General features: G+C 43.1%; 5 protein-coding genes across 6 annotated transcripts; all 5 read right to left on the bottom strand.

Annotated features, from left to right (window-relative positions):
• Positions 1-9,465: 9,465 nt before the first annotated feature.
• Positions 9,466-10,750, bottom strand: LOC144988886 (trace amine-associated receptor 13c-like). Its single transcript, XM_078940186.1, has 2 exons — positions 10,475-10,750; positions 9,466-10,397 (listed from the first exon to the last, which is right to left on the bottom strand). Exons 1-2 carry the CDS (start codon positions 10,636-10,638, stop codon positions 9,587-9,589), a joined length of 975 nt encoding a protein of 324 aa, XP_078796312.1. The 5' UTR covers positions 10,639-10,750; the 3' UTR covers positions 9,466-9,586.
• A 29,545-nt stretch (positions 10,751-40,295) lies between these two features.
• Positions 40,296-41,560, bottom strand: LOC111946806 (trace amine-associated receptor 13c-like). Its single transcript, XM_078940189.1, has 2 exons — positions 41,300-41,560; positions 40,296-41,222 (listed from the first exon to the last, which is right to left on the bottom strand). The coding sequence occupies exons 1-2, from the start codon at positions 41,461-41,463 to the stop codon at positions 40,412-40,414; spliced, it is 975 nt and encodes a 324-aa protein (XP_078796315.1). The 5' UTR covers positions 41,464-41,560; the 3' UTR covers positions 40,296-40,411.
• Positions 41,561-46,152: 4,592 nt separating this feature from the next.
• Positions 46,153-47,457, bottom strand: LOC101173022 (trace amine-associated receptor 13c-like). The gene is made up of 2 exons (XM_078940190.1): positions 47,164-47,457; positions 46,153-47,087 (listed from the first exon to the last, which is right to left on the bottom strand). The coding sequence occupies exons 1-2, from the start codon at positions 47,322-47,324 to the stop codon at positions 46,277-46,279; spliced, it is 972 nt and encodes a 323-aa protein (XP_078796316.1). The 5' UTR covers positions 47,325-47,457; the 3' UTR covers positions 46,153-46,276.
• A 1,520-nt stretch (positions 47,458-48,977) lies between these two features.
• Positions 48,978-59,930, bottom strand: LOC101173267 (alpha-tectorin-like). Of its 2 annotated transcripts, XM_078940187.1 has the most exons (19): positions 59,635-59,930; positions 59,472-59,533; positions 59,060-59,157; positions 57,531-57,758; positions 57,368-57,451; positions 56,883-56,988; positions 56,677-56,806; positions 56,355-56,592; positions 55,694-55,850; positions 54,833-54,917; positions 54,689-54,751; positions 54,408-54,610; positions 54,026-54,160; positions 53,641-53,828; positions 52,987-53,138; positions 51,341-51,586; positions 51,094-51,256; positions 49,345-49,437; positions 48,978-49,251 (listed from the first exon to the last, which is right to left on the bottom strand). In XM_078940187.1, exons 1-18 carry the CDS (start codon positions 59,895-59,897, stop codon positions 49,345-49,347), a joined length of 2,694 nt encoding a protein of 897 aa, XP_078796313.1. In that variant the 5' UTR covers positions 59,898-59,930; the 3' UTR covers positions 48,978-49,251. The 2 variants fall into 2 exon arrangements, with proteins under 2 accessions (XP_078796313.1, XP_023806936.1); XM_023951168.2 differs by lacking the exon at positions 59,635-59,930 and having other exon boundaries at positions 59,472-59,573.
• A 2,686-nt stretch (positions 59,931-62,616) lies between these two features.
• On the bottom strand, positions 62,617-63,920 carry LOC101173513 (trace amine-associated receptor 13c-like). Its single transcript, XM_023951169.2, has 2 exons — positions 63,624-63,920; positions 62,617-63,536 (listed from the first exon to the last, which is right to left on the bottom strand). Exons 1-2 carry the CDS (start codon positions 63,797-63,799, stop codon positions 62,738-62,740), a joined length of 975 nt encoding a protein of 324 aa, XP_023806937.2. The 5' UTR covers positions 63,800-63,920; the 3' UTR covers positions 62,617-62,737.
• Between the last annotated feature and the right edge of the window lie 4,844 nt (positions 63,921-68,764).

Consider the following 68,764-nt stretch of genomic DNA (forward strand, 5'->3'; position numbering starts at 1 on the left):
CGGCGTGACGGCGTCCATGGAGACCGAAATGTTCAACCTGCGCTAAACTTTCACGTAACAAGGCTTAAGAGTTTGCGAACTAATTTGTGGTAAAATAACAACTGACATTGTAGTTATTGAGCGTGGTCATGACCTCGGTTGTAAGACGTCGATAAAAACAAATTTCAGTGGTCTTAGTTCGACGAAAAAGATTTTTAAGTAGAAAGGAGTCTATGAGCAGCGCTTCCGACGGAAGTTTAAGCCACAACAGCAGCTTGACTGCAGCCTGCAGCAACGGTCTCTGTTCTGCCTCTGTCGAACGTAGCCTAACTTTCTCTGGAATTTGCCTAAAGTTGGGCAAATCTTTCTAAAACACAGTAAGATAATATCGGTCCAATATATTTTGTGTAAAATGATTTTGCAATTATTTCGGTTTTCTTATTTTGAATAAATGTCTCTACTTTATTTTGTAATTCCTAATTACCATGATTTAGTTAAGTTTTGCTAAAAAGTAATGTTATTGACACTAATTGTAAGTATTTGTTGGTTTAGATCCGGACTCCCTTTAAAAGAATGTTTGCAATGTTTAATTTATTTTATATGTTTATATGTTTTGATATTTCTCAGATTACTTAGTGTTGGTGTTAAAGGATTTATTGGTGTTTAAAGATAGTTTGCAGCAGATCCCATGTTTTGATGTAATTATAGTTTGAAGACAGTGTAAGTGGATGTTGTACAGAATGGGGAAAGGACAAAGCAGTGAATTAAAGTAGAAATGAACGGCATTGGAAGTGATAGAGGGTCTGTGGACACAGAAAGGTATGGTAAGGAAAGGTGCTGGTTCTAGTAGAACAGAAGAAGGGAGAACATGAATGTTAATGCTAGTGATAAACGATTCATTTCAGTGAAATGGTTTATCTTGTTTATCTGTAAGGTGCCTAATTTGTTGTGTTATGTCTTTTGGTGTGGTTTTGAGAAAACGGTTAAAAGTTATTGTCTGCGTATTGATTGTCTGTGTTTTAACGAACCTGTTGTGGTTTAGAGTGTGAATTGTGTTTTTAGTTAAATAAGGAAAAGCTTAAATTGTGGAATTTTGTTGCTTTTAGCACTTCTCAGAATTCTTTTTGTAGGACAGCAAGTCCTTAATGGTAAGTCAAAACAAATTGTCTTTGTTTCTGGATTAAAAGTGAATGATTAGCTGCCAGTATGCATCTAAAACAATGTATTTTTCAAAGATTTTGCTCCACATCCGTCATATAGTTCAGAGAAAAGTTTAAGGTTTTTTTCCTTTGCTGATTTTCATCATTGATTAACCAACTTTAGCATCCATAGAGTTGGTGATGGTGAAAAGAAAGCATGACAGTAACAAATCTGCTTTAACAACATCTGCAGTAACAACATGTTTTTTCCAAGCAGCACATAGCTTTAATGTTGCAGGAAAGGCGCAGAGCCGTCCTGAGACCTCATAAATCTTTACACAGAAAACCCCCTCTGCTTCATTGGGTGAGTGACAAAAAGAGCATTTCTCAGTTCTTTGGCTTCACAGGAAGGAGCTGTGTTAGGAGTGTCTGACCCTCAGGTCAGCTCCGCTAATCAAATGAAGCCATGACTGCATGCATGGAGAATGCATCGGAGCGTCTGCGAGGTGATAAGAGTCGATTTAAAATACATCTGATTCATCACTGCAGAGCACATTTGAAGAAAAAGGACAAAGGGAGGAGTTGAACAACTGAAAAACAGTCATTTACACTGCAGGAACAATCCACTCTGGATAATGAAGGTGTTTAAAAAAAAAAGTACATAACATGATGAGTTTAAATACCCTCAGGACCTGTAGCAATGTTCAGGTATCGGAGGCCGGGACGGGAGGACGGGTATCCCCTCCTGGAAGGCGTGGGCCACCCAGGGACCCCCCAGCAGCAGCTGGAAATGGCATCTGTGGCGCTCAGGACATATGGCAACGACTGCCCACAACAAGGTACCCAACAGCAGAATGCACAGACCAGGAGCAGAGGACACGAACAGCACCCACGACCGCTCCAAGCTCCTCCACTGTGGCGAAGACCACAGGTGACAAGTCGGACAATACCACTTGGTGATGTAGGAGCCATGGTCCCTTTCAAGCTCAGAGGTAACTCCATGAATGGACACTGGTGCAATGTGTTCCTCTATAAACTGCCGGTTGCCTCCATCTGCTCTGACAAATGAACATATGACTCCTCAAACCCGGCAAAAGACCATCCAACTGACTTTTGACCAGATGGTGGAACATTCATTTGTGCATTCACCACACACGCCTGTGAATCTGTTGGGACGGAACGTTTTTGTCAAAACAGGAGCCAGCATTCTTTCAGACTGGATGCCATGCCACACCCCACAGCCAACCCCTACTGCTGACACCTGCTGGATCCAGAGGGCCCCTGAAACGCCAGGTGTGTCCATGTATTTCGGGTTTGGATGCCATGAGTCCTGTCCTAGAAGCAATATTTTTCCGCCTCCGATGACCTGAACTGCACATTCTATTATGACAGAGAGGATGATCAACTGTACCGGGAAGCATTTCATCAGGTAGATGGCCATACGTGGTATTTAAACTACACTGACATATAAATTGGTCAAGAGGGTGTACAGTTTATTTTGCATTCACACACTCACATTTGCCATGATACCGGAAGTTAGTCACACCTGTATCGCACATAGAATTAGCACTCCCCTGGTCATGAAGTTCGGCAACTCAGACCCATGACTGAGAGGGATGTAAACAAACAACTGTCTAAACTGGGATTTTCAGGTGTTCACTTCTCTCCCTCAATAAAAATGTACAGGATAACTTGGCATTCAAGAGCTAACTCCGCAGCTCTGGAGCATTTCTGCATTGTCAGTCATCGCAGCAGAGAGAAGACGGATCATGAAGATGTAGAGGTGATGTTAAAAACACTCTCTGATGCTTCATGGTCAACAGGTTCATTTGATGTTTGTTCATGCTTCACCGCTTCCCCGGTGGAGATTCAGGTAACTGCAGGAGCAAATGTTTTTAGATCTCAGTGCAGCTGAGTGAAGGATGCAGATGAAGGAAATTCTGATTGGTTTGTGGAACTCTGGTGTAATTGAGCATTCATATTTTTCACGGTTTACTCCTTTGAGACCGGTTTTACAAGCAGATAATAAAACTTATCGCATGGCACATGATTTAAGGGCTGTTAGTGAAGTCACCATTACTCCAGTCCTCCCTGTGCCTGATCCACATAGCATGCTGTCAACTTTAACCCCACAATGTGTGTGGTTTGTGTGTGGTTCACTGCTATTGCTTTAGCAAGTGCCTTCTTTTGCATTCCATTCCATGAGAACAGCAGACACCTCTTCGCATTACAGTATAAAGGTGTCCGCTTGCAGTACACACGCTTGCCACAAGGATTTAAAAATTCTCCTGGCATTTTCAATCACTTTTTGAAGTGTCTAACAGGAATTTGCAACGTTGCAGAAGGGAAGTCACATTTTTAGGTACAACTGTTTCCAGCGCAGGATCTTCGATGTCTATGGAGCATAGAAAGTCTGTTATGCAGCATAAATGTCCAGAGACAGTAAGAGAAATTATGGTTTTCTTGAGTCTTTGTGGTTATGGAAGACATTTTCTTCTTTGTTTTGTGGAACCTACTGCTCCTTGAGGTCAATGCTAAACGACAAGGGTGACAGACCTCACGGCTGCAAGGCAACGACAATAAGTGGTTTCATTTCTTCACCTTGTGATCTTGCTTTTCACAGGACCGTGGACAAGGATGCCTGTTAATCTGAACTGTGCACTGATCTGTCTGTTGTTTTCCTATTTTATGTTCAATTTCTATTTTTAATCAATTTATATTTTTCCTTTCAATTAATCTGGTTTTGTGTTTGTGCCTTATCTCTGTTTGACTCTGCAATGTTTCCACTCCAAGAGAGGGAGATGGACATTAGGGAGTCTTAAGGAAATTGTTTTATTATCATCGTCAAATTGTTTTATTATTATCATTTAAATGTATTTGTTTAGAAGGGATGTTTAAATGGTAACTCAGATTGACCTTTTTCACTTTTTCTACAGCTTTGTGTGTGTGTTCCTCTCGTTCACTCATCCTGGGCACGGATGAGGAAGTTTTACGACACTGTCCTGGGTTGATAAGGCAGTTATACGACTGTCTCTAATGAACTTTTCTTTTTGTCTTGAATTTTTTTCTTCCCCACTTGTGTTCTTAATGACAGCATGAGGAGAAGCAGACCTTTGAGAAGAGAAACACTGATGGACTTTTTCCCATCACATTTGCTGCTCTCCCCTCCGCAGGCGTAACATGATTCTTGTGTCTTGTGTTTTGTTTTTCTGATATGGTTTTTGGTTATTGCTTTTTATTTTAGAGTTCCTGACCCTAACGCTAATCAATATTTAGATCCACAGCAGACTCATCTTGGGGAGAAGGTACGTATGTGTGGACACTCCAAGCTCTTTCACGCTGTTCTGTTGTATCTTCTGTATCAGATCTCTAATTACCAGGTTTATTGAGAAGTTCATAGGAGGCCTGGTCCAAGCTGGTCAGCGCTTGTGGGACATACAGAAGGACGCGAGTGTTCGAGGCCCTGAAGGACCTTTTGGATTTTGTTGCATTTTACGTATTGCTATTCTTATTTAGGTAGAACAATGTATCACAGCCCCTCCAATGGGACCCCATGGAGGAGATGGAAGTAATTTCCTGAATTACGCTTGCTGTTATGTTTAACAATTCTGTTTTTCTTTTAGTCATCTGTGTGATTTTGTTCTGCCTTAACATGTCTCGCTTTCCTCCCCCTTAATTCCAGGTGTTCTTTTGCTTTACAGGAACTGTTATCTTTTTTACGGTTATGCTTTTTTTTTTACTATTTGACTTTGACTTACACTGAATTAGACTTTGAATTTGTTTTATTTACCTTGTTTACCACTTTAGTTTTTGTACTATGTAACTTTACTTAATGACATTGTGCCAAGGGGTTAGGTCGATCTTGTAAGCATGGGCATCCTTCGGGGTGGTTGTCGCAGGAGCACGGAACCGTCGCGAGACTTTTCCTGTCAGACTACACACTGAATGTTTAACTGATGCTCCAGACAGGTTTCGCTCGCACGTTCATGCATGGACGCCTAACTCCTTTGAAATATTTTGTGTTCCAGATTGTGCGGGCTTTAGACCACAGCTGTCAGGTCAAATGGACCTGTTTGTGATGTTTTGTTGTTTTTGAGTGTAGTAGTGTTAAATATTTTTGGTGATCACACTTTGTGTGATCAAGAGAGGGAAATGTAGAAAATGTATTTTTTAATATCTTATTCTTTATTATGTTACAGCTTTATCTTTAGTGTGAAGTGAACTCATTTTGAACTCATCAGGACTTATTCTCCAGTGACCTTCACTTGTGCTTTGTAGTTGCAGCAGCAACTAGGACTTCTTTGTGCAAATCTAGGAGTTTCCAGAGATGCAATAAATATGTCATGGACTACATTTCTACTCTCTGGGTTGAACACCTTATCCTTGGGAAAGTGTTCAGATTCGTGTTCTCATGTGGAGGTTGGAGCTGACCTTTGCTCTGGATACCGGTAAAAGGAACCTTGAGTTGTCCAGGAATGATTTACTCTGACCAGATGGGGACTCTCTTGATCATCGGACTGTGTGCGCTGGTGAAATGGCCCCCCGAGAGGCGGAGCGGATCCGAAGCTGGCAATCGTCAGCTATTGGCCAGAGGAAGCAGGCGGGCTATCAGCTGACGAATCAGAGCGACCAGGGGCGGAGGACCAGCGACCATGATCTTTCCGGAAGGCGGAGATTCAAACACATCTTAAAGAGACTGTTTTCAAAGTTTTCCATTGTTCTTAGGAAAATCTACGAGTAATTCGCATGTAACTTGTGCGTCAGTAGATCTTTACTTGAGAATCCAGATATATCTGCATTAATGTTTTAATCTGTGCTTTAGAACTATTGTCAGGGAAATAAACTCCGTGTATTTTTAAACCGGTTGAATCCTTGTTTGTTTTACCACTCTCGACTATCGAACACGCATGGATGGAAAGAACTGAAAAACGGACGATTTCTTTCCTTCACTTATCAGTGACAAGCAGGGATCTCAGGCAGTCAGTCTCTGCATTAAAGGATCCATGAGAAAAGTGATCTGCGGTCGTTTCCGTCCAGTTGCGCAAGCAGCGTCACGTTCTGCGCTTTATTCATTTGGATTGCAGCTTTCTGCTGTGAGCTCAACAAAGAAGGAAAGTGGGGTGATGACCGTTTTGAATGTGCACTTTGAAAAGCTTCAACTTGTTAATAAAGGAGACAATCTGTGTCAGATCAGGAAGTTTTTAATTTTAACCGGGATACGTTTTGTTCTTTTCTGCCATGAACAATGTTACTGCTTCCAAAAGCTCATAATGATAAACATCGTGACTTGCCATTCTGTTCAGTAAAAAGTAAGAATCTTCCCGTTCTTCCAAAAATGTCCTGTTTTATCTTTATACTCTGAAATTCACCATTTTGACCATGAGGGTAACAGTCTGCACGCATATCAAATCTTTATCTATGTGTTCCGGCATTGTGCTTAACCCGTGCAAATGATCGACAGTCACGTATGTGTCGGGAGCAGCATCAAACACACACTTCCAAATTACTTTTATTATTATTTATTATTTATTTTTAATACCGTCTGATGGTTTGAGTGTGGTTTAAGAGGGAAAACCATGTCCATGTCATGACGCCCCGGTCAGAGACCAGCCCACGTACAACGGGTGCAAGCCAACTGTGCCGATGTCGGCTGCCCATTTCTAAACACGGACCGAGGAGTCAAACAGTTTGTGCAAATCCTAGTCTGTGTTTGGATTTGAATAAAATTACAACCATGCCACAGGTATGCATTGTGTTTCTTATTTGACATATTTATTTAAGGAAAAGTTGAAATGTCATTCATCTGTTGCATCTTGTACAACACCTTTAATACCACGGCCTGGGTCTTATTTGTCCAATGATCAGAACTTTTTCTGATCTTCATCAAACCAAAATTAAGCATTTATGGTCATTTTACTGTATCTGCTCTGCCATGTCTTATTGTTTACTGTCATGTCCATCATGGCGTCACTCTATATGTATCTTGGGGAATAGTAACAGGCCAACGTAGCATCTCAAGCAAGCAAGCTTATTACTCATGGAGTGAACCAGCCTCTGGTGGTCTTTTGAGGGACTGCAACATGTGGTACTTCCCGTTTTAAGTTAAACATGGCACTGGAAGAATTCTTCGGACAGGAACATTGTTGAACAGACTCAAAGCTATTACCAGTGGGATCAGTCTGTCTGATTTCAACAAATTCCATTTGGAGTGACATTATTTGAAAGACGCTTCGCTGATCTTCCTCCGTACTTCAGCTCTCAAGGAGATCTGGAGAGTTTCTATTGAGACTTTGTATTTACCCCCCTAACTTATTCAGTCATTGAGGTTTCTGAGATGGAATCCTTTCAAACCCGGATATCAAGCAAATATAGATCATTTCCTCACATCAGCATCAAGTCAGGTTTCCACTTCCATTTTAGTTTCTATTTAAATTTTGAGTTTTATGTTTCATTCTGTTGGGTGCAGGCATCAGGAGGGTTGAGGGCGTTTTGTGTGTTTTATTATCACATTTGAATCGTTTTAGGTCTTCAAAGCACGAGTTCCAGCCTGGATGTCTGAACTTGACTCCTTTTCTCTGATAGACACTCAGGAGAAGTTCATTTCTGTCAGTTTCAGTTTCAGCTCTATGTCACGGGTGAGGACAATATTATAGTTGTTGTATTATGTGTTGTTATATACCATAAGGAATTATGGGATGCAGAGTAAAAAAGTTCAGGTTATAGAAATAAACTCATAGTTTTCTCAGATTTAGCTATCTTTTCTAGTTGCTGCATTTTATTACATGTCAGAATTTAAAACAAACTAATGTGTAATTTAAAACAATGTTATTTTATTGTAAAAATAAAAATAAAGGTTTAATCTAAATGTTAAATAAACATGTAAATGTTTCATGTAGATTTAAATGTTTATTCTAACAGGTGAATGTAAATGTTAAAAAATAATTTTGATATGAATGTTTTACTTGAATATCGTTGTTAAATCTAAATGTTAAACCTAAATCTGCACATTTCCACACATTATATTCAAATAAACGGTTTATTTTATTTTAGGATTTATTATTGTATCCTGAAACATTCCCCTTATCCAGCAGTAATCAGGATAGGCCCCAGCATCCCCGTCACCCTGAAAGGGATTCAGCGGATTTAGAGGATTTAGTATAAACATTTAGATTTAACTTTTACGTTTGAATCTGACATTAAAGTTATGAAAATTATCAGCAAACATTACAAATATTACATTGAACAAAACGGTTGGCTAATTTTATGTGTTGACCGTTTCCAACGTCCCTCAGGACACTTCCCTTGCTGAATGTTGTGAGGCTCATTGGAGCAGTGTTTTTCAACCTTTTTTGAGCCACGGCACACTTTAACCTTGACAAAAATCCCGTGGCACACCAGCATCCCAAAAAAAAAAAAAAAAGCAGAAACTCATAGTCTGTTTTGATCTACAGCACCCCCCCCCCCCCCCCCCCGCAATCTGACGTGCATTTTTGTGATAATTGTGGCAGAAAAAGCAGGAAGGTGCAGATGTTTTTTCTGAAAGATGTAATAAAAGTTAAGTTACATACAAACTGTATGTTCGTTGTGGTTTCAATCCGTGTAACAAGGACGACTCATTGTACGCTGAGGCGCTGTCCCTTTAAGCCAATGCATCATGGGAGATGTAGTGTGAATACTGCGAAAAACGGCAGAAAGACTCGCGTCTCTGAGCTTCATGGTTTTGTTCACTTGTTCCAAGGTCTGATACCGGATTCTGTGGAAAGCTACACCGCTAAAGACGAGCTTTAGCTGGTGTTTTTGTTGGAACTGAGTGAGTTATGAGCTAAATTGGAACAAGGAAGTGAAGACTTTTAACACTTCTGATTGGTCAGACTGATGACATGTGATTAAGCCTTCAAGAATGATTGGTGGAGTCGTGGAGACAGTAAAAGCTGCGGGACTTTTCAGATAACAGTGCTGCAGGTAAATCGCGGTGCCGTCATTCTTATCAAAATGCCTTTAATAGAATCAATTAAACACAAAGAAAAAAGTATTTTATGATCTTTCATATTCCTAACTACTCAGTGTTTTATCAGGACCTGTTTGGATGAACAAAGAGCTGATTTCCTGGAGATGGTTAATGTTTTTAGATCAGTTAATGAGGGCAATTTTCCACGGCACACTTGACCATCTCCCACGGCACACTAGGCACACTGGTTGAAAAACACTGCATTAGAGTACGGTGGCCCTGAAGTCCAAATCACATTAACAAATCACTCAGTGCCAAAATAATTTAAATATCAAAATGACAATTAAAACTGCAAAACAAAAAAGAAACCACAAAAGCTTTGAGCTTGAGCTGCCATGACTGCTAAATTTCTGTTCTGTGAAACAACACAATTTCAATTCAATTCAAAATAGGCATAAAGGGCTGAAATGTCATTAGCTGATTAAAATAACAAATATGACACAACCTCCTCTTTGTAACATCACATCATTTTTATGTCTCGAGAGCCAGGCTTCATAACTTTAAAAGTCACAATGATTTTTACAGACTTCCTGAACCAGGGGTAGAAAAGGGCGTAGATCAGCGGATTTATGCAGGAGTTCAGGTAGAACACAGACGTGAAAAAAGCTACATAAGAAGCGTTGACAAAGCCGGCGGGGCCTTCCAGAAGGACACAGTAATACGGAAGGAGACACACAAGAAAAACCAGAACCACCACCCCGAGGGTCCGGGCTGCTCTCAGCTCAGACTTCCTCACCGTCACACCACCCCTCTGAGGCTGAGCTGCAGCTCCAGGCCGGATGGCCCGAATCTGAGACACGGCCGCCACAAACACCCTCACACACAGGACCGTGATGGCCGTGATGGGGATGACCACCGTGATAAAAAGGTCTGAGACATTTTCTGCACTGCTGACGCTAATTACACACTCTCCGAGGCAGAGGTTAGCCTTTCCTGGATGTTTAAGGTTTTCTTTCATCATTACAAAGTCATAGAGCAGAGAGCAGATCCAGCAGAGGGACACAGCGAGCTGAGCTCTGCCCAGAGTGACTTTGGTGGGATAATGCAAAGGGTAACAAATCGCTACATATCGGTCAACTGATATGAGAACCATGTTTCCCACGGAGGAGGAAGTAACAACAACATCTAAAACATAGTAAAAGACACACATCAGGTCCCCCAGATACCAGCAGCCGTCCAGAAAAAAAACCTGGAAGAGAATCAGGAGGCCCACGCAGAAATCAGAGACCGCCAGAGAGAGGATGAGGAGGTTAGTCGGAGTGTGGAGCCGCCTGCAGAACAGGAGGTAGAACTTTGTGACCTCAACATCAGAGTCTTTGACAGTTTTCAGGTTCACATTAAAAGTTACCTAAAGTGCGAGACGGAGACGATGACCAGCAGGTTGAGAGTCACGGTGGTCAGAGAGACGAAGCTCAGCATGAAGGGGATGAGCACAGCAGCAGAGGGAGAAGGCTTTGTCCTCCTGCAGGAGGAGTTGAGGAGTTCTGGGAAACAGAGTTCCACTTCCTCCATCTGAGAGGGAGCTGCTGAGCTCTGACTGCTCCTCGGCCAACTGCAGCCTCTTATGGTCCTTGACAGGAACCCCCCCTTGGTTTGTTACTTGGTTACATGTCTGTAAGGACTACGGACCCTTTTTTATTTATTTATTGTACATTTAAAATTTTCTTGTTAGAGCTTAGCTAAAGCAACATGCAATGAGGCTTTAACGCTTTTATGGGGCTTTTATGGATTTTCATTCGAGGTTTCCAAAGTAAAAAAATGACCAGATCGATTTTGCAGATACTACAGTTATGTCTAAAGTCCTTTGCTACTTCAGAATCTACAGTTCCAAAATCTAGTGTTCTGAAAGTTTCCCAGAATTCTCTGCACAAAACCAATATACATGGATTCTCCCAATATTGGTAAATATAGACCACAATGCACTGTGTTTCAATGATTTTTTGTTAGGAAACATTTCATTTAAATGTTTTTTATAAACCGTTTAAGTTTTTGTCTGAGACTTTAAAAATAATCTTTTTAAAATCTCATTATTTGTAAATCTCATTATTTGTAAATAATGAGATTTTACCTCCATATTTCCCGCAGTGGTGTGTCATGACCGGCTCAGGCTCCACAAGCCCCGGCCGCCGTGTGCTTTACATAGAACACTGCCCGGGCCTCGCTGCACGGGGACCGTACACTGAAGTGCTCACTGCACTCTTTTTCCTATCCGCTGGGCCCCTAGGACCGGTACGACTGTTGCACTGTTTCAAGTCTGCTCGGACCATGTCATGCTGCCCCAGTCAGGCACCAGCCCACGTACAACGGCCGCAAGCCAACTATGCCGATGTCGGCTGCCTATTTCTAAACACGGACCAGGGAGTTAAACAGTTTGTGCAAATCCTAGTCTGTGTTCTGTCATGGCGTCGTGGACGCGACAGACCCTGTAGCTGTAACCCGGAAGTTACTCTCTATCAGGACTAGCTTGAAAGTGGTTTATATTCTTGAGAGAAGAACAGATAGCGTGAGTGGAGTAATCTTCGGGTGAAGATCTGACGTCACCGGAGATGTGAACGGCGAGGACTGGTGGACTATTTCCCAGAGAGCGCGGCGTGGAAACGCGGTGGTCCGAGGATCCAGCGACGTGGACGTCGAGGACGGCGGAACCAACTTGAGGTAAGGCGTGGGCGCCGAGGACGGCGAAACCAGCGTGGAGAGGAACTCTGGACGAAGGAACCAGCGTGACCAATGGTAGGCGGACCTGAAGGTGAGCACAAAGCGTCGTGAGCAAAGTAACTTAGCTTGGTTAGCAAAGTTTAAAAGGCCAGGCATAAGCACCGGAGTGAGTATAACAAACTGGCACTGGATACTGGTGAGAAGAACCCTTATGAAGGCAGTCAGGATGATCGGTGATGCAGGACAGCTGGTTCCAAGCTGGTTCCAATCAGCCCCCCTCCCTCCAGCAGGAGCAGGAGGGAGGGGGGAGGTGACTGACATGCACCGTGACAGTACCCCCCCCTCAACGGCCGCCTCCAGGCGGTCCGGGACGGCGATCAGGGTGGGCCCGGAAGAAGTCGTCCAGAAGGGTACGGTCCAAAATCATGGAGCGGGAGATCCACGAACGCTCCTCCAGGCCGTAACCCTCCCAGTCCACCAGATATTGGAAACCACGGCCCCGGTGGCGGATGTCCAGGACCTGGTGAATGGTAAAGGCAGGAGCGCTGTCGATGAGCCGGGTGGGTGGTGTGGAAGCGTTCGGCGGGCAAAGGGGACTGTCTTGAAAGGGTTTTATGTATGTAGAGATATGAAATGAGGGGTGAACCTTCAAAGCCGCCGAGAGCCGAAGCCTGACGCAGGTCGGGTTGATTATCTTATCGATAACGTAAGGTCCAATATAGCGGGGAGCCAATTTTCGTGAGGTGGATTGCAGTGGTATGTTCTTAGATGAAAGCCAGACCTTTTGGCCGGGCAGGTAGACGGGACCCGCTCTCCTGCGTCGGTTGGCAATCCGACAGTTACTGTCCCGGGTGCGCAGGAGAGCGGCCTTAGCCTGACGCCAGACACGTTGGACACGTTGGAGATGGTGTTGAACGGAAGGGACGGCCAGATCTAATTCATGAGAGGGGAACAGAGGAGGGGAGTATCCGAGAGAAGCTTCGAATGGTGACATACCGGTTGCAGCGGAGGGATGGTTGTTATGAGCGTATTCGATCCATACTGAAACTTGGACCAGCTGGATGGATTCTGGGCCGCCAGACAACGTAGTGCGGCCTCCAGCTCCTGATTGGCTCTTTCAGCCTGGCCATTCGACTGGGGGTGGTATCCCGAGGTCAAGCTCACAGTAGCGCCGAGAGCAGAATGACCGCCAGACCTGTGAAACGAACTGGGGACCTCGGTCGGAAACAACGTCCTTGGGAATTCCGTGATGCCTGAAAACTTGATGGACGAGAATGTCAGCCATTTCTGTGGCCGTGGGAAGTTTAGCCAGGGGAATAAACTGGGCGGCTTTGGAAAAACGATCAACTATGGTGAGAATTACAGAGTTACCTTGAGAGTGCGGCAACCCCGTGACGAAGTCTAAAGCTAGGTGAGACCAAGGGCGCTCGGCGATGGGTAGAGGTTGGAGGAGGCTGGCAGGAGGAGAATTGGAGGATTTGGAACTGGCGCAAACAGTACAGGCGGGGACGAACTCCCTGACATCCTGCTCCATGGAAGGCCAGAAAAACCTGCGTTTTATGAGGTTGAGGGTCCTTTGAACTCCCCTATGGCAGGATATCCGAGATGTATGTCCCCGGACCAGGACATCGGAACGGAGAGAAGAGGGTACATACAGAGAGTTCGTGGGGGGAGGTGGATGATTAGGCTCCTCATTTTGGGCCTGCAAAACACGGGTCTCGATATCCCAGGTGAGATTACCGATGACACAGGTGGGTGGAATGATGGGAGCGACTTCCTGTTGGTCGTGGATGTTGAATTTGCGTGAAAGAGCATCTGCCTTAGTATTACGACTTCGTGGGCGATAGGTGGTCGTGAAGTTGAACCGATCGAAAAAAAGGCACCAACGAGCCTGACGAGAATTTAGGCGCTTAGCAGTGCGGAGGTAGGCGATATTTCTATGGTCAGTCCATACAATGAATGGCTGTTCAGCTCCCTCAAGCCAATGCCGCCTGTGACGGTGTAGAACCGTCAGCTGCCGCTGCAGGCGCACACGCATGCACACACGCTCGCATACATACACACGTGCGCATAGACGCGCACGCTCGGACCCGGTAACACGTCATTTACATCAGCTTACCCTTTTCATTCCGTCCTTATCCCTCTGCAGGTAGCCCTGGGTGCACACTAGGTTGCCGACTCACCATCCCCATGCATACATTAACACGAAGCACACACGACGCCAACATTAACGTTGGTTTGTTTACCCGGAAGTAACCCGGTAACCCGGAAGTGGTCATGGACACCCTGGGTCATGTGACGCATCGGTCACTGTTTGTATTTATTTTTATTGATGATTATTGTTATTTTTCTGTACACGACACAGAATGTTTAGTTGAATGAAACTGTTTATTTCTGTAGGTTTATTTATGTTGTTGAACAATGCAAACACTTCTCCCTGTTTTCTCTTTGGACTGATGGAGAGCAACGCCCAGGAGGAGGGGCTTACCACTTAAAAGAGAACCAGATACAGCTGTCAGTGTGGGAGTCTGAGTGGAGAAGTTGGAGAGTCTGAGAGGAGAATTTGGAGTGTTGGATTGGAGAAGTCTATGTTGGTTAACCTTTGTGGAGCAATTGGTGTGCTCTGTTCTTGCATTAAAGTCAAGAATACTTTCACCTTGGCGCCTCTGCCCAATCATTCCCTGGTGGGACCCACGACAGTTGGTGTCAGAAGTGGGATAAGCAGATGGCTGGCCGCAAAAAGGTGAGACACAGAGGTCTGCGTTCCCAGAAGGAGGAGACGGAACCAACATCGGATGCAGTCCCTCTGTTGTCCAATTCATCCTCTGAGGAGGAGGTGGTAGATCCTGGTGCCTCTGGTGGTTCTCCAGGCCTGACCAAAGGCCTAGAAGGTGACTTGGCGGCTATGATGAGAGACTTCCTCCGTGGACAGCAGCAGCGGGAGGACAGATTCATCGCTGCCCTCCAAGGTTTGGAAGCCTCTTTTTCCAGGGCAGAGCACCATTCTGGTCGGCGGCGTAACATCAGTCCCAAAGCCGCTGGACCAAGCTCAGCCGCAGTGAGTAGCCCAAGGTTGGATCTGCCAACACCAGCAGCAACGTCCCGTCGACGGCATCCAGTGGCACAGGAGGACTCCAGCTGGTCAGATCAACCACAGAGCAGAGTCAGTTTACAGCCACCTGATTGGAGACCTTACATGGAGCCAAAGGTCCCTCCATATCAGACAGGTGAGGACATTGAAAATTACCTGCTACGTTTTGAACGGATTGCCAGGACGTGGAGATGGCCAGAGACTGAGTGGGCATGTCGCCTGGTGCCACTGCTGTCCGGAAAGGCGTTGGAGGCCTACACAGCAATGGACGAGCAGCAAGCCCACATCTACAAGGACCTGAAAGACGCACTCCTGGTAAAATTTGACATCTCGCCAGAGACTTACCGTCAGCAGTTCCGGTCTACTGTGGTGCCATCTGGGGAGAATCCGACTGAGACATACCACCGCCTGAAGGGCCTCTACCGTCGCTGGATCCGCCCAGAGCAACACAGCAAGGAGCAGATCGGGGAGATCGTCATCCTGGAGCAGCTGCTGCGTGTGCTTCCAGCTGACGTGAGGACGTGGGTGAAGGAGCACGACCCGGAGGATGGCCTCACCGCTGCCCGGCTTGCGCTGCAGTATCTCAACGCTCGACGAGGAGCGTCTGCACGGCCGTCGGGTGGGGATCAGCGTCTTCCCATTCAAACCGCTCCACTGAGACCTGCACGGAGAGACTTCCATCAGGCAACGCAAGGTACCAACCCAGCACCTAACCAGCGAGCGGCGGGTAAGGACCTTGTGTGTTTCTATTGCCAGCAGATTGGTCACAAAGCCTCCGTATGTCCAATCCGCAAAACTAAATTCACAGGTGCTTGCTACGCACCCAGGCCAGAGACTGTCACAGGAGCAGGGCCTGTGCACATGGACAAAGACACTTTCCAGCCACTTAAACAGGTGACTGTGAACGGACAGCAGGTTACTGCTATGTTGGACACGGGCAGTTTTGTTTCTCTGGTCAAACAGAGTTTAATCCCTTTTGGTGGACTTGATTATAGCAGGCAAACAAGTGTTGTGTGTGTTCATGGCGACCAACATTTGTACCCAAAAGCGGATGTAACAGTGACCATAAATGAACAATCCTATCTTTTGACTGTCGGGGTGGTAGAGAACCTACCTGTTGATTTAATTTTGGGGTGTGATTTACCTATGTTGGGGGACTTATTAAATGAGGCTGCTGAAACAGCTAAAGCTAATGATGAGCTAGCTGTTACTGTCTCAGCACCTGTGCTAACTAGAGCTCAGGCTAAAGCGGGAATGCAAAGTCTTCCACGTTTGGATGACGATTTCTTTGATGGAGGCAAAGAAATGCCCAGAAAATCCCGTCGTCAAAGACGGTTTGAGAAAAAACTTAAGTTGCTGGATCCTGAGATCACAACAACAGCAGAAACATTTGACATACCAGCTGACATTTCGGCGTTGCGGAAAGAAGACCAAACTTTAAAACCATTGTTTGCCAAGGTGACAACAGAGAGTGACAAATGTTTGGGGAATGTGCGGTTTATTGTTGCTGATGATGTTCTGTATGCAGCTGAAGGTGAACACCTACGGTTAGTTCTTCCAACCACCTGCAGGCCACTCGTCATGCACTTAGCGCACACACTCCCATGGGCGGGTCACCTGGGTCGTCACAAAACCTATCTGCGGGTTAGTTCACGTTTTTTCTGGCCATCAATGTACACTGACATTCAGACGTACTGTGCAACATGTCCTACCTGCCAGAAAACTGCAATAACACACAAGTCTGACAGAGCATTACTACACCCACTTCCTATAATTTCCACTCCATTCAGGAGAATAGCCATGGACATTGTTGGACCTTTACCTAAGAGCAGTAGCGGTCACGAATACATCCTGGTGGTCTGTGATTATGCTACACGGTTCCCAGAAGCTTTTCCCCTGCGCACCATTACAGCTCCTGCAGTCATGAGAGCGTTAATTCAGTTTTTCTCCAGGGTAGGAATACCGGATGAGGAAACCAAAGATGGAGGGAAACCAAAGATGGAGGGAAACCAAAGATGGAGCGACATGGTTGAGCACGTGATGCTGTAGTATCGCGAGAGCCGACGAGAGGAGTGTGGTGAGTTTACTTGGCGGCGCGTAAGTTGTGAACAAACATTTTTGATTTATTTAATTACACCGCCATATTTAAATAATCCAGAAAGTTTAAAAAATAAAAATCTGAAAAAGTTTGTCAAGCATTTGCCAGCCTGGATGACCTGGAGGACCTGGAGGATCTGGAGAATTACATCGACGAGTGTTTCAATACCTGCCTCATGAAGAAATCCAACACCGCCACTCCGTCCACCAAACGCAACCGTCCCGAAGACTCACCGGGGGCTGCCTCCTCCCCAGGCAGCAACATGAGCGACATCCTGGATTCAATTGATAAAAAGCTCTCCAGCCTTGATTGCCGTTTAAATCTGCTGGAGATCCTCCATAAGGAATTCCAAGGTCTGCGAGAGTCTCTGGAGTTCAGCCAACAGCAGGTGCAGGAGCTCGCAGCGGAGAACCAGGCCCTCAGAGAGACCGTGAAGATCTTGGGCCACGACACCGCCCGTCTCTCTGAGGAAAACCGATCCATCAAGGAAACCCTCCTGGATCTTCAGGCGAGGAGCATGAGGGACAATCTAGTGTTCGCAGGGATTCCAGAAGAGGCAGGGGAAGTCCCGGAGAACATTGTTAAGTCCTTTATAGAGGTCCACCTGAAACTCCCCAAGGAAGAAGTCCAGAAGATCTCCTTCCACAGGGTTCACCGGCTCGGAGGAAAAAGGCCGGACAATCAGCGTCCCCGTCCTATTGTTGCTAAATTTGAACATTATAAACAAAAGATGCAGGTAAAAAGCAGAGGGCGCGAGCTGAAAGACACACATTACAGCGTGAATGATCAGTTTCCAGGCGAGATCCTCCGCCGTCGGAAAATCCTCTTCCCGCTGAGGAGGAAGCACCTGTCTGCTGGAGCACGCGCGGTGGTTGCTGTTGATAAACTTTTTGTGAATGGCAAGCTGTTCCGGGACCCAGAGGTAACACCCTGGCTGTGCTGAAGGCTTTCAGAGGCGCACTGACATCTGCGCTGCCCAGAAGAAACCCGCAAACTTATTTAACTAGGAAATAATCGGATCATCAATAATCCACACCTCTCAGGAAAAGTGTTTTTTCTTTCTCTCACATTCATGTTTCTGTTGTTGTTTCGTTGTTTTTGTTTTTTGTTCTTTCTCTTTCCCTCTCTCTTTTCTCTTGTCCCCCCCCCTTCCCATGTCCTCATATGTGAATCAGGTAAAGTCAACGCAACCATGGTGAGTATTTATTTATGCACGGAACGGGCGCGCGCGCATACTAGCGCGCATAAGAGCATGCACACGCGATCCCGCACACACACGTTGATAAACTGCAAAAACCTCACTTAGGCTCACACAGGACGCACATAACATGCAGCTCATAGCCAAGATACGTTCACCCACAACGCATAGCGCTTGTCAGTGTAGCAGGTACGCACAGCGGGCACGCGCACACGGACGGGCACACGCACTATTTAGCCTTGCACTCTCCCGGTTAGAACAGCTATGAGCAGTCTTAACATCGTTAGCTGGAATGTGCGTGGACTTGGTTCTGGGCCAAAGAGATTGAAAGTGTTAAATCACCTGAATGATCTTAAAGCAGATATAGCTCTGCTGCAGGAGACCCATTTATCTTTATCAGCTGGTCAACTCCTGTGCTGTTCCCAGTATCCAGCTATGTATTCTGCCAGTTTCAACTCCAAACAAAGAGGGGTTGCAGTTTTGATTAATAAAAATGTTACATTTACTCATAAGGATACAGTTACTGACCCAGAAGGCAGATTTGTAATCATTAATATATCCATTCAGAATAAAGACTTTTGCATAGCCAGCATATATGGCCCGAATGCTGACGACTCTTCCTTCTTTCACAGATTCTTCACCTCACTCTCAGTTCACTCTGACTCCACAATCATTATAGGAGGAGACGTCAACCTTGTTTTGGACCCTGAACTTGACAGACTCAGCACAGCAGCAAACCAGCGTACATGGCAGTCTGCAAGTATTCTAAAGCAGTACATGAATGATTTGGGTCTCTGCGACGCTTGGCGCTCATGTCATCCAAGCACTAAGGGGTTCACCTTTTTTTCTCCAGTTCACCATTCACAATCTCGTTTAGATTATTTATTAGTCAGTAACTCCCTTTTGAAAGAAATTAAAAGTTCCAACATTCATCCAATTATTATCAGTGACCATGCACCAGTTTCTGTTACTATTTCAAGGGAAGTACCCAGACCCTCGGGTTCAACCTGGAGGTTTAATACGTCTCTGTTAAAAGACCAGGAATTTATTGAATTCTTTAAAAAAGAGTGGGCAACCTTCTTAGAATTCAACGATACTTCTGAAATATCACCAAGTATTCTTTGGGAAGCAGCAAAAGCAGTCATGAGAGGGAAAATCATCTCTTATTCAACGCATAAAAAACGCAAGGAGAAAGCAGATTTATTAGAATTAGGAAATAAAATAAAAACCCTGGAGACTGCTTATGCTGCTTCTGCACAGGAACACATACTGGGCGACCTAAAAAATTTAAAACTGCAGTTAAATGACATCATCAATAAACAAACACAATTCCAGATACAAAGGCTTCGACTGGAAAGATATGAAAACTCAAATAAATCTGGCAAATTTCTAGCTAATCAGCTTAAAATTAATAAAGAAAAATCAACAATCACTTCGATTATGGACCAAACAGGGAATGTCACCCATGACCCGGTAAAAATTAATAATGCGTTTAAAGACTTTTATCAAAACTTATACACTCCACAGATCAATCCATCAGAACAAAGCATCAACTCATTTCTCAACAATATAAACCTGCCCAAGTTAAACGAAGATCAAATCACAAATTTAGACTCTCCGCTCTCGTTGTCTGAGCTTCATGAAGCTCTGTTACTTATGCCTAATGGTAAAGCACCAGGGCCTGACGGCTTTCCTGCAGAGTTTTATAAGGAATTCTGGGAACAACTGGCACCAACGTTTTATAAAACGGTAAAATTTATCAATGAAAGCCAATCTCTACCACCTAACATGAACTCTGCCAACATTATCCTTCTTCTAAAACCAGACAAAGACCCCACGAGTCCTTCAAGCTATCGCCCCATTTCTTTAATTAATGCAGATGTAAAAATTATCTGCAAAGCACTAGCACAGAGAATAGAAAAAGTCACTCCTCACATAATTGACTTTGATCAAACTGGATTCATCAAAGGCAGACACTCGGATGACAATGTCCGCAGACTCGTTAACATAATAGACTTTGCCACCATCAAAAACCAGGAAATGACTATACTATCACTGGATGCTGAAAAAGCCTTTGATAGAGTAAATTGGAAGTTCCTCATTGCTGCCCTCCATAAGTTTGGGTTTGGAGAATCATTCATCAATTGGATCAAAATATTATATCACAACCCCAATGCATCAGTTAGAACTAATAAACAGACTTCCAACAGGTTTTTTCTTGGAAGAGGAACTAGACAGGGTTGCCCACTCTCCCCCTCGCTTTTTGCAATATTTATCGAGCCTCTAGCTGCAGCAATAAGACAGAATGAGAGTATTAAAGGAATTAAAACCAAACACAGCCATCATAAAATTAGTCTCTATGCAGATGACATATTACTGTTTTTAAGTAATATACATTCTGTAAATGAAACGGCAACAATCATTAATGAATTCTCTTCTATATCAGACTATTCCATTAATTGGAATAAATCTGTTTTATTACCACTGAACAGTAATGCGGAGCAAGGACTCACAATACCAGTTAAATCAGGCAATATAAAATATCTAGGTATTTATTTTTCCCCCAAAATATCAGAACTGGTGCTGCTAAACTACACCCCATTACTGAAAAACATACAGGACGACCTAACACGCTGGACCAACCTGCCTTTGTCCCTTATGGGCAAGGTAGCCACGGTTAAAATGAAAATCTTACCCAAAGTTAATTATCTCTTCTCAATGATTCCCACACAACCGCCATTAAAATGGTTCAAAACATTAGACTCATCCATATCAAGCTTTCTATGGAACAATAAACCTGCAAGAATTAGTCTAAAAACTTTAAAATCTGCAAAAAGCTGTGGAGGATTAGAATTACCTAACTTCCACAATTACTTTCTTGCAAATAGATTACAATACATCTTAAAATGGTTAAAAAATAATCCAGAAACCAACTCATGGTTAGACTTGGAACAGGCGTTATGTGGAAAGATCAACCTGTCAGATCTTCCATTTATTAGTCAAATAGTTAAAAAACAGGATTGTTTCAAAAGTATTAATATAAATGCCACTTTAACAGCCTGGTGGGAATTTCTCAAAATATCAAAATCATCAATTCAACCGTGCAAAATGACACCCATCTGGAACAACCCAGACATCCTCATAAACAAAAAAATTATCCACTTCCCAGCTTGGCAAGCAGGGGGCATAAAACAACTAGAGCACATAATTATTGATAGAAGATTCATAACTCCCCAGGAACTTCAAGACAAACATGGAATATATAACTTCTTGGAATATCAGCAACTTAAATCAATTATTACTAAAAAGTTTAAATACAGAGACAACGATTTAAAGCTACCAGATGTAGTTACCACTCTGATCAATTTCTCAATGAATAAAACTCTCTCCAAAATATACAAACTTTTATGTAATTTAGATAACAATATTTCACTTCCGACAACAAAATGGGATGCGGATTTGAGCATCAGCACAGATGAAAGTTTTTGGTCAGAACTTTGTCTAAACACCTTTAAAATGACAAAAAATCCAAATCTGCAGCTAATCCATTTCAAAACTCTTCACAGAATTTACTACACTGGACAGAGGATGTTCAAGATGGGTCTCAGTAACTCAGACATTTGTCAGCACTGTGACAGTAATCTACCCGACAATTACATGCATGCACTATGGTTCTGCACGCCTGTCCAGGCTCTCTGGCAGCAGGTATGTGCCGATCTATCAGTCTGGCTTAAGGTTTCAATCACAGCTTCACCGTCACTTTGTGTGCTTGGTGACATGAGTGCCATCGATGTAGAAGGAGGATTAGGCTCTATCATTTTCATAACTCTTTGCATTGCTAAAAAAACTATTTTAATAAATTGGAAAAGCAAAAAAAATATAAATATAAGTCAACACAGAAATCTGCTGCTTGATCATATCAGCTTGGAAAAAATGTCAGCCCAAAGTTCAAGTAACTTTGAAAGAATTCGGTCTCTCTGGTCTCCCATAGCTAACTCCGTGACTTAGGGGGTGGGGGGGGCATGGTCGTCGCTGCTCCTTGCCCTTCTGCCGTGGGCCGGGGTGGGGGTCGGGGCCTCCGGTGCCTGGCCGGGGGTGGTGGGGGCTCCGTTGGTCGGGGGGTCGGGTCCGGCGCCTGGGTGGGGCGGCCTGGGGCGCTGCGTGGTCCTCTGGGCTTGGGTGTGGGGGTGCGTGGTGGGGGGGGTGGGGTGGTGGTCTGGCTTGGCTTGGGGGGGTGGTCCCTTTGCCTGTGCTGGGGGGGGTTGACGGGGGGCGCTGCTCGGGGGGGGGGGCCCAGCGGCGCTGGATGGGCTTCCCGTCTACACCTGGGGCTGGGATCGGCCCTTCCCTGGCTCTGGGGCGGGACGGGACAACCCTCTTGGGGCCCCCGGTCGCTCTGGGTGTCATCCGCTTCGGCTGCGGGGTCTGGGGGTGGGGTGGGGTGGGGGTCTTGTCGGCCCTGTCCTGTGGGGGGGCATTCTGGGGGAGGGGGGGGGGGCACTATTGGTACGGGGCAGGGGGGGTTGACGGGTCGGGGTCTCCGCTGAGGCCATCGGCGGTTTCCCCGGCCGGTTGGCTGCCTCGGTCCCGTCGAGGCCTGACCAGAGCTCTTCTAGGGCCGGCGTTTGGGGGTGGGGGCCTGGGCTTGCTCCGGGGGGGGCCGGCGCTTTCTGGCTCCCCTCTCTCTGTGTGGGGGTGGTGGTGCTGGCCTGGGGTGTCTGCGCCTCCGGGGGTGGGGCCCCGGGGCTGGGTGGGCCTGGCCCCCTTGCTGGGGGGGGGGCGGGGGACGGCTGTTTGACCACCGGGGGACAGTCTATCATCTGTCCCCAACTTACCCCCTTCCTCATATAACCTCATAATAGGGTGAGGGGGTGGGGGGCTTAGCCTGCGATGAGCCTTGGGGGGGGGGTTTACTAGGCAGTGACCCCCTCCTATGGTTGCCGTATGGAGTGGGCCCCCCCTCTTTCGGTTTTATTTGCACCTTAGACATGTAGGGCCCTTGGTAGGGGGGGTGCTTGGACATCACTGCCAGCAAGCAGCGGATGTCCTCCTAGCACCCTACCCGCCAATTTTAACCGCACCTTAGACATTTAGGGCCCCTTGGTGGGGAGGGTGAGGGGACGTCACTGTGAGTAATCAGGAGACGTCCCCTTAGTGCCCTACCCGCCAATTTTAACCGCACCCCCCTTAGTACACACACCCCTCCCCCCTCAATATATACATCCCAACATAAACACACACACATGCACACACACACTCTCTCAAACACACATACACGCACACACATTTTGCAAGGAAGGTGGGACCTAGGACCATCTGTCCCCTGCCTCTTCCCTGGTGGGGGGTACGGGCCCCTTTGCAACGGCGGCTGTGTCCCCGGGGTGCTGGCTTCCTGGGCCCGGCGGTGCTCTCTCCGCGCGGTGGGGGGGTTCACATTACATCTGAGCCGGGGGTGTTCGTGTCCCTGGGGGGTGGGTTCTGGTCCTTGCTCCTGAGTGCTGGGCCCCGCCAAATTTCCAACTGTGGCCGAGCCTGGTCGGGCCATATTTACAACACCCCTTGTGGGCCCTCTTTTTTCCCCGGGGTTCCCCCCTCCTGGGCGGGGGCGGCGGGCCCCTGCCTCGCTCCTCCCTGGACCAACCGTTGGCCGGGCGGATGGCTGCCTGGAGTGCGGAGTGGGTCTCCCTTGGGGGGTCCTGGCCCGTACCTGGGGTTGGGGCGGGGGGATGCCCGGAACTCCTGGGTGGTGGTGGGGTGCTCGTCTGGGGCTGTGGGCGTCCTTCTCCGGTGGGGCCCTGCGTTGGGTTCTCCCGGCGCGGCGGGGGGGCTGCTCTCCTGGTTGGGCTGGGGCGGCGCCCTCTTTCCCTCCGTGCCTCCCTGCTCTCTGGCTCTGGGGGCCTTGCGGCGGCCCTGCTGGCCCTGGCCTGGGTGGCGGGCTTGGTCGCCCGGGCGGCGGTTGTTCCCTGCCGGTTCCCGTGTGGTGTTGGGGGGAATCCGGCTGCCGCTGCTGGTGCGGTGGGGGTCTTGGGGTGGGGATGGCTGGGCACTCTCCCTCCTTCTTTTCACGTTCCACCATCCATTTTAGAAGAACATAAACACTCACCTGAGCACAGGTGTCAGCTCAACAGACTGAATGACTGAAATATTTCACACTAGTTGGTTTTAAGGCATAAGTATGCGTGTGAACACTATCTGTTTTGTGTACATGTCGACAGGTGGACATTTTTGCAACTAACAAGTGTGTTTATAACATTTGAGTGTGTGTGTGGACAGGCTCCGCCCTTTTTTTTTTTTGTTTTTTTTTTACATTTGAACCTTACCATAATGATTAACAACCATTAAACTTGTTGCTTTATGCTGCTTCATGGTCTTATCCCCTTTCCCCTCCTATTATCACCCCCTACCCCCCCTCTCTCTAACGTCCCTCTTTCTTCTTCCCCTCTTTCCTTTTCCGTCCGGTCCAACACCAAAGATTTTCAGACATGTTTGAAATTAATAAAGTTTGGCCTCAATTACAAAAGGGGTTTATTCAGACATACCTTTGGTTTGTCTGAAGATTAATAACCCCTCTTGTTAAAGTAAAATATGTCCAACCCAAGAGGCCCTCAGCTCTCATCTGTCTGCCTAGCTGTTGGACAGGACAAGTTAAAGAAAAAAAAAAAAAAAAAAAAAAAAAAAAAAAAAAAAAAAAAAAAAAAAGGAATACCGGATGAAATTCTGACAGACCAAGGAACCAACTTCACCTCTCGGTTGATGAAACTGTTCCAACAGCAGCTTGGCATCACTGCCATCAAGGCGACACCGTACCACCCACAGACCAATGGCTTGGTGGAACGTTTCAACCAGACCCTGAAGAGGATGCTGCAGAAGTTCGTGAGTGACACAGGGAAGGACTGGGATCGTTGGCTACCATTCCTGTTGTTTGCTTATAGGGAAGTCCCACAAGCTTCAACAGGCTTCTCACCATTCAAACTCCTCTATGGCTGGGATGTCCAAGGCCCACTGGATCTCCTCAAGAAGAGCTGGGAGGCCAAATCCACAAAGACCTCAGAAAGGGGTGTGATCCAGTTTGTTCTGGAGATGAGAGAACGGTTGGCAAAGTACAGGGAAGAGGCAGAAGTCAACCAACGAGAGGCCCAAAGGAGTCGGAAGACGTGGTACGACCAGCAGGCCCGTCACCGTGAACTCCTACCAGGTCAGAAGGTTCTGCTACTTCTTCCCTCTTGTACCAGCAAACTACTGGCAAAGTGGCAAGGGCCATACACCATTCTCCGCAGGATGGGACCTGTCACCTATGAGGTGCACCATCCTGACAAAAAGAAAGAAAAGCAGACATACCACGTGAATCTACTTAAAGAGTGGAAGGAAGGTGCTAACCATCCAACAGAGAAGTCTTTGCTAGTCAGAGCTGTGAAGACTGAGGAAGACTTGGACTCTGATCTGGGAGCACTGACTCACTCAACCCCTCCGTCTCTGTCACATTTACCTCCGGAACAGACTACACAGATAATGGACTTATTTCGTGAAACGCCATCTCTTTTTTCTGCACAGCCAGGAAGAACTACACTCATTAGCCATTCCATACGGCTCAAAGATGGACGACCAATCCGGCAACGGCCTTATCGGGTACCACAGAAGTTGGTGGGAAGGCTGAACGATGAGGTGAGGAAGATGCTGGAGCTAGGTGTCATTGAGCCGTCCAACTCAGAGTGGAGCAGTCCGGTGGTGATCGTTCCCAAAAAAGACGACTCACTGCGGATATGCATCGACTTCAGGAAACTGAACGCCGTTTCGGAGTTCGACGCATATCCAATGCCGAGGATTGACGACCTGCTGGAGAAGATCGGGGCTGCTAATTTCATCACCACTCTTGACCTATGCAAGGGTTACTGGCAAGTACCTCTCAGCAACACCTGTCGACCATACACGGCGTTCAAAACACCTGCTGGACTGTTTCAGTTTACAGTTATGCCTTTTGGTCTGCATGGAGCACCAGCCACGTTCCAACGGCTGATGGACAGGGTGCTGCAGGGATGTAACCACTGTAGTGCAGCCTATTTGGATGACGTGGTGATCTACAGTCACACCCGGGAGCAACACCTAGATCACCTGCGTCTGGTCCTGAGGAAACTACAAAATGCAGGCCTGACCTTAAACGTGAGCAAGTGTGAGTGGGCCCGGAAGGAAACTCGTTACCTGGGGTACCTGCTGGGAGGTGGTGAGGTGCGTCCGCAGGTGGATAAAGTTGAAGTTATCCGCAATTGCCCTCGACCACGCACCAAGAAAGAGGTACGCTCCTTCCTGGGGTTAGCTGGATGGTACCGGCGGTTTGTCCATCAGTTCGCCACCATGGCAGCTCCTCTCACTGCCCTTACAGAGAAGAGGCAGAAAAACCCCGTGACCTGGACAGATGAGTATGAACAGGCTTTCCAAGCATTGAAAAATAAATTGTGTTCCTGTCCTGTTCTCAAGAGTCCTAACTTTGATCAAAGGTTCCTCGTCCAAGTGGATGCCTCAGCAGTCGGACTTGGTGCTGTCCTGGCTCAGGGAGACCCAGGTGAAGAGCGACCAGTCCTGTACCTCAGTCGGAAACTGCAGCCGAGAGAGACAAGGTACTCCACTGTGGAGAGGGAAGGACTTGCCATTAAGTGGGCGTTGGATAGCTTGAGGTACTACTTACTTGGCAGAGAATTTGACCTTGAGACAGACCACAGGGCCCTGACATGGATAAATACCATGAAGGACCACCACAACCGGCTTACGCGCTGGTATCTGGCGCTTCAGCCGTACAAATTTAACGTACGTCACCGTCCCGGAAAACAAAACATAGTGGCAGATTTCCCTTTCCAGATTGCCGCACATCGCCAATCTCCCAGAGGAGGGGGATGATGTGACGGTGTAGAACCGTCAGCTGCCGCTGCAGGCGCACACGCATGCACACACGCTCGCACACATACACACGTGCGCATAGACGCGCACGCTCGGACCCGGTAACACGTCATTTACATCAGCTTACCCTTTTCATTCCGTCCCTATCCCTCTGCAGGTAGCCCTGGGTGCACACTAGGTTGCCGACTCACCATCCCCATGCATACATTAACACGAAGCACACACGACGCCAACATTAACGTTGGTTTGTTTACCCGGAAGTAACCCGGTAACCCGGAAGTGGTCATGGACACCCTGGGTCATGTGACGCATCGGTCACTGTTTGTATTTATTTTTATTGATGATTATTGTTATTTTTCTGTACACGACACAGAATGTTTAGTTGAATGAAACTGTTTATTTCTGTAGGTTTATTTATGTTGTTGAACAATGCAAACACTTCTCCCTGTTTTCTCTTTGGACTGATGGAGAGCAACGCCCAGGAGGAGGGGCTTACCACTTAAAAGAGAACCAGATACAGCTGTCAGTGTGGGAGTCTGAGTGGAGAAGTTGGAGAGTCTGAGAGGAGAATTTGGAGTGTTGGATTGGAGAAGTCTATGTTGGTTAACCTTTGTGGAGCAATTGGTGTGCTCTGTTCTTGCATTAAAGTCAAGAATACTTTCACCTTGGCGCCTCTGCCCAATCATTCCCTGGTGGGACCCACGACACCGCCACTCTTCTAACGCGAGTTTTATGGCCAAGAGTTCGCGGTTACCCACATCATAATTACGTTCTGCGGGAGACAGTTTACGCGAGAAGAAGGCGCATGGCTTGAGTTTGCCCGTAGTGTCTTCTCGTTGGGATAGGACAGCACCAACCCCAGACTCAGAGGCATCCACCTCCACGACAAACTGACGTCGAGGGTTGGGCTGTATGAGAATGGGGGCGGTGACGAACATTCTCTTAAGATTTTCAAAGGCCGTTTGAGCCTCAGGACTCCAAATAAATGGCTGGTTAACTGAAGTGAGTTTGGTAAGAGGGGCGGCGAGACTGCTGTAGTTCCGAATGAATCGACGGTAAAAATTGGCAAAGCCAAGGAAAAGTTGTAACTGTTTACGTGTACTGGGAGTCTCCCAGTTAGTGACTGCGGAAACCTTGGCCGGATCGGGACGTATATTGCCAGCTTCAATAATGAAACCGAGAAATGAGACCGTGGAGACATGAAATTCACATTTCTCTGCTTTTACATAGAGTTGGTTTTCGAGAAGGCATTCTAGAACCTGACGTACATGGATGGTGTGAGTCTCAGGATCGGGGGAGTAAATGAGAATGTCATCGAGGTAGACGAAGACAAACCTGTTGAGAAAATCGCGCAGGACGTCGTTTACAAGATGTTGAAAGACTGCAGGGGTGTTCGTAAGCCCAAAGGGCATTACCAAATACTCAAAATGCCCCAGGGGGGTGTTAAAAGCAGTCTTCCACTCGTCCCCTTCTCTCATACGAACCAGATCATACGCGTTCCGGAGATCTAGTTTGGAGAATACCCGAGCATCTTGAACAGAGTCTAAGGCGGAACTAATAAGAGGCAGGGAGTATTTGTTTTTAACAGTGATCTGATTTAACTCATGAAAGTCAATGCAAGGTCGCAGGCTCTTGTCTTTCTTCTGGACGAAGACGAACCCGGCACCAACGGAAGACGAGGAGGGATGAATATGACCTGAGGCGAGAGATTCATTAATGTGTTTCTCCATTGCGAGTTTTTCAGGACCCGAGAGATTAAATAAACGGCCCTTGGGGAGAGCGGCGCCACTTAATAACTCAATAGAGCAATCATAAGGTCGGTGCGGGGGTAAAGCACCCGCCTTACTTTTGCTGAAAACAGCCTTGAGATCGTGATAACGGGAAGGTACCTTGGAAAGATCGATTTCTTCCATTATAGGATCATGATCAGGGGAGACCGCAGGGATGGCGGAGCGAAGGCAGTTTGCGAGACAGTGAGTACTCCAATTGATGATGTGGTGGTTCACCCAGTCGAACTGAGGATTGTGGTGGCGAAGCCATGGGAAACCTAAAATGACAGGAGACTGAAGAGATTGTATGATATAGAATTGAATGGCTTCATGGTGGTTGCCGGAGGTGATGAGATGCACAGGCCTCGTGCGGTGGGTGATGCGGGTAAGAAGTTGGCCACCGAGGCTGGCTGCTTTGACAGGGTGAACCAGCGGTTCTGTGGGAAGACAGAGCTTGGACACCAGAAGACAGTCAATGAAACTTTGTTCAGCTCCAGAGTCAATGAGAGCCTGACATTCATGAGTGCGAGATTGATGGCTAAGCTTGGGTGGTGTGGAAGCGTTCGGCGGGCAAAGGGGACTGGGAAGTTGTGGGTTTTCACAGGGAAAAAGGAATCCAGCTGGACTGTGACGGCATCGTGGCTTGCCATACTTTGCTCAGGAAAAATGTGAAGTATAAACCAGCCATTATTATGAGGTTTGACAATAGAAAGCAAAAGGCTGCTCTGCTGAAACAGGGCAGAAAGCTGAGAGGAACAGATGTTTATATAAACGAGCATCTTACAAAACACAATGTTGATATAGCAAAACAAGCACATAACCTAAATAAAAGCGGAAAAATACAAAGCACCTGGACAACTAACTGTAAAGTGTTCATCAAGCTGAACGGGAGCCCCGAGGAAGCTAAAGTGGTGTTGATTAGGGACATCAAGGATCTGGACAAATACTAAATATCATCTGATATTTATGAGCCTTCTGGAAATTGAGGTAATACACTTACACTACACTATTCCTCAGATCAAATGTCAATACAACCTCAACCGTCAGCACCAGGAACACAAAACATAAATTCTTATTCTGATCAATTAAGGATGGAAGCATTGGATTACACTGATCACAATTTACAGGACAAGGAATATGACATTGACCCAATCAACCATTTCTTCTCTGCCATCACAGATAATTGCAGTTACTACACTGAAGAGCATTATAATGTCAACATTAAATGTAAAGATAAGTTTTCACTTGTTCATTTCAATAGCAGAAGCATGTATGCAAATTTTGATAACATTAAGGAATACTTGTGCAATTTTTCACAACGTTTTAGTGTGATAGCAATTTCAGAAACATGGTTCAATGCAGAGAAGGGAGTTGAAAACTTTAATTTGGAGGGTTATGAACTCAGATACTGTAATAGACTAAACAAAGGTGGTGGAGGAGTTGCTCTATATGTGGATAAAACTCTGCATTTCAGAGTAGTGACTAGCATGACAGCTGTTGTTGACAATATGCTTGAATGTTTAACAATCGAAATCTCTCAAGAAAATCAAAAAAATAAAGTTGTTAGTTGTATTTACAGAACACCTGGCTCAAATATGGATATGTTTACAGGCTGGATGGAGAAAATGTTTGTGGATAAAAATAAGGTAATTTTTGTATTTTTTGTATTTTTGTTTTTTCTCCTCCCCCTGCAAAAGAGTGCAGACGCTTTTTTCCCTGCTCCTGCTGCTTCCTGCTTTATTTGCTTTTTAATCATTTAATTAATCATTTTTAATCATTTTACTTCTTCCACACATCCTGGAATATCAGACTGGTCATCCTTTTTTGTGACTTCTACCTATACAAATCAATATTTTTGACAAGCCAGCGACATGTCCGGAAGAGGAAGAAAAACAAACTCCCACTGTGAACGCTGTCTGATCTACCAACAAGAAATAAAAGAGCTACAAACACGGATATTTACTTTGGAAACTGAAAATGGACTTCACAAGACCCTTCCAGTAACATCGGGTGGTAAGAAGCCTGCTCTTACCACAAACGAGAAGAATAACAGTGACATAGACCTGAGTGATGTTGTGTCCTTTCCAAAACTTTGTGCGGAGGAACTCTGTGTTAAGCCAAAGCGTAAAGATGACAGAACATCCGAAATAAAGCTCACAAACAGATTTTTACCCCTAACACAATGTGATATTGAAGAACACAGTGAAATTGGACCACAGAGAAGGAGTCATAATGTTGGAAACAAAGCACAGGCAGAAAGAAAATCTGTGCCAAACGTCAAGGTCAGAGATACGCTGCTGCTTGGAGATGGCGCTATCAGTGGAGTCAGCCACAGAAGAATGCAAACTTTATGTTGCCCAAGTTCTACTGTTCCAGTGATTACAGGACTCTTATCTAAAGTCTTGTACCAAGGAGTTAAACGAATAATCATCCATGTAGGTGCTGTCGATATCAGAAAAGAACAGTCCGAACGTTTGAAAAAAGACTTCATCAAGTTATTTGAAGAGATTGACAAAGTAGAGGTTGAAGCATTCATCAGCGGACCTCTTCCTAACATCGATGGGGTGTCACTCAAGTTCAGCCGTCTGTTTCAGCTGAACAATTGGCTCTCCAGAGAGTGTGCTTCCAGAGGATTGCATTACATTGAGAACTTCAATACATTCTGGAAGCGAAAGGACCTTTTCATGGGAAGAGGCCCACACCTGAACAGAGGTGGAGCAAGAGAGTTAGTGAAGAACCTCCTCCAGGCTCTGGGGCATAGAGGCCAAGGCCCTGAAAAGGCAGTAAGGAAGGACCGAGCCAGTGCCCCAGGAACCACAGCACAACGGCAACAACAACTACCTCCACCAACACCGGTCAATGACTTGGATCCGGCAGCACCAGCACCACAACCACCTCCACCTAAGGACTCAGCTCCACCAGCATTACAGCAACCACCTCCATCTAAGGACTCACCTGCACCAGCACCACAACAACTACCGCCAGCTAAGGACCCAGCTGCAGAACCACAACAACAACCACCAGATTTGGCCCCAGAAATTCCACCATCTGACCAGCTGTGGGCGCCCCCTGCTACGTCTACTCCCAATGAAGACTCACTTTCCTTTTCGTCCCCCCCACTTTCACCCATGGCCCTACCTAGCCATTTTGATAGCCTCATCAAGTCAGGAATTAAGATGGCTCCCCTAACACCTGTGAGCCTCACACCACACAGGAGCTCTCCTACCCCTCCAGCGCCCCCTCCTCATCCTTCACCCAAAGTCCCTCCAACACGGCCTTCATCCAAACCCCCTCCAACACGCCCCCTCCGTCGTTCACCCAAATCCCGTCCAGCTCCCACTCCTCCCGGTCCATCACCCAAACTACCCTCAACTCAACCTCTCCTGCGCGCCTCTAGACGTGCTATTCCCCGGAGCTAGGATGAAACGGGCCCCCAGTGTCCTAGGAAAGGTTATGTCAAACTGGGGCCCTGTGATGAACAGCTTCCTTCTGGTGCTATACCTGTAGTTGCACCACGTAGAATGCAAAAAAGGGCAGTTAGATTGTCCAATCAAAGAAATCTAGTTCACATCCCTTGCAAGAAGGTTTTGACCAGTCCCAAGGAAACTAATCTCAAACTTGCTGCACTCAATGTCAGATCTTTATGCAACAAATCATTTTTAATCAATAATCTTATCTCTTCTTTTAATCTTGATTTTATGTTTTTAACTGAAACATGGCTTGACAAAAACACAGGAAACATAGTTCTAGTCGAATCAACTCCCCCCAACTACAAACATGAATCGGAAATACGAGAAAATAAAAAGGGTGGAGGCGTTTCTGCACTGTTTAGAGATAATATTGCAACCCGCAGACTATCATTTGGTGTGTTTTCATCATTTGAGTATGTGTCCTTTAAGATTGAGTTAAAACAAACTCCTCCCTTACTCTGCATAGTCATGTACAAACCTCCTCAGCACAGCCAAAGTTTTATTGATGATTTCACTGAAATGCTCTCAGTTGTGTGCACAGACTTTGATGGTCTAGTCATTACAGGTGATTTTAATGTTCATGTTGATAATGTCAATGACAGAAATGCAAAAGAGCTCAATGCTGTCCTTGAAACCTTTGGTCTAATTCAGCATGTGAGTTGCCCCACCCACAGCAGAGGGCACACTCTGGACCTGCTCATCACAAGGGGGGTTACTATTTACAATGTCAGTGTGGTTGATGTCGCCCTCTCTGATCATTTCTGTGTATTGTTTGACCTGTCTGTTGCTCCCAAACCACCGCCTGGCCCTGCAGTTGTCCAAAGGAGACAAATAAATGAGAGCACTAGGGCACAGTTTGTAGAAATGATAAACCCTGAAAACGTCTCTGGTGCCAATGTTGATGAAATGCTGAATTCTGTTACTTCTAGCATCTTGAATGTTCTGGATGCCATTGCCCCTATGAAAGTTCAATTGAGAAAACAGACAGAAAGCTCCCTGGAGGAATGATGATCTAGTCAGGGCACAGAAACAACAGTGCCGCAGAGCCGAGCGAAAGTGGCGCAAGTCAAAACTCCAGGTTCATTATGGAATATATAAGGCGGAGTTGTACGCTTATAACCAGATCTTATGCAGAACAAGGGAAAGGTACTTCTCTGAAATAATTGGAAGTTGCAGCAGCAACTCTCGTATCCTGTTCACAACAGTTAACAGATTAACTAACCCTCCAACCCAGCTACCAATAGAATTGGTTTGTACACCTAAATGTAATGAGTTTGCTGTATTTTTCAATGACAAGGTTCAGGGCATTAAAAAAGCCATCAACTCCACAACACATATAACTATCGAACGGCCACCTACTCACTCTAAGCTGACTCACTTTATACCTGTCACTGACCAAACTGTCCAAGAGACCATCACCCGTCTGAGCTCGTCTACATGCTGCCTTGATGTGTTACCCACTAGATTTCTAAAGTCTGTCTTGAACAGTGTGTTGCCATCAATTACTCAAATAGTTAACATGTCTCTTCAATCTGGAATATTTCCAGAGGCCTTAAAAACTGCAGTCATTAAACCCCTCCTGAAAAAGAGCGGTCTTGATCCCACTGTACTGAATAATTACAGACCTATCTCTAATCTGCCATTTTTAGGAAAAGTCCTTGAAAAAGTTGTCTACCAACAGCTCACTGACTTTCTCTTATTAAACAATTCGTTTGATGTTTTCCAGTCAGGTTTTAGACCCCATCATAGCACAGAAACTGCTCTTATCAAGGTAACCAATGACATCCGCCTGAACACTGATGATGGAAAAGTCTCTGTCTTAATCCTGCTAGACCTGAGCGCTGCCTTTGATACTGTTGATCATGGGATCCTTTTGCACAGACTCCAAGACTGGGTTGGCATCTCTGGATCTGCCCTAAGTTGGCTCAAGTCTTATCTAGAAGACAGGAAATATTTTGTTGAAATTGGGAGTTGTGTCTCAGACTACATGGGCTTGAATTGTGGTGTGCCCCAGGGATCGATCCTGGGACCCCTTCTGTTCAACCTCTACATGCTGCCACTAGGGCAGTTAATACGCAGTAATAACATATCTTATCACAACTATGCAGATGATACTCAGATCTATGTGTCACTGACAACAGGTGAATATGGGCCGGTGGATTCTCTCAACCACTGCCTCCAACAGATCAGCGCGTGGATGCAGAACAACTTTCTCCAGCTAAACTCAGACAAGACCGAAGTTATTGTTTTTGGCCCACAGAAACAAAGAGAAATTGTCAGCAGCTACCTTCATTCTCTGTCTCTCAAACCCTCAAATCAAGTCAGAAATCTAGGGGTAATCATGGACTCTGACCTGAACTATTACAGCCATATCAAGTCAGTAACATCAGCGGCATTTTACCACCTGAAAAACATTGCCAAAATCAAAAACATAATCTCAAAGCGAGACCTGGAGATACTTATCCATGCATTTGTCTCCAGTAGGTTAGACTACTGTAACGGCCTGCTCACCGGCCTCTCCAAACGAGCTGTAAAACAGCTTCAGTACATCCAGAATGCTGCTGCTCGAGTCCTGACCAAAACCAGGAAGTATGATCACATTAGTCCTGTGCTCAGGTCTTTGCACTGGCTCCCTGTACCTCAAAGAATAGACTTCAAAGCAGCTCTGCTTGTGTACAAGTCTCTCCATGGCCACGCACCAAAGTACATCTCTGACATGTTAGTGCCATATGAACCATCTCGTACTCTGAGGACCTCAGGGGCCGGCCTCCTGTTGATTCCCAGAGTCAGAACTAAACAAGGGGAATCAGCGTTTCAATATTCTGCAGCTAAAATCTGGAACAGCCTCCCTGAAGGCGTAAGACAGGCCTCTTCTGTGTTCATGTTCAAATCTAGACTTAAAACATTTCTGTTTAGCCGTGTATATGACTGAAAGGTCCTATCTGCACCTTTCTTTCCTTCCTTTCTTTTTAAATCTTTTTTTTTTTCTTCCTTTTCTTTTAAAGTAAATTTTATGTTGATTATTTCTATGATGTATTGTGATTTTAATGCACTTTTCTGTTTTGTGAAGCACCTTGAATTACTTTGTGTACGAATTGTGCTATACAAATAAACTTGCCTTGCCTTGCCTTGCCTATGTGGGGATTTTAACATTGACCTCTTAAATCCTCATAAGATTAAAGCAGTTGAAGAATTTATTAATACCATGTACAGCATTTGCTTATTTCCAAGAATTACAAAACCAAGTAGGATAACTGCCAGTTGTGCAACATTAATTGATAACATATTCTCCAATGACACTGAAAATAAAACAGTTAATGGGTTGCTAATTAATGAAATCAGTGACCATCTTCCAGTCTTCACAGTATATGATAGTAGTTATGTCAACCACAGGTTGCATTTCTCAATGGGATACAGAAGAATTAAAACAGAAACCTCCATCAATGCATTTAAAGCTGAGCTACTTGAGCATAATTGGGATGTGATTTATCAAAAAGAAACTGTTGATGAGGCTTATGAATATTTTTTGAGGATATTTGGTTCGATGTATGATAAACATTGTCCAGTTAAAAAGTTCAAGGAAAAAATTAAGTATTTCCATTGTCCATGGATTACAAAAGGATTGCAGAATGCATGTAAGAAAAAAAATACTCTTTACAAAAACTACTTAAAAATGAGAACAAAAGAGGCAGAAATTAAATATAAAAAATACAAAAATAAGCTAACGCAGATCATAAGAACATGCAAGAAGGAATATTATGGAAAACTTTTAGAGGAAAACAAAAGTAATATCAAAAAAACATGGGGCATACTTAATACTATTCAAAGAAGGGGTAACAATGAAGACTCCTATCCAAAGTAGTTCATTAGTAAGGGTAAAGAAATAGATCAAAGGGAAGAGATTGCTAAAAGATTTAATGATTTTTTTGTAAACGTGGGACCTGAATTAGAAAAGCAAATCCCAGATCCAGGAACATTTGGAAAGCATGCGCAAATATTCATTGACAAAAATCCCAGTTCAATGGTTCTTAACCCAGTAACTGAAAATGAAATATTAAAGACCGTGAGAGGAATGAAGGGTAAACTCTCTACTGATGTTAATGGCATTGATATGGCTTTGGTGAAAACAGTAATCAGTGGAATTCTGAAACCATTAGAATATATTTTTAATTTATCATTCCAAACAGGTTCATTTCCTAATCAAATGAAAATTGCAAAAGTTATACCATTGTACAAAACCGGGAACAAGCATCACTTCACAAACTATAGGCCAGTTTCTATGTTACCGCAGTTATCAAAGATACTGGAAAAAATGTTCATAACCAGATTAAACTCTTTCATCGAAAAGCACAAGATACTGGACGAAGGACAGTATGGGTTCAGGTCAAATCGATCAACATCACTGGCCCTGATGAATGTAATAGAAAATATAACAAATGCTATTGATAATAAAAAACATGTAATCGGGGTATTTATTGATTTAAAAAAAGCTTTTGACACAATTAACCACGATATGTTAATTAATAAATTGGAACGGTATGGCATTAGGGGGTTAGTGCTAGACTGGATCAGAAGCTATTTGAGCAACTGAAAGCAGTTTGTAAAGGTTGAAGGTGCTTGTTCCCAATGTTTGTACATTGTTTGTGGTGTCCCTCAGGGGTCGGTTCTGGGACCAATATTGTTTATTTTATATATAAATGATTTATTTAAGGTTTCTAACAAATTACGGCTAGTTCTATTTGCTGATGATACAAATGTGTTTTATGATGGGGATGATCGGCAGCAACTCATTGAAATTGTTAAGAAGGAGATGGAAAAACTGAAGCTGTGGTTTGATGTAAATAAGCTTTCACTAAATTTAAGTAAAACAAAAATGATGTTATTTGGTCACCATAAGGGTAAAAATATTAACATTGACATGCACATAAATGGGGTGAATCTTGAAAGAATTTATGAAAATAAATTTCTTGGGGTCATAATTGATGACAAACTTACCTGGAAAGCACATATTAGCTACATACAAGCTAAACTATCCAGAATTATTTCTGTCTTAAATAAAGCTAAACTGGTTCTGGACCACAAATCACTCCGCATGTTATACTGTACATTAGTTTTACCATATTTTTCTTATTGTGTAGAGGTTTGGGGGAACAACTATAAAACAACGTTACATTCACTTTCAATACTTCAGAAGAGAGCAATACGAATCATACATAAAGTCAGTTACCTTGAACACACAAATAAATTATTCATAGAATCAAAATTACTCAAATTTTACGATCTAGTAGAGTATTGTACCGCTCAAATAATATTCAAGGCCAAAAACAATTTATTACCGACGAATATCCAAAGGTTATTTATCACAAGAGAGGAAAAATACAATTTTAGGGAAAAAGATAAATTTGTCATACATAAAGCACATACAAATAAAAAGAGATTCTGTGTTTCAATTTGTGGAGTGAAGTTGTGGAACAGAACCAGTGAATGCTTGAAACAATGTCCAAACATAAAATAATTTAAATATAGATACAGAAAGATGATCAAGGATAAATATGAGCAAATACAAAAAAATACAGAATGTCAGCATTTATAAATCTGCATACTTTGACAATACGTTTTGTTATTCATTTGCATGTTGTTTGGAAATGAAAATTACATGTATATATGTACATATACACTTGGGTAGGGCACTGGACTTTGATGGTGGGAAAGTAAGGGCTTAAGGTAAAGGGGGGTGAGAGTTTATAAGATTTTTCTTCTTCTCACTCCCTTTTGGACTGGTGTTTATACAATTTTGTTTTGTTTTGTTTTATATAATTTACTTGTCTTTTTCTTGTTTTTTTTTTTTGCAAGTTTAGTCTCGTTTTTGTCTTATTTTGTTATTTTACTCTTGTTTCACTAGTCCAAAATAAAAAAAGATGAAGACGAAGACGAAAAATTAAGCATTTTATGGTAATTTTACTGTATCTGCTCTGCCATGTCACTCTATATGTATCTTGGGCAATAGTAACAGGCCAGCGTAGCATCTCAAGCAATTTATTACTCATGGAGTGAACCAGCCTCTGGTGGTCTTTTGAGGGACTGCAACATGTGGTACTTCCCGATTTAAGTTAAACATGGCACTGGAAGAATTCTTCGGGCAGGAACGTTGTCGAACAGACTCAAAGCTATTACCAGTGGGATCAGTCTGTCTGATTTCAACAAATTCCATTTGGAGTGACATTATTTGAAAGACGCTTCGCTGATCTTCCTCCGTTCTTCAGCTCTCAAGGAGATCTGGAGAGTTTCTATTGAGACTTTGTATTTACCCCCCTAACTTATTCAGTCATTGAGGTTTCTGAGATGGAATCCTTTCAAACCAGGATTACAAGCAAATATAGATCATTTCCTCACATCAGCATCAAGTCAGGTTTCCACTTCCATTTTAGTTTCTATTTAAATTTTGAGTTTTATGTTTCATTCTGTTGGGTGCAGGCATCAGGAGGGTTGAGGGCGTTTTGTGTGTTTTATTATCACATTTGAATAGTTTTAGGTCTTCAAAGCACGAGTTCCTGCCTGGATGTCTGAATTTGACTCCTTTTCTCTGATAGAAACTCAGGAGAAGTTCATTTCAGTTTCAGCTCTATGTCACGGGTGAGGACAATATTATAGTTATTGTATTATGTGTTGTTGAATACCATAAGGATTTATGGGATGCAGAGTAAAAAAGTTCAGGTTATAGAAATAAATATAGAAATAAACTCATAGTTTCCTCAGATTTAGCTATCTTTTCTAGTTGCTGCATTTTATTACATTCATGTCAGAATTTAAAACAAACTAATGTGTAATTTAAAACAATGTTATTTTAATGTAAAAATAAACATAAATGTTTAATCTAAATGTTAAGTAAACATGTAAATGTTTCATGTAGATTTAAATGTTTTATTCTAACAGGTAAATATAAATGTTAAAAAAGAATTTTGATATGAATGTTTTATTTGAATATTGTTGTTCAATCTAAATGTTAAACCTAAATCTGCACATTTCCACACATTTAGGTTAAACAATAATATTCAAATAAAAGGTTTATTTTATTTTAGGATTTATTTTTGTATCCTGCAACGTTCCCCTCATCCAGCAGTAATCAGGATAGGCTCCAGCATCCCCATCACCCTGAAAGGGATTCAGCGGATTTAGAGGATTTAGTATAAACATTTAGGTTTAACATTTACGTTTGAATCTGACATTAAAGTTATGAAAATTATAAACAAACATTACAAATGTTACATTTAGCAAAACGGTTGGCTAATTTTATGTGTTGAACATTTTCAACGTCCTAAAGGACACTACCTTTGCTGAATGTTGTGAGGCTCATTAGAGTACGGTGGCCCTGAAGTCCAAATCACATGAACAAATCACTCAGTGCCAAAACAATTTTAATATCAAAATGACAATTAAAACTGCAAAAAAAGAAACCAGAAAAGCTAAGTGAGATTGGACATCGCTGTTATTTCAACTGAAGGTTATTTGACATAAAGCAAAACTGGATCTCCTCATCCAATCAGCGATGTCCCAGAGTACTACCTACCTTTCATGGTTTCTCCTTATGTCTCATTTTACAAACATTTCTTTTTTCCTCTAAAAGTTACTTTTGCTTTTCAAAATGTGTTTTTTTTATGCTTTGGTTTCTGAAATTTAGTCTTCTTTTTTGAAATGTAATGCAAATTTGCTTTAGTTTTTTAATGTTGTTGTGATCTATAAAAGGTTTTTGCACTGAGTGATTTAAAAAAAAAAACAACGTGATTTGGACTTCAGGGCCACCGTATTAGAGAACTCATACACACCATCCGAACCCGTGTTTCTAGTCCCAAAAGTATTGCAGGTTAACGGGAGCTTTCAAAGTGAATTATAAGATCAGATCAAGTCTTTTAATGACACAAACTTGCACAAATGAAGATATAAGCACAAATAAATCCTTAAAACTGTTATTTGTTTTTTCCTTTGAGCTGCCATGAATGCTAAATTTCTGTTCTGTGAAACAACACAATTTCAATTCAATTCAAAATAAGCATAAAGGGCTGAAATGTCATTAGCTGATTAAAATAACAAATATGACACAACCTCCTCTTTGTAACATCACATCATTTTTATGTCTCGAGAGCCAGGTTTCATAACTTTAAAAGTCACAATGATTTTTACAGACTTTCTGAACCAGGGGTAGAAAAGGGCGTAGATCAGCGGATTTATGCAGGAGTTCAGGTAGAACACAGATGTGACAAAAGCTACATATGAAGCATTGACAAAGTCGGCGGGGCCTTCCAGAACGACACAGTAATACGGAAGGAGACACACAAGAAAAACCAGAACCACCACCCCGAGGGTCCGGGCTGCTCTCAGCTCAGACTTCCTCACCGTCACACCACCCCTCTGAGGCTGAGCTGCAGCTCCAGGCCGGATGGCCCGAATCTGAGACACGGCCGCCACAAACACCCTCACACACAGGACAGTGATGGCCGTGATGGGGATGACCACCGTGATAAAAAGGTCTGAGACATTTTCTGCACTGCTAAAGCTAATCACACACTCTCCGAGGCAGAGGTTAGCCTTTCCTGGATGTTTAAGGTTTTCCCTCATCAGCACAAAGTCATAGAGCAGAGAGCAGATCCAGCAGAGGGACACAGCGAGCCGAGCTCTGCTCAGAGTGACTTTGGTGGGATAATGCAAAGGGTAACAAATCGCTACGTATCGGTCAACTGATATGAGAACCATGTTTCCCACGGAGGAAGACGTAACGACGACATCTAAAACATAGTAAAAGACACACAACAGGTCCCCCAGATACCAGCAGCCGTCCAGAAAAAAAATCTGGAAGAGAATCAGGAAGCCCACGCAGAAATCAGAGACCGCCAGAGAGAGGATGAGGAGGTTAGTCGGAGTGTGGAGCCGCCTGCAGAACAGGAGGTAGAACTTTGTGACCTCAACATCAGAGTCTTTGACAGTTTTCAGGTTCACATTAAAAGTTACCTAAAGTGCGAGACGGAGACGATGACCAGCAGGTTGAGAGTCACGGTGGTCAGAGAGACGAAGCTCAGCATGAAGGGGATGAGCACAGCAGCAGAGGGAGAAGGCTTTGTCCTCCTGCAGGAGGAGTTGAGGAGTTCTGGGAAACAGAGTTCCACTTCCTCCATCTGAGAGGGAGCTGCTGAGCTCTGACTGCTTCTCAGACAACTGCAGCCTCTTATGGTCTTTGACAGGAACCCCCCCTTGGTTTGTTACTTGGTTACATGTCTGTAAGGACTACGGACCCTTTTTTATTTATTGATTATACATTTAAAATTTTCTTTTAAAAGCTTAGCTAAAGTAACATGCAATGAGGCTTTAACGTTTTTATGGATTTGTTTTGGGATCATTCGAGGTTTCCAAAGTAAAAAAATGACCAGATCGATTTTGCAGATACTACAGTTATGTCTAAAGTCCCTCACTACTTACTACCACTACTTATCTAGTGTTCTGAAAGTTTCCCAGAATTCTCTCCAAAAAACAGTATACATGGATTCTCACAATATTGGTGAAAATAGACCACAATGCCCTGTGTTTCAATGATTTTTTGTTAGGAAAAATTTTATTTTAATGTTTTTATAAACCGTTTAAGTTATTGTCTGTGACTTTAAAAATAATCTTTGTAAAATCTCTTTTTTTGTAAATAATGAGACTTTACCTCCATAAATTGGGATGTCATAATTGGCATTTTATTTTAAAACGTAGTGAGTATGGTGTGAATCTCGATCCAGGATATTTCTATCACAGCTCTATTCCAATATATAAAAGAACAGGCGTCGTACAATTTCAGCGAGGCACAAACCGCAATTATTCATTTCTCCTTCATTCACATGCAGAACGGTTGGCACTTCAATGTTTTTAACCCTTGTGCTATCCTAAATTATTAATTGCAAATTTGTCATTATCGCGATTTCAAGCTGTGCAATATCCCACATATCGCAAAAGTCAGCGAAAATCACAATGAAAGGTAAACCCCAAATGTGCTAAAACAATCTTATGGCTACTTGAACTATCTAATGAATTGAATAAATCCCTTTGTGCATTTGACCAATCAGATGGAGCCCTTCACGTTTTTGACCAATCAGATGGAGCTTTTATGTCAGATGTTGCCCTCCTAGTTAGACGAGGGTCATTTGGAGACTAATTAAAGGTATTTTGACTCTTATTTAAATTAAACTTTTGCAGTGAAATGGAAATATTTTTGTTGTTTTTGCTATTTGTTCATTTATCGCAAGTTATATTGTCATCACAATACTGATCAATAATATCGTAAGTTTTTCTCATACCATGCAGTCCTAATTACATCAAATCCTTTAGGTGCATTCTTCCCCCTTCTGAAGCCGCTGCTTTTCTACACTCTGAAAATGGATCTGATCAGCTGGTCTCTAAATTCGATCGACAAAGTATTTTCCACACTAAGGAACGGGAAAGCGGACCCTTCCTGCCCGGACGGCACCCACGCGGCTGGATACACCATCGATCCATGGGGCAAGTGGAGGCTGGTGTGCCTGGCCCAGCTGTCTGTGGAGGATGTCGAGGACGTGTACCTATTTGGATTTCTGATAATTGGATTCCTCGTAATTGGGATCCGAGGATTTCTAATTTATCAGGCGGTCTGGGAGCAGAAGATGGAGAGAGGCAATCAATCAAAGCTCCTGGGAAAGATTTTTCGGGGAGGAGAGACTCAGAATGAGAAACTTTCACAAGCGGATCAAAAGCTCTGTGCTTGTCTTGCCCACTTAAGCAGATTGCTTGAGACCCCTGAACTTGTGCGGAAGATGGATGCCACCTTGGAGCAAGTTTCTGCCCGGATTTGAGGGAAGACTGGGCTAAATTCACCCACTTCTCATTCGGACCAATCTCTGCCTCACACAAAGCGAAGAGCCAGTCGAGGACTCTGCCGGCAGTACAAACAACCTGATGGCGCCAAAAAGTATTTTATCTAATCAGACTCCCCGAAGGAGCTATGGACAACTGTCCTTGGCTCCACCAAAACAAAGCCGCTTCTACAGAGTGGACTACAGCAGCTGTTCTTGAGGGTTGATAACTGCAACTCACCCCCTCCCTGCTTGTCCTCGGCTTCCCAACCCCCTCCCTACCTCCTCTGTGAGCTGCCCGGAAGATGTGCCTGGCTCACGGAGCTGCACCTGTTGGACAGACTCATGGGGGGCCCCCCACTCCCGTCCACCACCCTTTCCCCCCTGAGCCTCATGTACTGTGTCTTTGTCTGAATATGTGCTATTTGTGTTTAACCGGTGTAGTTTTTTTCTTGTATCAACACATTGTACGCAGTGTAGGGATACGACTTTTTTTTGTCACCAAACCCAACCCCAGGCCCTCTTCGTGGTCCATCTGCATGCTATACAAAGGTGCGCCGGCGCAGGTCATCTAAGGCGCTCGGCTGCATTGACCTCAGTAACCTCTCGAGATGTGTGTGTGTATCCTGTGCTGTTTGTCTGACCTTCTTCATCGAGATGTACTGGAACTGAGTTTCTCCTTGTTGGGATTAATAAAGTTTTCATTCATTCCTCTTCATCTTTATCCACCTTTGTCATGGTAGGGATAACATGTCATTTAAGGATCGGGTCATCTGGACCCCATGGGATAGCACAAGGGTTAAGAAGAAGGCTATCCATACATCACCAACAAATGTGAGTCCCTGATTGGTAAAAGTTCAGCTGTTTGACGTTAAAGGTGTTGACAGTTCAGTAACACCCAGTTTGTACATAGGATGGACTTAACAACTGGCTTAGTGACACCTGAACGCAAGGGTTTGGAACGCGGAAGCCTAAAACGTGGGTTTACCAGCGTTTACGTAGACCAGTAACGTGCAGTGAGGTTGATGGCAGGTGAGGCACTAAGTGTTCAGCACACATTTGGCCCTCTGTAACTATGTCTGGGATTTTCCAAATTCTGGCGCTTTAATCAGTTATCAAATGTTGTCTGTGAAAATGATGATAAAAAATAAAATGAATGATTTTACTTACATTTTTTTCCACTTACTCCCATTTAAAAACTAAAAAAAACATTGAAAAGCATGTTTGGCCTTACTTTTTGGGTATATGTGTCGATCCTTCTCCACAAAAAGCTCTTTGGTCTGTAGGAAAAGTTTTCCTTATTTTCCTTTAGTTTATATGAGTTTCTTCCTCTCAATAGAGACGTCTCCTCTTTCTGTTCTGTTTCTACAGCACCAGTGTAGCTACAAAGCAGCTGTCAGCTCACGTCTGCCCCCTGCTGGTGAGGCATGCCTCACCTAAAGCCTTTTCTGCGGGCCTACAGCAGCGTTTTCACTGCACGTCCCTGTCAACATTGAGTCATGCCGTCAGACGTGAGGCACAGCGCTTCAGAGCCTAACCCGGAGTTTCCGCTCCGTCTGTGATCGCGCAACACCCAAATTCTGCGATTTTAACCTCAGAAACTGTGGAAAACATGTTGAGTTGACTGAAAATGTGTATTTAACAAAGATCAGTGGAAAATAATATCTACTTAATTTACCTTTTTATTGAACATACCGCTGTGAATGTAGCATTAGGCTATGTCCAAATTCCCTTACCACTTAGTGCATTAAATAGGGCATACATGAATTTTCCAGGGTACTAAACTAAACTAAACTAAACTAAACTAAACTGGACATCCCTGCCCTTAGACCCTTCATCTAGGTAAGGAAAAACGGATTCCTGGAACAAAAAGAAGCCTCAGTGATGTCCACATGAAGGAGAGATCCAATTCAAAATAATTACATCGCCAATATCAGTACCAATGCTTTTGTCTTGAAATGTTGTGTTTACGAATATTTTCTGTAATACACACACTTTTATTAATTAAGTGTATAATAAAACACATTAAAGAGACTTTTCGCAAATAAAAATGATAATTAACTAATCACAACAATGTGAACTGTGAAAAAAATCAAAAAAGCAGCAAAAATGTAAGCATAACAGCATCGTAAAAGTATATATTTAAAAAATAAAAAAAGCCAGTAATGAATTGTAAAATTTAAAAGTGAAAAAAATAGGCAAAAGCAATACTGTAAGAAATTTAAAAAATATAAACAACACAACAAAAAACCCTGCCTTGGGTGCAAATATGTGGCTCCTTAATGACTCTGCTCTTGGGGTTGCTGAAACCCCCACAGCTTTTGGTTCCCTGAAGCACATTTTGAGTTGCTGCCCTGGATAGGTACACATGGTTGAAGTCAGCTGCAAATCTCATCTGATGGAACATATTGCTAAAACAAAGTGTTGCATAAGAGCACATAGCCGCGTTTCTCCATGACAGAATCAGTATCTGCTTGGTTTTTACATCAGAAGCTTTGACCAACAACCATCAGTAGCCTCTGAGCTCATCCATGAGTTTGCCATTTACAGGATAGACACGGATCTATCATTAGTATTAGTATAGTTTTCAGCTTTGAGATTTCTGGTGTAAAACAGACATAGAAGTTATGACACATAGCTGGAAGAAATCCTTGGAACACTGTTTAATACAGCTTTGTGTTTTTTAGACATATTTTCCTCATTATTTGACAGTCTTTGCTTTGTCTTTGGATTTATACAAAAAACAGTTTTAACAGAGAAAATTGCAAAGTAGAAAAAAAAATCTGAAAAAGGAGTACTAAGCTTTGATCAAACTTGACAATAAATTGATCAAAATATGAGAAGCTTGAACAAAAGTCTACAGCTGAGATGGGGAACTCCAGGCGTCAAGTGTCGGTGACCCTACAAGTTTTTCCGATACCGTCGGCCTGTTCACAACCTGGATCAGGTGTGTCCAAGCAGGAATGCATCCCTCGATTGCATCACAGGTTCACAGGAAACTGATTGCATTGAAGCTCGTTTCAAATCTTACTGTAAACATGCCTGCAGGTCAGATGCTGCTGTTGTACTAGCTTTTATTCTCCACACAAGGTAGATTTTTTCTATGTAGAAGCTCTTGAAGATCCTACATTAGGTTGGCATCACGGGAATCAGCTTTCAGAAGTCCAAGCGTCATGATTAGTTTTATTGATTTTCTGAACCAAGGATAGAAAAAAGCGTAAATAATCGGATTCAGGCACGAGTTGAAGAAGGCCAGAAAAAACATGAAAGCGGCAGAGAATGTGTCGATCACGGTTTCCTGACCTGACAGCGATGCAGAGTAGGAGGGGAACAGACACACAAAAAACACAAAAACCACAACCCCAAGAGTGCCGGCGGCCTTCATCTCAGACTTTCTCACCCTCACTTTGGTTTTGCGAGGGACGGCTGCAACGTGAGAGCGCATGGCCCGCCCCTGAGACACCGCCACCGCAAACACCCTGGCGTACAGGACCACTATGACCGTGATGGGAAGAAAGAAGGACACCACCTGGTCCACAACTTGGCTGACGTAACTGAGACGAACCACACAGTCTCCGGAGCAGGAGCTGAACTTGCCTGGCTGTTTGAAGTTGTCCTTCATCATCAAAATGTCGTAGAGGAACGAGCAGGTCCAGCAGAGGAACACGCTGATCCCAGCTCTCTTTGGGGTGATTTTGACAGGATAATGCAAAGGATAACAAATGGCCACATATCTGTCCACTGATATGAGAACCATAGTCCCTATAGAGGCACAGGTAGTGGTTACCATAAAAATGTAGTAAAAAACACACATGAGGTCACCCAGATACCAGCAGCCGTCCAAGAGCGGGATCTGAAACAACAGGAGGAGGCCAACAAAGAAGTCTGCTACGCCCAGAGAGAGCAGGAGGAGGTTGGTGGGAGTGTGGAGCTGCCTGAAGACAACAGAGTGCATCACCATGACCGTCATCCACCAAAAGACATCCAGGTGGAGGAGGTGTCAGCGATTACCTGAAGTGGGAGATGGAGATGATGAGCAGCAGGTTCAGAACCGCAGTGAGAACAGAGAAGACGGACAGAAGAACTGAAGCCAGCAGTATGAAGGAAGGAGAACGCCTCTGTTTGTGACACGAGCTGTTGAGCTCTGGAAAGCAGAGGTCTCCTCCTTCCATCTTCAGAGCAGAGGGGAGATCTGCTGAACTCTGGAGACGCTGCACGCTTAAAGCCTCTGCATGACCCTCCTCCCTGATGACCACAGGGAGACGAGCTTCACAACCGTGACTAACTTTGTTAGAACGTTTTCCTGTGATGACGAGGAGGAAGAAAACAGGAATCCTCTGATGAAACAATGTTTGCTGTGCAGGAGAATTAGAAGAGCAGCACAAAGAAAACCTGAAAAACTAATAAAAGAAACTAAACCACATAAACCTTTGCTGTGTCTTTAAATATTTGGATGTTTTTTTTCATTTAAAATAAACTGAATGGTTTGCGGAAACATCTTTTGTGGTTTATTCTGCTTGTTTTGGTGCTTAAAAGGATCTTTGGTGCCGCCTTATGTTGGCTTTTACCTTTATTTAACCTTTATTTAAGAAAGAGATTTTCAATTGAAAATCAATGGATTTAAATCAGTGACTGTATATGACACCTGGACCGACCCCTCCCCCCTTGTGTTCCAAATCCCATATGGAGAAAAAAATAGCTGTTACTCAGTCATTCTATTGGGAGCCGGTTTAGCTCGTGCTGGTTTGCGGTGCCTTCCATCCGTGAAACCCAGGCTCAACTCCGGGCTGCTCCCTGTTCCCTTCTCTACTTCTATGCCGGTCCCAAGCCCAGTTGCTTTGAGAGGGTTGCGTCAGGAAGGGCATCCGGCGTAAAACATTGCCAAGTTTCCCATGCGACTCGTTCGCTGTGGCGACCCCAGATGGGAAAAACCAAAAGAGAAACAACAACTCAGTCATTCTATTGGTCAGAGTTAACATTCTTGATCTGATTATTTTTTAACATGTTCTTGATAATCCTCATATTTTTCGTGATATTTTTTTTTAGTAGTTCAAGTTTTTCAAGTTATTAACGAACCAATCAAATGCCTGATTTGCCAGAGTATGTTGCTATAGAAACTCTGACTGACTTGAACCAATCACTTCTTACTGCAGTGGCTCCAATATGGCGGTGTCTTTATAGTAAAAACATGATGACCGAATTGACTTCATTTGGTTGGAGCCGGAAGTAAACCGTTTTCTATCATGGCGACATCACACTGACTCACTCAGTCCAGTTCTCATTTACAGTCAATGGTTTGAATACAAAGAGGTGTAGTTATATGAACAGCTGCAGGGATTAGAAATTTAAAGTTGGTGTGATGAATGTAAAGGCAGAGCAGCTACGAAAACTACAATAAAGAAAAAGCTCAAACAAAAATAACTACAGAAGAACAAAGAAAAAAAGAACTAGAACCCAAGATTTTCACTACATAGTTAACAGCTACAGTCAGAAAGATACAAACATGCTAGAAATACATCCAATAATATTTACTGTTTCTTTTCAGGAAGGAGATGTGTTTTTCTTAAAAGAGCAGTACAACCAAATTTATTCTAAGAATTCTCACCAACACAAATTTAACTACTTCTGTGGTTAGATTTTTTTCAAGTATAATGAGGAACAAACATCTTGTATTGTATTTTCTTTTAACTTGCTTTGAAAAGGAGGTTTTTTGTGGGCTCTTTCTTTTAGTGAAATCACCGAAGCAAAGCTTTTTACATCTGGAGGTCATTGATTAAAAATCCACTTCAGACTTATGTCAGGATCAAAACATAGAGCAAAGTTGATGAATTTAAATCATTTATTCAATAAAATGTCAAAGGTAAAGTTAGCTTTAGCAGTTTAACACAGAGCAAGGCCACGCTGCAACCATTTAAAGAACATTTCCTGAATAAGAAGTTACAGCAGAAACGTCAGAATGCAAAAAGAACATCTTGTTCAGTTTATTGTATTTAAGAGCAGAGACTTTAATCCATAGGGATTATATTTTAATGTATTGATAGATTTAAAAATTCAGGAATATTTTTATTATTTTAGGACAGCTTGACTTTCCACAGAAACCTAGGAATAAAACAAATGTACGGTAAGTGAATATTTTGTCCAAATGTGCATTTCTTTCATTGTAAATGAAAATGGTTCGTGGGTTGACTGTACCTAGTACATCCAGGCCACAGAGATGAGGGCGGGGTTTCTGTCCTCATATCCAGGCAGAGCAGACCGGCGCCTCCTCTGGCCCTGGCTGCACCTCTGGAAAGATGGTGTTTTGAAAAATAAAGGCTTAGATGAGACTTTTGTCTTCCTTTTTGTGCAACAATGCATATAGATAAGTGTGCAAAGACTGCCGTAAATGAAGTCACACAATGGAGCTTCAGCAGAACCTTTATGGTTTTCCTCAGAGTAATTCTGCTTTATTAGTCGGGATCCATACCTGCAATTTTCCAAAGGTCCAAAGGTCAAATGCTGCTCCTCTGCCGCCCACCATTCATGTTTCTATTTTTTTATTTTTATTATGTATAGTGCATTTCTTTTTGTGAAAATTCCTCTTTTTTTCCTACGTGTATATTTTAATTGATAGTATGACCAATGAAAAGCAAAAACCTTATTTCAAACTAAAAGTTTGTTCTGTTTTCCATGCTAGGAGCTGAATTTTACTCTGAAATTGTTAAGAAAACAGTACCAGATTACTAGCTATAAAAAATACTGAGGCGGAGCCAAATGAGACAGCAGCACTTTGTACCACAAAATGCACAACTATGTGGTACAAGCAGCAAATTTGGCATGGATGTACCTTCGGATCTCCTCTGTCAGAAAAGCACGTTAGTGATGAGAAAAATAAAAAATGGCGGCCATGTAAAGATGGCGGCGATACACTAAACTGTTACTATATGCTATGTGTCTATTTGCCCCAGTTTCAACAATATGGGTCGCTCATTCATAAAATGCAGTCTTTAAACTTGAGGTGTCCTTCCATAATCCTATTGAATATAAATTAAAATCTTTGTTTTTCCCGTGGCTAACATGCTTCTCAAAAAGAAGGGATCCTAAGGGACGTCCATGTCACACTTGGTGCTTGTACCACAAAATGCCAGCTCTACTCCAGGTAGTTTCTCTAGGTTTGAGAAGTAAAATTACAGAGCAAAACAAAAGTTAGTAACAACTGCCCCTATGCTGCATTTGGCTGGTTATGCAGCTCTTCACAGAGAGGGAGGTTCCAATTATTAATGTTTCCAGCATCTTGTTTTCGTGCTCAGCCTATCTCTCATTGTCTTTCCCCATTAGTTTAGGGGTGGGAGGTGTGAAAGGAGTGGGGAGGTTGTGTGTAGGTAATTTTTGTGCTTGTGTATTTTAATTTTCATGCTTGTTTTTATATTATTCATTTTGTTTTGTTTTAACGTAAAGCACTTTGTTTTATGCTTTTATGTGAAAAGGGCTTTAAAAATAAAGTTTGATTTGATTTGATTTGATTTTGATTGTAGGTGGATATGGGCTGTCTGCTGGGGGGAAAATGGTCGTAGACCACTCAACAAACCTGCGGAGAGTAAATGTTCATGCACCTTTTTTCTACGCGCGACAGGTCCTAGAGAACACTTAAACAACACATAGGTAAGGGTGAAGCAGGTGAGACGGAGGCGTGTCATCCAAATATTTCATTTTTTTTATCCCCCCAGGTCCTGCGGACTGTACAAGAAGTCCATTAGTGCTCCTCACATGATAAGTGTGTTCAGCCTGACTGTTAGAAATAAGTAAATTAGACAATCAGAGTAGTTTGTGTGGACATCCTGACTAAGGTCTCAGGTTTATCCGACACACAAAGCCCACATGAAAGCAGCAGAGCTCAGTTTTTTAAATTCATGGATTTAAAGCTTTTTCTGATCATTTTGGGAGGTGAGACACGGGACGCACCTGGACACAGTTATCTCCCTGTTTGATGCACAGCTCTACTTTGCAGTGCAGGAAGACTTCACTGTTCCTGCCAGAAAACTGGAAGGTGTTGAAGCAGAAGTAGTTGGAGGTTCCCTGTCCGTTGCCTATCACCCTGATGGTTTCGTCGTCAGGGTTGGGACAGCTGTTGAGGCAGACAGCAAAGCAGAGACGTTAGCGTATGGCAAAGAGCAGCGTAGACAAGTCAGATCTTTGCACAGGGTCTCGCCTGTTTTTAATGAGGTCGTATCTCAGGTTTCCGGTTGGTGACGGCTGATCAGTCGCCCAACAGGAGTCCGTAACCACAGAAACCGCATTGCCATCAAGTCCCTCTGTCTTCAGCTCCACGCAGATTTGTTGGTTCAGATCGAGTTCTTGTTTTTCATCTAACTGTGTTGTGAGGTCTGAGCTGGTGTATGCCTTCATGGTCAGATTGTAGCTCCACTCCCCAGAAGAAACATGCTGGATCATTGAGCTAAAACAAAAAATGATGTTCTTTAATGGGGGCTGGAATTCTGACAAGCTCAATATTATCTGCTAAACATTGAAATATGTTTGTTTCCATAAGACGGACGGTACCGGCCCGTGGGACAGTTGGTACCAACTCGCAGAGAAAAAACCCACAATCTACTATTTTTCTGTTTTAATCTTATTTTAAGTTAAAAGGGAAGCTTTATTTTGAAAAACTACAGGATTGTCTGCACTAAATCTGGCCAAAATAATACATAATTGCTCGGTCGCATGTCAAAAATCCATCCGCTACATACTTAAAGCAGCGGCACCGACCGCTAAATTAAAACCCCCAAGGTAGCAAAGTTAAAAATAAAAGTACACGGAAAGTTTCTTTTGGCAGAAAAGAGCCAATGACGAAACAGTAGAAAAACAAAATATAGATAGCCGCATTTAATAAATAAAAACTAGAAGTCTATACTCCAAATGTGGATTTATTGTCATTTATTGTCCCACAGACTATAATAATAATGAATAAAATTCAGCGACCGGCTGTCTAATGTTACAAGGATGCTGCTAATAAAGTTGCTCACATGTATGATTATAATTAGAAAACACCAGTTTTATTGAACTTTTTTTAATCTGTTGCACCTTTGAAGTCGGACACGCTGAAGTTGGCGTCTGATTTTTGAAACTTCCATTTTGTCAGATATGGGTTACGGGAAAATAAATCCCATTTTTTCAACCCTTGTGCTATCCTAGGCACTTTAACATTGGGAGTGGGGTCATCTAGACCCACCAGACAGTGCTCTGAACCTTTTTTCTTCAATGATATGTGATCTACACTGGTGTCCATGGATTACATGAAATTTTTCCACCTTTATCGACCTTTGTCATAGTAGGGAGAACACGTCAAAGTAAGGGTGGGGTCATCTAAGATAGCACAAGGGTTAATGGTTCCAACTGGAAATTTAATGATTAAATAAAGTTTAAAGCAGCTGCAGACATTTTACAGAGGATGAAGATAAACTTTACCCTCAAAAACTGAGGGAAATTGGAAGCTAAAATAATAAATAAATCAGACGGCAACCCCAACCTCGTACAGGCCGGTCCGTGACAATAATATACCGGCCCCTCTCCTGAAAAAGGTTGGGGACTACTGCCTTCAGACTGTGAAGAAAGTTTGGTTTTGGTCTGATGTTTCACAAAGAATTGTAAAAGCAGCTCGGAGACAGCGGCTGAGGTGGAAGAAGAAGAAAGTACTTTACATGATCGCCTCAGCATTGACCACGCCCACCTGGTATATCAAACCAATTGGTTACGAATTTTAAACTAATGCCTTCAAGCCTAAAATGCATATTTTGGGAGCGTAACAACAAAGCTCAGACGTTATGGAGTCTGAACCGGTCTTACGAAACGCCTCACCTATGCTTGAACCGCATGGCCAAGCTCTTCACCTCTGGTTGGCTGAGGTAACAGGAGAAGTCCACACGCAGCTTTTCGTGACGGACGATCTCCCCAGTCGCGGCTGTCTTTGTCATGATGGCGTTCTTGTAGATGATTTGAGTGTCGTTTGCCTGCAGATTCATTCCAGCTTTATTTGTCTTCATCCCAAACAGTTTCATGTCTGCAGTTTACATGTTCTCTTCCATCATGTGTGGGTTTTCCTCCCACAGTCCAAAAACCTGCTTCATCGTTTAATAGATGATTACAAATTATCTCTAGGTGTGTTGGGATGGACTCCAGCAACCCTGTGACCCCCAAAGGGATTCGGTGGATGGATGGTCAAACATTGACATGTTGGAATCTCTTTATTTCTGTTCTCTAAACAGTTTCAGGCTCATTTTTGCAGACATACCACAGAAACAACTTGTTAAACTTTTGGCCTTCAATTTGAAGACTGAAGCTTGAAAAGATTTGAGATTTTGTTAAAGAAAAAAAATCTTCAGACTGACTAGATGAACCATCATCTGATTTCATCTCCCAGCTTATTTCTGATTTCTTCCAGTTGAATTTTCCCTTTGAACCTCAAATAAGAAGAAGAACATTAACCTCTCTTGAACTACAGAGGATACCCACCATGATCAGGGTTCCACATGACTTCTCAGTGTCAAAGCCAAAGGTCACCATGTGGGTCACGTTGTCCATTTCCCCTCTGCAGGTCTGGTCATTGAGGTGTAAAGTGGTATAGTCGATGCGTTCGTCCTCCAGGAGACAGTTGGCCAGAACCACTGAAGCAGATTTCTTCTCACAAACTATCGGCTCACCTTAAATTCACACGGAACAAAGAGAGGTATTTTTCTGGTTCATTGCAAAACCCCGGCAGATAAAAACCACAGCTAAGGCTACCAAGTCCAGCATGTTGATTTAAAACCCATCAAGGCATTTCATAAAGTCACAGACTACTGAGATAAGAAAGAGGAGAAGACTGATAAAATTGTTTTATTTTTCTTTGATGACTCACCAAAGCGGCCAATTGGTTTGTATTTAGAGGCAAAAATGGCACGGCAAAGGCAGCGAGGCTTCTGACTGTGGCTGTCCAGACCACAGAACTCATGGGAGCTGCAGATCTTCTGACAGGCAGTCCGCTCAACTCCACCTGGAAACAGAAAATCCAATTAAAAAGCTGAAAACGTCCTTGTCTTTGTCTATTCCCTGCAGCAGAGCCATGACTTAAACACTAGGAGAAACATCTATTAATGGATCTATAAGTAAATTCCCTTTTTTTAATCGTAACATATATTACTGAATTATACAAAAATTAAGTTTCTAAAAACTTCACTAAAATAACATTGTCAGTGTCGATTAGGACAGATTAAGAAGAATGGGTGTAGCAAAGGCCGTACAGTAGCTGGTCTGTGTCCGCCAACCCTCCACCCTCACACCGCTGTGGAGTTGGCAGGCCTTGGCATAGGCCTCCAGGAACTGGCACTCCAGCCCGTCCTTTGCCGGGTATTTGCACAAAGTTTCTGAGCAGGCACTCATGAAGGGCTGAGGGTTGATGTTGGAGCTACATATGTCAAAGGGCGCCTTCTGCAGGACATCACACCTGTTAAACCGGAAAAAAAACCCAGAACATTAGAGTAAAGAGGAAAGACAGTGCTAGTTTTGTTTTATCTGCATTTACCATTTGACCGTGTTGTTGCAGTTTATGGAGCTGTCAGCTGCATCTTGATACTCAGTGTTACAGCTGCGTGAAAACAAAAACAATTATTAGATAAACACTTTGAGAACATTTAAGGAAAGAATAATGACCTGGAGGGAGTCTTACTCTGCTGTGCTGTACTGAGAGACTCTGACTTGTGTCAAAGTTGTTGAATTCTCACATAAACCCTGGAAAGTTGCTCCATTTGGTCCTTGGCATCCAAGACAGATCGTGTAAAATGTCAGTAATGTTTGACAGGACAATCTTCAGAACATCAAGTGCTTTGAAGTGTTTAACAGAGATAAACAGACACACTGGTGCAACTTGATCTGCAGGACTGACTTTAGCTGAAAGAAATGAAAAGTTTACTGTCTGTTCTTGAGTTTGTCCTCTCTTTTTTCCTGCATGGTAGTTTATCCTCCTCCTGCATTTCTTCTGACTTCCTTGTCCTTCTTTGTTAGACAGAGAGAAATGTAGCACCACTTTTATTGGACAGATAATACTGTTACAATAGAAAGTAAGTAAAGACTTCCTGAACACAGCGGGAGTATATTTGCATAAACTCCTTTTGCTTAACTTTTTTTATAAGCGTTAAAACTAAGCGTTAAAACCAATATTTTCCTCATTAGCTTGACCACAAAACCTCAGCCCAATTACATTTGCTGAAAGTTAAGGTTGTTTTTGTAAACATGGAGTTATGTTGGATGGATAGACCCATGCTTGGTCTGTTCTTACTTTTGAAAGCCTACAACGACCATCACAGGAAATAAAGCACACGAGGCATGCATGTGCTTTAGTTTCAAAATTTATACCCAGGCTGAAAAACAATAGAAAGATGTTCCTAGCAACTGGGGTAATGGGGTTTATCTATACTAAATGTGGCAGGAGAGATATCAGATTTACTGTAATAAGAACAAACATCAAGGATCAGTTAGAATGACTCCACTGTATGAACGATGAAGTCCTTGACGGGAACTTTGAGCTCACCTGTAAGGTGGATTGTTGCAGAGGACCCATCAAAGAGGACCGTGACTGTGAAGTTGGAGGCTGCGATCTTGGCAGTCACATCCGCCTGGTCTTTGGAGAGCTCCACACCGTGGAAGAGCAGATGACTCGAGCCGAGGGGCAGCTCTCTGCCACCAAGCTTCGTGACAGGACAGAAGACGGGAGATGACTGAGGACTTTTGTTCCAAAGGGGCATCACTGGTTGGATGAAGAGGTTCGTTCACCTTTTCAACAGATATTTCGCTAGAGGAGATATTTCTTTAAGCTTCTGGGCACACCGACTACAAAGGTTTGGCAATTGATCAATCAACTCTTTACCACAGTTCAGGTAAAAATCCTTCTTGAAACCCTCTTATTCAGAACTCAAACGTCCTCATCCAATCAGGGATGGCCCATATTACCCACCCTTCTTATTTCATTTCAATTTCATTTTGATTTCTGGATATTACTTTTGTTTTCCAAAATGTTTTATTTTTTAGTTTTTGTTTCTGGAAATTTGATTTAATTTCTAAAATCTATTGCTTTTTTTATTATTCATGTTGCTTCTTTCATTATCTTGATCTTTAAAATGTTTTTGCATTTGTTGATTTGCACTTCAAATCACCGTAGATTTCATTTTGACAATGCTAAAGTCCGTTAGTACCTTAACTCTGCCACCTTGTTCCAGAGAAATCTCGTTCCCGTCCAGATTCAGGATCACTTTATCCAGAAAACTCATGTCTCTGCGTCGTCTCTCCTTGAAGACCCCCGTCACATGCAGGCCGGGCAGGGAGGGGGACCTCAGCAGAGAGTACCCACACCGGTCGGGAAGGGAGCTCATTTTTCCACTGAAGTCAATGATGGTGGAGCCGGTCACAGAGCACACAGAGTTCCAGGCACAGCTGACGAGGAGCAGGATGGAATACTGGTCAGAGATGTAGGGACACGGTACCTAAAGTCTTAAAAATGTCCTTATATAAATCTACCTCCCATCGCCCCGGCAACGCTCATTAGGTCCACACTTAGAGACGGCTTTTGCAACCCCGTTGACATCACAGGTAATGGTGGAGCAGGTGCTCAGGTCTTGAATAGTGGTGTTGGTCACATAAACCGAACCTGAAAGTGTGGAACATGGATTCCAGCAGCGTTTTCAAAGGTGGGGGCTTTTTCCTCTTGGAGTTAGAAACCTCACCCGAGAGTCTGCATCCGCTCACGTCCGTGATGATGCCTCTGTTTGTTTCAGACGCCTGAAACGTCTGTCTGGAAACCGTGAGACCGTTGACAAGAGCATCTGCTTCCTGGAAGACACCAGAAAAGCCGCAGCAGGCAGGTTACAGTCAGCCTGCGTCAAAGTTTGCAGCTTCAGTGACTTGTTTCCTCAGAAGGGGATGACAGACGCTGCTGTGCCAGAGCAGATTTCGATTTCATTCTCACGGCTTTTCATTGTTTCAAGGTGCAGAACAGCAGTTTGTCAATATTTCAACACGTCATGTTAACCAAAAATGTAAGTATAGCCTACAGCTCACAGAATGATGTAATCAAGCTCCTAGTTTGAGCTCCTGTCCATGTCTGCTGTAATGACGGGTGTCTAACAAAGCCACATGCCCCGCCCATTCCGCACCGCACGCACACATTGTCCTGCTGTGTTTCGATTCAGGTCGTGGGTCAGATACGCACCACGCTGCTGTCGTTGTATCCAGAGTAAGTCCTGATTCCCAGGATTGATTGAGCCCCAAAATTTCCGAGTTCAACTTGCTGAATCTGTGGAGAAGAGAAGGAGGTTTCTGTCAAACCATCTTCATGAGGTTTAGACGGACTCACTGACTGATGGGAAACTCACCTGGGACATGTTGCTGTCCTTTAGCGGAATGACGTTTACGCATTTCCCAGCAGACTTGAGGGTGGGCAGAAGTTTGTGGACTCCTGATCCGGTTGGGATTTCCTTCGTGAGCACTGACAGGTCCCCTCTGTCAGCCGTCCCACCTGACATCAGGATGCAGTCGTTGTCGGCTCCACGGCCGTACGAGGCTTTGAAGCAGAGAGCAAATCTGTCTGCGCTGAAGTCCACCTGTTCAGCGGAAAGAGGCAGAAAAAAATCGTCAAGCACTCTGTGAAGATTCAGAAACGACTGGATATTCCACAAAACCTTTGGACAAATATTCTGTGGATTGATGGGACAGAAGAAGAACTTTCTGGAAGCGGTCATATTGGAAATACAGAGAGCAGCAGTCAAACATGGGGGTGGGAGTATGATAGTGAGGGGCTACTTTGCAGTTATGATTGTTTTCGTTACCAAAAAAAATCGTAAACGGTAACATTCTTTCTCAGTACATTACATGTGCACAGGCTGAAACACACTTGGGTTCTGAAGCAGAACCATGTCCCAAGCCCTGCAGCAGGTAGACCTCCAAAATGATCCGAAGCCCTATTTGGGCTTTGTCCAAATTGCCTCACCATAGAAAATGGTTTTTGTTCAGCTCCAACCACAAAACGTCAATTCAGACTCCATTTTTTCATGATATGGACGCCGCCATGTTGAAGCCGGTCACTAAGCAGTGATTCGTCAAGTTGGTCTGAGTCATTGTTTCTATGACAACCACTTTCGCCAATCAGGAGTAAGCTTGGTGGAAGGTCACACCCCCTACCACTTGAAAGCGAGCTAGACAAATTCTCATAAAAACGTTAGGAAATTCGAACTTGAGGACAGTGGACCCCACCTTCTTTTACTGAGGCATCTGATTGGTCAGTTTATAACTGAAAAATAAATTGAACGACGAGAGGATTATCAAGAAGATGTTGACTGAGTAACAGCTGTTTATTTCTCTATAGATGTCTATGGGATTTTGGCTTCTTGGAACCACTCCCTGTTAGGAAGTTGTAGGGGGAGGGGTCACTCAGTCCAGTTCTCATGTACAGTCAATGGTTTGAAAAATGTTTCATTTGAAAAAAATCTAAATATGTATTTTTTTATCATCAGAAGACAGTGGATTCATAAAAAGTCTTCATTAAATGTTCAGATTTATTAGGCGTTTACTGTGGTAAATGGGTGACGCTATATTTGGCTTTTAAAAAAAAGAAAAATTAGTGAGCTTGTTTGAACTGCATTAAAATTCAGGGCATTGGATAAAGTATTTTACGGGTTATGGAGCGGTGAGGGAAGTCAACCTTCATTACATTTTTTCTTTTGTGTGGGAATAATCTACTTTTAGTTGAATTCAAATACTTAAAAATATCTATGAAAAACAGCTTCGTGTTAACAAACCTGCTAAATGTGAAATAACTCGTTTCAAGGCCTAGTTAGTGATCATTTCACATGTTACTTTGAGGTTTTGAGTGTAATATAGGCACATGTGAACATGTATGACTCACATAAGCTTTCTCGTATCTCTGTCCGTAGAAGTGAATGGGGCAAGAACTGAAGTTAATCTCGCCAGAACTTCTGAACGTTTGACTGGTTGACGCTGAACCTGAGGAAAAGAAAAATGAATGTTTGTCTTTAGAGACGGCTTTGTATGACACAGAAGAGGAGGACGAAGGAACATCTCAGCCCCTTTGACACGTCTGCAATTCAAAAAGGAAGCAAAATGATCCCCAAAAAAACCAATGAAAAAGGTTTTTGGTTGACAAAATATAAAAGAAATGACTGAAGAAAGAAGTTTTTAAAGCAAAAATCACACAAAAAAAGATGAAAGTAGAACATTTTTAAAACAATAACTCTGGTAGGTAAACACTAACAATGAGATGAAACTGACATGAATGTTTTATAAATCAGCCTCCTCACCTGACAGAAAGCTGCACACGGTCAGAATCACCCTGAAGAGCTTCATGTCTGCCTTAGGATTTCTGTGAAGAAAAACACAAATGAGTTTTTATGAATTCAAATTGTCCTTGTGTCAGCTGGAAATAATACATTTTCTCATGTTCAGTCTCCTTACTGTCCTGACCTCACAAAGAACAGCATCTTAGTGTCTATGAAAGATTTGCTAAAACGCACAAATCTATGACTTTCTGCAGGAAATCGGCTCCTAAAGACAATACTAAGGAATAAAAACAAAGTAAAAGTGATGACCCAAACGGCTTTCTGAGCTCTTGCTCTGCAGAAGAATGATTGAGAGTAGCAGGCTGTGAGCTGGAGGACACGTCCCACTGGAGCTTTGTGCTTCACAAACTCAAACAGCTGACATGAAGCGACTGTCAGTCTCTTCATCCAGAAGGTGGTTCTCCCAGCCCAGCTTCTTCAGGGAACATTCCACCTTTAACTCTGTAATTAACGCAAACACAGGCCTGAAGGCGAGAACCTGAACCTGACAATGGCAGATGAACGATTTAGGGACGGCTATTGTGTGGCAGGAATGTTTGTGGCTTTCAGATCGCCTTTGATGGTGTCAAGAACCCTGCAGAACAGCATCAGCAGGCTCTCCTGATGGAGCTCTGCTTTTGTGTTTTTCCTGCAGAAATGAACTATAAAAAAGTCACACCTGAGCTTAAAGGCTCTATTGAAGCTTAAAGAGACAAACGCTGAAGAGCTGCTTTATCCATTCACCTCTTGAGGTCTTATGTGAACCCCGGGGACGCCTACAAGCCACTAAAATAAAGACAGAAAAGGGTTTTAGCACTGATGTTCTTTTTAAGTGACATAAAACACTTCAGGAAGTTCTAGTATAATTACGTCTATGGTGGTCAGTTACCCTTATACCAAGGGAAAACTCGATTCTAAAGGTGTGGATTAAAAACGGATACATGCGGGAAAATGCCCTTCGAGGTGCGCATTATCAGAAATGAATTTATTACACTTTGTTGTTTTCACATCTTGTTCTTACAGTTTTGCATAAAGTAGTTGCTGCAACATTTCGTTGTACTTGTACAATAACAGTAAAGCTGATACCCAAAGTAGGATGCATGTGTTTTCATTTCAAACTAAAATCATGAGGATTCTGAAGATAGCTGTCCTTTAGATTTGTCTTGAGGTTTATATAGACTTTGTGTTTAAAGGGCCAAACTAATGAAAAATGTGTTTTTTAACACGATCTTGCTGCCTTTTTTTATAAATGATGGACATATATAAAAAAATGTAAGCTCGAATTTGATTTGCAGATCAATATGCAGAAACGATAGACGGCAGGCTTAAAGACGGCATGATCCTAATCAAAAGACCACTGGGAAGACTTTAAAAATAGATCAAAAGATGATGGACGTTTAGTTCTTTTTTTTCTGGGTCTGTTTCACCAGGTTTAAGTTCTAACACAGCACTTATTGTTTTTAAGTGTTTTTTTCACCAGTTGTTTCATAAAGTTTTGTTTTTTCCATTGTTATGTTATTGTTAAATGTTACTCCACTTATTGAAAAAAGTTTTTATCAATGCCTCTCTGGTCCTCCATGTTACAATTACTAACAACCTGTGATCATGAACATAAAAAGAGCAGAAGAACAGACACACACAAAAAAAAAACTAGATTCTCATCCAGACTTAAAGGTTTGCCTCTGCAAACTTCAGTTGATTCGGTTTGAATGAGCAGGAATGTTGTTAAATTCCCCATTTCATGCTTTATTATTTAACCTACAGCACTCTAACATGAGAACCTAGAACTGAAACAGTCTAATCTGCTGAGAAGCATCATGCAGTTGCACCAGCTGCTCATTTGGGGGCGACATTTCCAGAAACAAATCCTGATCAGGATGAAAAACAAAAAACAGATTTTCCCTCCAGTCCAGGCCTCCATCTGTCACATAAACACCTCCTTTTCATTTTTTATACTTAAGAAGAACATTCTAATCTTTTTAAAAGTATTCTTAATTTTCTTATTAATTTAGAATAGTTATGCACAAAATAAAACACAAAGGACCTTGTTATAGATTCTTTATTTCAGAAACTCACTGAAGATCTGTCTTTGGCTGAGATCTGAGGTTTTATTCGTTTGTTCCTGATCTGTTCTTCTTGTCTTCTTATCTATTCTGTAAATTAAAGCAAATTCCCTGAAAAACGGACGATTTGTTTGTTATCAATGAAATGATTGACTGAAGAGAAAAAAAGGGGTTTTTGTATTCATGAACGCTGACCAACCGGGCCTTTTAGGATTCAAAAAAGGAGGATGATGGAGGAACCGGAGGGTTCAGACAGGAGTTCAGGTGAAACAGGAAAATGTCACCCATCACACCTGAAGCCCAGAGAGAGAGAGAAACAGAAACATGGAGGACAGCGTGACGAATATGGACACTGGAGGAGGACGCCAGCTTCTCCTGCAGGAGGAGTTGAGCAGATGTGGAGATCAACACTCATTCAACATCTACCATCAAACGATGATGCAGATTTCCAGCAGGCTTCAGTCTTATGAGTCATTTTCATCTTTTTCCTCACACTTCCTCTTCCTCACCTCCTGCTGATGTGACCTGTTCCTCCTCAGTGGAGCAAATCGTCAAAGTCTGTTTGACAATATTTAATGAATTCAATGCGTCTAAATATGAATGGTTAACGATGTTGAGACGAGACATCATTATATTTTATTTTCCAATCAATTATGCCTGAATAACTTAAATATGTTTGATAAATCTGTTTCATGTTCTTGTCTTTTTTGTTTTTACAGCCTGAAATAAACCAAACTTGACCTTTAAGATTTTCAATTCTGGGTTTTCATTAGATGCTTAGATTATACTCATCAAAATAAAATAGCTCAATGGTAATTTATTTTGTTAAAAGAACAATGGGGTCTTTGCAACACTTTGAATAGTTAATTTAGCATTTTTTGTTAATACGAAATAGATTTCAGCACCACAAAACAATTTTTGAAATGTTATTTTCAAAAAATAAATTAATATTTCAGTTGCTTGGAAAGACAACTGAAAAAAAAAATTGTGATGAAATTCAGTTTAAAATAATAGAATTAAGTAATTTTGAAGGAGCCCTTTGACTATTGAACTATTTCTTTTTTTATGACTGTTTGGAATTCACATTTTTTATTTGAATCTGACACAAAACGTTCTGTAATTTGGACTTTTTAAAAGAAAATTTGACTCTTTTATTAAGAAGAAAAATCAGTCTTTTTTTTTTTTTTACTCCACATTGATCTGAGAGGAGCCGGCTCTCAGAACCTGAAGAGTGATGATGAGTTTAGCAGATTTTCGGAACCAGGGGTAAAACAGAGCGTAGATCAGAGGGTTCAGGAGGGAGTTAAAGTAGAAGAGAACGAAGGCGAACGACGACGCCTGGAACTGGGCCTCCTGCCCTGTTTGGGTGACAGAAAAATACGGGCAGAGGCAGATCAGGAAAGCCAGCCCGACGAGTCCCAGAGTTCTGGCAGATTTGAGTTCAGACTTCTTCAGAGTGACTCTGGCCGAGCCGTGAACGGCGCAAGTGCGCATGGCTCGAACCTGAGACACGGCCACCACAAACACCCTGATGTACAGAACCAACACCACCGACACAGGCCCGACGAAGAAGAACAGAACATCCACCAGCCCCGAAAACTGGTCGAAAACAACCACGCACTCCCCTTGGCAGGAGTTATGACTGCCGGGCTGCTGCAGGTTGTTCTTCATCACGAGGAAGACGCAGAGGAAGGAGAAGATCCAGCAGCCCGACACAGAGATGCAAACTCGCCTCTTCGTCACCTTCATGGAGTACCGAAGAGGCTCGCAGATCGCCACGTAACAGTCGACCGATATGAGCACCACCGTCTCCACCGAGGCAGAGGTGACAACGTAGTCCACAATATAATAGGCCACACACATGACGTCACCAAGAAACCAGCAGCCGTCTATGAGCAGGATCTGAAAGACCACCAGGAGGCCCACAAAGAAGTCTGAGACGGCCAGAGAGAGGAGGAGGAGGTTGGTGGGAGTTTGGAGCTGCCTGCAGGAGCAACAGAGGAACATTACTGTGCAGAACCTCATTCACACACAAACTGTTCTGTTCTGCAGCCTAAAACGTTCAGAATACTTGAAGTGTGAGATGGAGATGATGACCAGCAGGTTCAGCGCCACGGTGAGCACAGACATGGAGCACAGTATGATGTACATGAACATGGATTCTGCAGGAGGACGCCCGCTTCTCCTGCAGGAGGAGTTAAGCATATGTGGAAAACAGAGTTCAGCCTCTTTCGCCTGGGTTTGCATCCTCAGAGGAGGTGGGAGAACTCTTCAGTGCGTAACTCTTTTATGCCTGCCACCTCATCCCTCCTCCCTCCCAAGTATGGAGGCTGGATCCGTCCTACACCTTTGGGATCTGATCCAAGCCTGGTGCCAGGAGACTGACGTCTTCCAGAACAGTCAGAGAAATGTCACTTTTTATGAAAAGTTTTGTGTCAGCGACTGTCAGCATGACACAAGTCCTACCTGAAGATGTGCAATGACAGGTGATGGACCACGTAATGTGGAACAGGGACCCTTCAAAAACAGAACAAATAGATAGAAAGAGTTATCTTGGGCTTCTTTGAGGTCTGTTTTTAAGTTTCATTGTCAACACCTTCTTAGTCAGCCATGAAATGTTTAAAGTTTGGAAAAACGGAGGACAAAACCAGACTGGAACACACCCACACAAAAATCAACGCTCCAAACAAAAATTCCCCTGCTAAAGCCAGTACATGTTCAGGCCTCTCTAAAGTCTGCTAGAGAGCATTTGGATGATCCAGAAGAGGATAAGGAGAATGTCCTATGGTCAGATGAAACCAAAATAGAACTTTTTGGTAAGAACTCTACTCACTGTGTTTGGAGGAGAAAGAATGCTGAGTTGTATCCAAAGAACACCATACCTGAAGTAAAGCATGGGGGTAGAAACATCATGCATTGGGATCAGGATGACTGATCTGTGTAAGTCAAGTCAACTTTATTTATAAAGCACTTTTAAAAACAGCAGAGGCTGACCAAAGCGCTAAACAATAAAAGATAAAACTAAACAATCTAAAAAAAACCAACATAATACAAAAGTAAAAAAAATCACTATGTAACGACAGATTTTGAGTGAAAACCTCCTTCCATCAGCAAAGGCATTGAAGATAAACCGTTGCTGGGTCTTTCAGCATGACAACCATCCCAAACACACTGCCCAGGTTATGTAGAAGTGGGTTCGTAGGAAACATTTCAAGGTCCTGGAGGGGCCTAGCTAACCTCCAGATCTCAACCCTATAGAAAGTCTTTGAAGGGAGTAGAAAGTCTGTGTTGTCCTCTAGAGCAGCCCCAAAACATCACTGCTCTAGAGGAGATCTTCATGGAGGAATGGGCCAAAATTTCACAACAGTTTGTGAAAAGTTGAGGTCTCCCTATGATGAAAATTACAGGCCTCTTTCATCTTTTTAAGTGGGAGAACTTGCACATTTGGTGGCTGACTAACTACTTTTTTGCCCCATTGTAAAGAGAAAATTTCAGACAAAACTTAAACAAATTCTATTTTCCACAGTGAAGAAAATCTGGCTTGGTCAGACTCACTGATGTTTGGCTTTAATCCTTCTGACAGTTCTGAAGGAATCATTTCTGACAGTTAGATATTAAAGGATTAGGCAGAGGCCTCGCTGGAGCTTTGATCAGTCCGCTCGGGTCATAGCTGAAGCTTCAGCGGATCTCTGCGAGCGTCTTAATTGAGGTCTGAACGTGAGGAATGAACCTGCTTTACAGGCTGGAGTTAAAACAGGAAGGCAGGTTTTTGTGTTTCTCTGGGAAACGTTCTCACTTGTGTACATCTTGTTCTAAAACTTTGTCCAAAACAGCAGCCTTATTACCAATAGCGACTGACTTGTTTTTATTCCTCGCAAACTCATCATCTTTTGTGATGGAAATGCAACTCTTCAACTTTTCTTCAAGACGGTTGTCTTGTTTTCCTGCCGTTGAAGAACAAAAACACCAAATACCTTTTCTATTTTCAAATTCAAGCCACTTTAGCTGTGTTTCTCTGCATTTTATCCATCCTTGCTGTAAGTCTATTTAGTCTGAACATTTTTTTATTTTTTTTACACCTTACTTGTCTTTAAAGTTTATGTAGAATCTGGACTCAGGAGAGGAGGTCCTTAGTCCTTTTGAGGCCCTTCCTCAAGAAGAAATAAACACATCCTGTGCAGCCTCCAGCATCCCTGCCAGCAAAAGAGGAGAAGTTCATCTTTGTTCTGGCATCATTTTCCTGAGAAGACTAAGAAGATTCCACTGCAGAAAGAAACTCAACAAAAGATGGACTGAAAGTTAGGTATCAGAGACTTTGACACAAACGGATTCATGGGAAAGTTCAAGAAGAAAGATAAAAGAACAGAGACAGGTTTGAATATTGTGATGTGATGAGGAAACAGAGAAAAAATCAGAATGCAAATGAACAATTTGAAGGCCGAGTCACACAGAACACTTTGTGCATGTTGCATGGACAGAAATTGGTCATATGTGATTACACCATGGTCCGGGTGAACACTCGATTCTGATTGGCTGCTGGGTGTGGATTAAAAAGTGATAATCTACACTTTTCTACCTAAAAAAGAAGTTCTAGTGATGTTCTGCATCACTGCGCTGGCTTCTTCAAAACAAACTTTTGCTTCACCATCTGGACAAAAACAAGCGGTAAGAGGAGAACTTTCTCTCTGATTGAATGCGTTATTTGCTTTGAAAACCAGCCTGAGGTGATTTTGAAGGAGTGGCACTTCTGCTTCACACTTAAAGCTTTGTTCTGTTTCTTTCTTTTGACTTAATAAGTAACTCCCCCCCTTTTAAACATCTGTGCCTCCATTCTGGTTATTTTTACACCTTTGGGAGGTTACATTAGATGTTTGTGCTCATTTTGTGGATAAAAGTAAACATGTTAAGGTTTTAGTTTAATGTATTTCAAAACTGATCAACGTTCCTGGAATTGTTATTTTTTCTAAGAACTTTTACTTCATAAAAGTATGTACACAAATTAAAAAAAATAGTTAAAATGGAAGCAGAAACCAAACATTTTCATTGATCAATAATAATATTTGACTAAAATGATGCCAACAATACTTTCCTTTGGAACTTTTCTTAATTATTCTACAGATGGACCCATGTTATGTAAGTCCACAGGGAATTGATGCATATGAGACACTGAGATAAACATCTGAGCTGATAATGGCTCTCCTATGGATCTGTAGCACAGAGGATTCACACCTTTTAGAGGAAGCTTGGAGTCTTACCTCAAAGGAATCCTTTCAAATTAAAGGTGTTGAACACATGAAGGTAAGAGTTACATCCAAACAACGGCTGATGCAATTTTTTCTAACTGTGTTTGTGTTTTTTTTTCAGTCGGTTTTCTCACCTTTTTCAGCTGTGGTGTTGTGGTGTTGACATGCTTCCATTTATGGATAATCTTCCACATCAGTCTTTGTTTGTGCTGACTTGCAGGAATGCTTTGCCGCACAAGCGCCTGCAGGCTGCTTCATTTTTAAACACAAAATCTGAATGCAGACAAAGGAAACAAAAGTTGAGTCATAAATGAGCTACAGCAGACTTACACTAATGCAAACACGCCTTTGTATTTTAAGGAAGAATACTTTATATGTCATAGAAGCGACTTAACTTTCTTCATTCCCCACCCCTGGAAGTCTTCTCCTTCCCCTCGTGTCCATCTGTGCGCACACAAGATTGATGGGGTCCAAAAAGGCAGGGCTTGTATAATGTGTAATAAAGAGAAAAGGAGAATTTAAGGCAACATTTTTTATCAATAACCAAAATTTCAAAAGATGAACCATCCGGGGCTCCGATCAAAAAGGTAGCATACGGCCCAAATACAGCCAAGAATAGATCTTTACCAAGAATGATTTTTTAGATCGAAAGCTTGACTTTGACTTCAAAGTCTTCCTTTGATGCGTAAAGCCAGCGAGATGTTTGATGACTGTAGTTCCACGGATTATAAAATTGTAACGTGCCAAAATTTGAGCCCTTTCTTGGTTGATGCTACGCGATGACCTCCCCGGAGTTCAAAATCTTTTAAAACCCTGGCCCGCTGCGACTGGCACCCAATTTGCGCTGCCAGACCTCAGTTCGCAACTGAGTTCGGTTTGAACACAGCACTACCAGATCTTTGCAGATGCGCCCAAGCATTCCCCTGCTCCAGAGAAGGGTGCGGCGTCTCTGTTTGTCCCCTCCCTGAAATCTCTAGAATATTCTCCAATGCTCTTGAAAGAAGCTGTACCTCATTTTGATGAGTCCCCCAAACTGGACCTTTCAAATCAGGAGGACCTGCCATTCTTTCCCAATGGACCCTATACATATAGCTGTGTGACGTATTTCTGGTTTAAAATAAGTCCACTATCTTTCTTTCAGTTGTTGTCAACTGTATATACTGACTTGGCTAATCTCTGGTATTGTCTAATTTTTGTTATTTCTTAGATTTGATGTTTGTGTGTTGTATGTACACACATTGACAAAAAAAAAAAAACCTTCCTTCCGCAGGTGGTCTCTAACCCAAGCTCGGGTCCTAGAGCTTGAGGGTCCTGTACACTATCTAAAATAAACAGCCTGTTTATTTAGTTTTTATTGTCTCATCAAAACGATTATGCAACCTGTGACATCACTGAAATGAAGGAGATGAAAGATGACATCATTGACACGGCACCATCAGTCATAATGCCTCATGCGCATGATGTCATATGACCTCATGACTGGCATCATATGATGTAATATGACATCACATGACATAAGTCATGGGAATATAACCTCCTGACTGACATCATATAACATCATATAAAGTCAGTCATGAGGTCATATGACATCATGCGCATGAGGTAATGGCATTACTTGTCCTTTGGAAGTTTACATATAGGTCTTCTACTGACTGACAGGCTATTGAAACTTGAGGTGCGATCAGTGAGTGTTTAAGACATTGAAAACTGTTAGAAAGCAGTTTTTTCCCCCTACAGGAAACGAAAAAACTTAACAGGATTTTCATTTTGAGACTTTAGCATACAGGCAATAAAAAAAACAAATTTCCCCTAATTTGTTTCATACCGTTTAATCTTTTACTAAATTTTGAGAACAAAAAGGGTAAAAAATGTTTCTGAATAGACTGTTCCGCTCGTTCTTTGAGCCAACCACGAGCATCCACCATGAGTTTGTGTCGTTTGAACCCATGGATCCAGAATACCTGGAAGA

This window comes from Oryzias latipes, chromosome 21, assembly GCF_053564925.1.
Source record: "Oryzias latipes strain Hd-rR chromosome 21, Olatipes_Hd-rR_3.1".
NCBI classification, from domain to species: domain Eukaryota; kingdom Metazoa; phylum Chordata; class Actinopteri; order Beloniformes; family Adrianichthyidae; genus Oryzias; species Oryzias latipes.

Bases quoted from the DNA above. Each gene is read 5' to 3' on its own strand.
- LOC144988886 (XM_078940186.1), bottom strand. From the start codon at position 10,638: ATGGAGGAAGTGGAACTCTGTTTCCCAGAACTCCTCAACTCCTCCTGC. The intron at 10,398-10,474 runs GTAACTTTTAAT...CCTGTTCTGCAG, and splicing joins GTCTCCGTCTCGCACTTTAG to GCGGCTCCACACTCCGACTA.
- LOC111946806 (XM_078940189.1), bottom strand. From the start codon at position 41,463: ATGGAGGAAGTGGAACTCTGTTTCCCAGAACTCCTCAACTCCTCCTGC. The intron at 41,223-41,299 runs GTAACTTTTAAT...CCTGTTCTGCAG, and splicing joins GTCTCCGTCTCGCACTTTAG to GCGGCTCCACACTCCGACTA.
- LOC101173022 (XM_078940190.1), bottom strand. From the start codon at position 47,324: ATGGAAGGAGGAGACCTCTGCTTTCCAGAGCTCAACAGCTCGTGTCAC. The intron at 47,088-47,163 runs GTAATCGCTGAC...TGTTGTCTTCAG, and splicing joins ATCTCCATCTCCCACTTCAG to GCAGCTCCACACTCCCACCA.
- LOC101173267 (XM_078940187.1), bottom strand. From the start codon at position 59,897: ATGAAGAGACTGACAGTCGCTTCATGTCAGCTGTTTGAGTTTGTGAAG. The intron at 59,158-59,471 runs GTGAGGAGGCTG...TCTTTTCCTCAG, and splicing joins CGTGTGCAGCTTTCTGTCAG to GTTCAGCGTCAACCAGTCAA. The intron at 51,587-52,986 runs GTGAGGCGTTTC...TTTTTGTTTTAG, and splicing joins GCCATGCGGTTCAAGCATAG to CTCAATGATCCAGCATGTTT.
- LOC101173513 (XM_023951169.2), bottom strand. From the start codon at position 63,799: ATGCAAACCCAGGCGAAAGAGGCTGAACTCTGTTTTCCACATATGCTT. The intron at 63,537-63,623 runs GTATTCTGAACG...TTGCTCCTGCAG, and splicing joins ATCTCCATCTCACACTTCAA to GCAGCTCCAAACTCCCACCA.